The following is a 54,955-nucleotide window of genomic DNA, read 5'->3' on the forward strand; positions in this document are numbered from 1 at the left end:
GATCTGATGATGAATTTTATTAAACTTCACAATGAATTCGGCTTAGAAACATTCAGTGTAAACAGGACATTATCCTCATGCTTTAAAATAAACATTTTCCTTAATAAAAGACCAGAGTCGGATCAATGTGACGCTCTTCCATCTCAGGATACAGAAACATGCCGCTAAGCATTCTGGGAAATAGTTCCCACTCCTGTCTTTTTCTTCTTTCAGTTTTTTAAGTGCTAACCTGAAAACTCTAGTTTATTAAACTCTTTCAGGTTTGACAAAATTAATAAAAAGTTAACACAACTTACTGCTGTAAGTTTATCTTTCACAAACTCACATTTAGGTTTAAAATCTAAAACTTGACCTTTATTTAACTTAAAGAGTAGAAGACAGTAGACACAGCTAAATGCAGCTCAATTCGAAGTCAGTTATTGTAATGCAGTTTTATTACTACCCTGCACAAAGTTAAAAGATAATTATTTGCCCTTTCTCTCAGATAAATTGGACATTTCAATAACAATATCTACTATCACTACACATTGGAGTCATTTTACATGAATGAATTTGAATGCCACTAACTGCTGTGAACGTTAAAGATAAAACATGCACATAGAAGCCTTTCCAAAGGCGTGACAAATGCAATAAAGACCATCAAGCATACTTGTTTTTGAGTATTTCAAGAAGTAAAAAGTTATGTCTAATGTTTCCTCTACTCTTCTGTAAAACGTCTCACCAGCAATAAATGTAAATGTCTGTGCTATTTTATTGGGAATCTCTTAAAAGTAGACATTAGGCGAAAGGAGAGTATTGGGTGGGAAACCCAGGCAGACTGAGGTAAAATACACAAAATCTTCTCAGAAAGGCTTCAATTAAAGTCTGAAACAGGAATTATTACACTACACCCTGTTTAGGGTAATTGAAAAATGCTTAAAATAATGTTAATTTTTAATTCTGTGTATTTGGAAAATCTGATAATGACCATTTCTAACAATCTTTAGTAGTATATATCTTTGAATTTGAAGTCAATGTTGTAATTTTAAAGATGTTTTGGGGTATTTGCTCCAAATTCATAAAGACAAAAACGGATACCATCCTTATCTTGGAGTCCCTTTCTGTTACCTTCTTTTGAATAATAATAAAAAACCCAATTTGAATGTTTAGATAAGATTCCAATGACTTTTGAAGGCAAACAGCCATCCACTCATTTCTCTATAAAAATGACATTTGGCTGCTCAGTGGATTCACCACAGGAAGCGAACTGAAACAGGAAACCTTCTGAAGCTCCATCTTTCAGGTAAAAAGACACATTTTAATGAAAAACACTTTGACAGAAGGAAGAATTTGTTAAAATGTGATTTTGTTTTGAACTACACAGACTCTGATGTCTGTTCCAAAATGCTACAGTACACATATGGCAGAAAATATTTAGATAATCAGATGTTTTCTTCTTTTTAAGCCTTTTAAACAAAGGAACTGCTTTAAGACGCAATAATGAAGGTGAGATGCTGAAGTTCTCCTCAATCTTAAACTATTATATGTTTTACTCTATAAAGAATCCAGAAACACTCCAGTCTCTCTTTCGCTGACATATATTTTAAATTTCAGCCTTTATTGTCCTCCTTGTTTATAGTAACTTTTTGTCACAGCTCTGAATTAAAGCCTCTTTTAATCAAACAGCTGACTGGACTTTGTGTGATGGTTGTGATTGTGGGACTTCTTCTGTCAACTGGAGCCACGGCTGAAGAGCAAAGTCCACACGACAGAGATGCTCGAGGTTTATGGAAAAAAATAAAGTAAGTCACTGGACTCATGGAATATGGTACATCATTAGTGTTGATGCACACTGTAAAACATTTGAGCCGCATTTAGTTGTGTCTACTGTCTTCTACTGTCTTTAAAGTTTTAGATTTTGAAGCTAAATGTGAGTTTGTGAAAGATAAACCTACCGCAGTTAAACCACCTTCAAAATGTTTTGTTGTTTTATAAAACTACTTCAGTTTGGCAAAGTGGTGGAGTCAAAAACCCGACTTTCAGAGCAGAGAGGAGTAAACTGACACATGTAGCAATGCTGGCAATGGATATTTTCAGAAAAACCTGATTCAGTTCATTACTTCACTGGTTAAATAGTCCCTTATACTTTGATACATGCCGCTCAGACTTTACACGTTTTCTAAAATCTCATCGAAAACCTTTCATTATATTTGGGTTGTAGTAACTTTAAAAATGCTCAGAAAAACTGCATATTCTGTTTGACGTGTCATAAAAACCTCTACATCATTACACTACAATGAGCTCATATAACCTTTATGCTGCAGATGGTTATCCTAGCTTATTCAAATGCATTATTTATGACCCAAATCCTGCTGAATGGTGAATTTAGCTCATAGTGCTAAATGAGCCAAAACAAGGAAATATGCATTTAAGGGTGTTACAGATGTAGTTTTATTTTACCACTCAAAATGATATATTGTTTTCCTTTTTTATCACAAGGCTTCAGTTTATATGCAATAAGAAAATAACCTATTGTCATCCTAACAAGCCGTGTTTTATTTCCTGCCAGGGAAAAACTCACTGGAAAAGCAAGTAAACCAGAAGAAGCTCCAGCATCTTCAAATGGTGAGGCAGCCTAAATCAAAATGATCTAATCAAATCTGTATTAAAACGGTACATTTTTAATCCAGAAAATCCGTAACAAGCCAGAAATAAAAGTGGGATAATTACAAATGAAGGAAGTATTTTTTATGTTATATTCCTGCCTTTAAAACAAAATGATCTGCAAAGTATTACATTGTTTTGTCAAATTGTTTTTATGTTACAGTGCCAGAAGTACAAGAGTTGACTAAATTTCTGTTTAATTTTAACACATTCAACTTATTTATATTGTCACTGTTCTTTCAGGTGCAGGTGATGGAGAAAATTAGCAACAAGGACCTGAAGTTTCCAAGAACTTCCCTTCAAAATGCTGCGCAGCTGACAACATAACTTCACTTCATGTGCTTGCAATCAAAATCCCACGTCTTGTTTCGTTATTAAACAGCTGATATATTGATTTACCGTTATAATAAACCTGGTACTCATAACAAAAAAACTGCCTCATTAGAAGTCATTGCATTTATGTAAATCACTCGGTTTGCTCAAAATGAAAACTTAAAACCACGGGATTACAAAGGCACTGTGACTGTAATTATTTCAAAGTCGATTAAAAATGTAAATAACCACAGATGTGTAAGACCAGAAGCAACTTCATAGTATTCATACAGAGAAGATATGAAGATCTCTGTTTTTAAGAAAATAAAAATATGACCATCATCAATAGTCTATGTAGAAAAGACAAAAGAATCGGGACTTAAAAACTTGAGAAAAGAATCAAAAACTGTCTAGAAACAGGAGAAAAGCATAAAGCTTCAGATGAGCATCAACAGATGAACAAACAAAAAGTACAAAAATCATTATAAAAACAGCTATACAAGGAAATTAGTCACAATTATATAAAGTTTGAAATATTTTATTTTTTTTAAATCATTGTCAACATTTCTACTTAACTTTATATTTTGGTCCATCTGACGATGTAATTTTTAAATATTAAATGATTGATAATTTGATCATCTACTCAGTACTTAAGCAGACCTTTTACTTTTTTACTCTTGAGTTTTTCTTGGACTGTTACTTTTTACTTTTTCTTGAGTAAACATTTGTTGAAGTAGTAAAATTTGTAGATACTTTACCTACCACTGCTTTCATTTAAGTGTTTTGTAAATAACCTTCAGAGTTCAGAGTTTTTGCTTTCAAACTATCATCAAATCTAGCTTAGTTTGTCTCGACTTCTTTTGGTAACCATTCAAAAGCAAACATGATGGATGCAGATAAGAGATGTTGTGAAAATGTGTTTTGTACTACAGCTTTTCTGACGGTCATTACCTCATGATGAAGCATTTCACGGTTCATGTCTAAACTGCAGCGACACGCCGTTCTCTCTGCAGACAGAAAAGAGGAAATGAACGTGTTGCAAAAACAGCAACATTACACATTAAAAGTCACGCTGGAATTTTCTACATATCATCCACCTGACAACATAAAATCTACTCTGATGTTGAAATATGTATTAGAAACGTTCTTTTCCTCTCTGGTTTATTTCAATTAGAATAATTTACGTCCAAGTGAAGGCTTTTTTTTAAATTAAAATATGTTTACGTTAAAAATGTATACACTACAAAACAAGTACGTTATAAATCCTAACAAAAACCAATTTGTAATCCTATATCTCTTGACACCACTGTACACTTTTCTTATTACTGATGCAAATTCACAAAACATGGAGTGAATTAATGAAGAAGCTGCTGTCAGCTTTGCACACATGAAATGGTTCCCACAACGGTGAGACCAAGGAGAAGTTTTTAGTTTTTAATTGGCTGAGGATATCAGTTTTATGTGGCCAAACCATTACGCAAATAGCTGGTGTAAATAAATGCATATTTACACGTGAAAAATGTGCAAAAATTCATTTGTTTCAAAAGAAACATTCACAAAGTGATCAAAATATCTTCAGCTAGATAGTTATCTCAGTCATTCACCAGTTTCTTACATCAGTCTTCCAGCTGTTAGATGTTTGAGGTTTCATGTTTGTAAAGCTGTTTTAAGTCGTCCATGTTTGGGTCATTGTTATGTTGCAGTGTCCAGTTCTGCTTTAGGTTAATAATCATTTTTATGGAAAAGGGTCTCATCTTTTCCTTAAGCTCCTTCTGATGATGGAGAGTTAAGGCCATAATAAGGCAAAACGAAAAAGAAAAATGACAAGAATAAAGTTACAAAATCACAAGAATAAAGTTGAAACATTAGAATTAAGTTGTACGAGACTAAAGTCACAAGAATAAAATTGTAAGCGACTAAAGTCACAATATTGCAAGAATAATCTTAATATTATGACTCGTAATACTGTGACTTTATTCTTGGATGTTTTTAACCTTATTATCGTATAACATAGTTGTCCAAATGTTACGACTTTATCCTTGTAATATTATTTTCTTCATTTTCTTTAGAGAAGCCCTAACACTCCGCTGTCCTGATGCACAGCTGAATTAATGGTGGATTTTATTATGGTTCAGGTCCTGCTGCAGAAAAACGTTCCCACATCATGACTCTTCCAGCACTGTGCTTCACAGTTATGATGCTCTTTTGCTTTTTTCCTGCGTTTGATTCATGCCATGTTTACTGTTCTGGGAGGGAAATAAATAATTTTAGACTCAGCTGTCCAAAGAATAGTATTTCTAAAAAGCTGAGTTAGTCGGTTTGGTGTCAGCCACCAAAACCTTTTTGTGGTTGCATTGATTTCCACATTCAAACAAATTACAGAAATAGACAAAAGCGTGCATCAGGATATAGCTTCACACAATCTACTTCCTAGATCTTTTATCTTTTTTTAATCCCCCAACTAAATTAATTACATTTTTACAAACTTCAAATACTCAAATATTCAGAATATCCTCTTATTAGCTCCTGTTTGCTTTCTTATCTACGTGTCAGAAAGATGATGAAATATAACATTTCATCACATACCAGTACGCGCTCCAGCAGGGGTTTGCTGTGACTGAGAGGCTCCTATAAAATAAAGCTCTTCAGTGTGTCAGCTTCATCAACACGTGGACAAGTGGAGCAGAAAACCTCTGAACTGCATCTCACAGAGGTAGAACATTTAATAAAAATACTTCTTTTCACTCTTTAAATTAAAACTGGCTACTGTTAAAAATAAATAAAACATTTGTTATTTGTTTGGATCTTTTAGGGCAGCTGGACCAGCAAATTCAGCTGGCTACCGACAGCAAGGTGTAACACTTTTTAAGATATTTTTTATTATGCAATAAAACAACAAAGCATATCTGTAAAATAAGCATCTACAAACTCAAATTAATAGGCAGTTTCTTACAATGCAATACTAAAATATAAGCTTAAAATATTTCTTTTGTTATGTGAATTCAGATAATTTACTGTGTAAATTTTTCCTTGCTCAGATGAAAAGCCTGTTCTGGGTGACTGTGGTCTTCTTCCTGTCTGCTGGAAACACTCTGGCTGCTTTAGACCAGAAATGGCTTTCAGATATTGTGCAAACCATCAAGAACAAGTGAGTAATAGATTTGTTTTGTTCTACCTATAAGCTACAGAAGCAGAGAGAGTGAAGCATAGAAAACTATGGCCTTGAACTCTCTATAGTGAGAACTGACTTGTGCTCAACAGGGCTGAGTGTAAGCAAATATTTTTTGAGCAATGTTTTCATTATTAAGACTGTAGTTTTAATATTGAAGACTCAACCTGATGCTTCACTTGGATGCTACAGTTTTGCTAAAGAAGCCTCTGATTTCAAATGGTTTTATAACCTGAAGTAAAAACAACGTTTTCTCTGCCATTACCGCCGTTTTCTGGCTTATAATCCACAATATACCATAACAAAAACCAGTGGTCCTAGATGCCAAAGGAGAAACAATGTATGTTAGTATAAAAATATCACACTTTGCACGTGTTTTGTACTTTGATTTGGGTTTCTACTACCAGTACTTTTAAATACAACCCAAGCTCTTACAAAAAATCTCCACCCAGACGTTTTTGGCATCAAGTTGATATTTTTTAGTGTGTAAAAAAAGGACCCATTTCAAAAGCCTTCTGAATGTAACGACACCAATCAGACGGCACTGCCCCTCTAGCAATCCCAGCAGAACCCAGAAGTTACCTACCAACCCTAGCAAAGCCCAACCTGTCGCCTAGCAACCCAAGCAGAGCTCCAGCACATTTTATAAGCTGGTTTTACTGCTGTATGCTTTGTACAATGGCTGCTGGAAAACACAAGTGTCTTGTTGTTAGCTACTGTTCAGAAACCATTTGCTGCATTTTTGTTGGTTGTGCAGGAGGATCTACTTCTGCTTTTCAAAGATGTACAGTCATATGATTGTGCATGTGTTTGCCGCCATTTTAACATGCAAGTGTAAACTTTGAGCAGCAGCTTATTTGGATTTAAAGTGATTTCATGAACATGTTTTGTTTGGCCCATAGACCTGTCCTAATCTGTTCAAGTCTTTACTAAAAACCTTCTACCTTATTCCAATGTTTTACACTAAAACCAATACTGACAGTTGTGAAATGTTTTTCTGTGACAGGTATCAGCTGGGTGACACCGCCAGTTGGGCTGTAAATATACCACAGAACCAAGATCCAAGCCGTCTGATGGAGGTTCTGCAGGAAGACCCACCAGATGCAGTGAAAATAGCGGTTTCAAAGGGTGACGTGTATCAAGGCAAAAGAATGACAGCATCAACAAAGTCACTCGCAATATCCCATGTGCTAGAGAAAATAAAAGTCAGCCAAACAGGAAACCAGGGCAACACCATCATAATCTATTCTGAAAAATACCAAAATATAAATGAGAATGGCATTGCTGCCAACATTAAGAAAATCATTCAAAGTTGGGGACGTTACGTCTTTGTATTTTCCAAAGTAGTTGATGTTGCTGATGCTGGGATGCCGACAAGGGCTGAGCTCTTTAAGCAGCAGGAGCTTTCCAAATTTGGGCTAGAAAATATATTTCGTTGTTATGAACCTGGTGGTTCTTTCCAGTGCACAAGCTGCGGCTCTGTTGAAAATGTTGCTCCTTCTTGTCTTGTAGACACACCACCATCAAATGACGTCACAGAGTTGGAAAAACGCAGAATTCAAAAAGCTAGAGGAGGTGGAAGGGGGAGGAGAGGAGGAGGAGGAAGACGTAGGAAAGGTGGCGAGGTGAGGAGAGGACGAGGAGGAGGACGGAGGGAAGGTGGCGAGGTGAGGAGAGGAGGAGGAAGACGTAGGAAAGGTGGCGAGGGGAGGAGAGGAGGAGGAGGAGGACGTAGGAAAGGTGGCGAGGTGAGGAGAGGAGGAGGAAGACGTAAGAAAGGTGGCGAGGTGAGGAGCGGAGGAGGAAGACGTAGGAAAGGTGGCGAGATTCAGAGAGGAGGAGGAAAACAAGGCAATGCGGGAACAGTAAAACAATGTCCATGGCGTCGCAAGGTGGGAGGAGGAAGAAGTACGAAAGGTGACAATATGGCAAAAGGAGGAAGACGCGCATCAGGTGGCAGGTCAAGAGGAGGAAGAGGAGGACCTGCAAAAGGTGGCAGGTCAAGAGGAGGAAGAGGAGGACGTGCAAAAGGTGGCAGGTCAAGAGGAGGAAGAGGAGGACCTGCAAAAGGTGGCAGGTCAAGAGGAGGAAGAGGAGGACGTGGAAAAATGTAATAGGGTAAAAGGAAAAGATAGGCCATACAAAATATGGTAGGGTGAGAACAGGCAAAGTGTCTAAAACCAGAAAACAAGGACAAAAAGCTGTCATGGGTTTTGAGGATACAATAAAGCAACTTTGAAACCAACAAAGTATTGATCATTCTTAATTTTTAAAATCTAATACAGTCAAGTAAAAAAGTTGTTTTCAATGAAATAATGTTGCCACATATGCCTATTTTTAAAAAGCATCCATATTGAACATTGTAACACATTGTTTGCCTGCATAAAAAGTAAAAAAATAAACTTATAAATGTGTTATTTGTGGTTTTGTACAGAAAACTATATAGCCTTGCTTTTGTGCATATAAACGGTTTTAAAATTTGTGTAAAAACGAACAGAAGCTGCTCACTGGAATAAGAAAAGCAACTATTTTGTAATGCTATTGCTTTAGAATGAACAGTATTGGTAACCCAGGAGTCCAGACTCCTGGGTTACCAATGAGGTACCAATGAGGTACCAATGAGGTACCAATGAGGTACCAATGAGGTACCCATGAGGTATGAGGTTGGTGGCAATAGCAGGGACCAATGCATGCTAATTCTGGGCATTGCAAAAAGGTTTTTGAGTCAAAGGTTTTGGGTGATATCTTGCTAGATATTACGTATCTAGCAAGAAAGACATGGAGGTTGTGCTTCTGGGGGCAGTAATGTTTGTCTGGAGAAAAATTAATCTACCAGGAAGGTTGTGATAAGGAGGAACAGCTTCCCCACACTGAATCTGAGTTTTGCTGGCATGCGATGTCCAAGCAGACGGTGTGTTTGTTCAAATGTGTATTTTGTGTCCTGTCAATGGTCTACTGGTCGATTTTGTAATCATCAGACTTGTGGTAAAGTCAGAACTATGAACTGAACACCACCTGGTAGGGAGTTTCATCAACTGGCAGGGAGGCTGCGGGCAGACCTGGGTCTTGTTTGTGAAAACAAGGAGTGGTGGAAGTTGTCAAGATAAGGAAGGAAGTCTTCAGGTTAGACTGGAAGACTACCCTGAAGTAGTATCTTGAAACAGCTGGCAGGTATGGTCAGACGGCCTGCAGCTTCTGTGGTCATACAGGCAAAGATGTAGGAATAGGAGGAATTCAGAAAGGCTATGGAGAAAGACTTTTGTTTGTCAAACAAGGAAATTCTACAACTTAGAAAGAAAAACAGGTTTGGTTTATTATTGACAATGAAATGAAGGAGGTCACTGAGGGAGTCAAAAAAATTACAGGCACCTGGGCGGTAAAAGACATGCTGAAGGCTCTGGACATTGTGGGGCTGTTGGTGTTGATATGCCCTGGCAGTGTTAACCAGGACAGCATTATCAGGGGTGGTGGTCCAAACTTTCAAGTGTGCCTTGAGGACCAGGGTTGGGAAACACTGCATTAGACCATGTCTGCTACATTTAACATATAAACAGGCACATTAGCCTTTCTTGTTGTACTTAATAAAAGGCACTATTAGCACTTCCATTCATTAAGTACTCTGGTGTTGCCTCAATTTGAATCTCTTGAAGTTAGCTGATAGTGAAATCTCCAATTCTGTTTTCTGGAAGATGTGAATGACATTACTGACAGTTGTTTTCAAGCGTTATTCTTTACATCCTGACGTCATGCATAACTTGAATGACACAGTGACCCGCAATAACAATCAATTTTCAAGTTGAGATTCTGCGCCGTTTTTTTGGAACCACCTTAGCGGTATTGCAAGCCGGGTCAAGCTAAGTGTTGCACAAAAGCAATTTTAATAGAAGCAGACTGGATTTGTTGATTGGCCTGTGGATTTATGTCCCTTGATGAGCGCAGACAACGTCAACTGGATGGAGAAAACTGTAACAAGCCAATTAACTAAGAGATTTCAAAGAAACGGGCCTCCCAAGGAAACTCGCGCAAAATGACATAATCAGAGAGTCAATAGCTCCTGTGCACGACCCGCACACTTTTCCATATTCCTGACCACGTTCCCGCCTGTGTAGTGAGAAACATGTTGCCAATGGCGACGCACCCAACTTGATTAGAACCAAACAAAACATTAACCAACTGGACTGAGACTTTACAATGGAGAAGGAGCTGCAGGGATGAAAGCTGTTTGTTGACCAGCCTTTCTCCAGCCTTGCCCTTCATATATTGTAATCCTTCAAAATGTTATCTTGTTTTAATGTAGTTGTAAAGCTAATCATTTAAAGCAGCATTCATATAAGGCAGCCTGCATGAAGGTGATTTGATGTTGAATCTGTTGATCATACAACACACATTTAGAGTTAATAGAGCAATTTTAAATCAGCATGGACAACAGAGTGATTATAAACTGTGCTTTTCTAAACATAAACAACCAACATGCGTAAATGCAGAAGCTTAATGCAGCCATTGCTGCATTTTAGGACACATTTCGCTGCATCACATGCATTCTGACCGATATTAACAAGCGATGTGCAGAAATACTGAAGGTTGTGATCAACGATATGGTGATGTGGACAATATCAAGTCAAAGCTGATCAGATGGATTGACTGACTAGAGATACCACTGAAGAATAATAACCTTATTGATATATCCCATGCTTTAAACTTCAAACACATGGCAGATCTGTGAAAATGTCGGGTCATAATATATGCAAACTTATGACCATTTAGGTGCAAGTACGCCTTAATTGAGTTATTTAGAAATGTATTACTTTAAGTGAAACACTTTTACATCTTTTTAAGTTCCTTTTCCCTGAGTTAACTGGTACAAAATACAAATAATTGGAAGAGGACGATCCATCAGGCATATGTTCTTATTACACCAAATATTGCAAAACCCTGAAGACGATAAAAACTTTTTTTTCTTGCTAAACACAAGTAAGATATTCTTGAGCAATCCATTATTTTAGCACATCAATGCTCGAGGCGGTTCAATTGTGATAGGTTTGGCCTAATTTGCAGGCGTTGTCCAATGAGGTGTTCATTTCCTGTTCACACATATAAAAATCACTTCCCAACCGAGCGTCATTGTAGCAGAACTGGAAGTAGCGCCCAGACAAAGTGGAAGACTCCTTGTGCATCTAAACGAGAGGTAACAATTTTATTATAGCAACTTCTTGACTAAAAATGCACAGCAGCTTGGATTATGTTTGTGTTGCATAGTTCTCATCTGTGAAAAAATTAGAAAACTTTCAATTGCAAAAAAGTAGTTTAAATGAGTTATTGGTTAAAAATGTATGAACATTTTTAACCAATAACTCATTTTGCCAATATATAAATAATCTCTAAATAAACGGATAAATGTGGTTTAACAGGTGTAATACAATATATATATTTTTAAATTTGAACTATAAAACCTTGCAATTTTCTGTCATTTCATCAGACCTGCAGCTGGCAGATCCCTCTGGAACTCAGCAGGAAGGTAAAACTATCAATTTATTTATATTTTAAAATTTATTTGATCAGGGACAAGACATTCCCTGGTCAAGATTTTTAACCTGTAAAACTAATGAGACAAAGAAACCTATTTAAAATTAACAATAAAATGAGACTTGAATTTACATATTAAAATATAATCATTGCATCATTTGTCATGAACTTGGTTGCATGCTTTTATTATTGTCTTAATGTCGGATTTGATCCATTCAGATGGCTGTCCTGTGCTGGGTGGTTCTGGGTCTGGCCGTCTTCCTGTCTCCTCAACGCAGTTTAGCCGCTGTAAACCAGGACTGGCTAACCAATATCATACAAAACCTCAAAAATGAGTAAGTTTTAAATCAGTTTTCATTGTTTCTTGTGTCTTTTATCCTCAGGAATGTGAGACTGCATCAACTTATTTACAGGTTATTTGTAATTCAATTTGTCGAATTAAAAAACCAGAGCAGTAGCGATGCAGAGCCAACTTGGATGCTGGGAATTTGCAAAATCACTGGAAAAAAGGCTACAGTGGACTGAAAAGCCTCTTACAGTATTATTTTAGGGAAAGTTGAAATTATAGAGAAATACTCTCTCAACTGAATAACAAAAATAATAAAACTGATATAGAAAAAGGGNAGTCTTCCGAGTTTCCTGTGCCCGCTCCTCCCGAGTTTGCGGATTTGGCTCCACCTTCCTGTGCTCCGCCCCCAGAGTTTCCTGTGCCCGCTCCTCCCGAGTTTGCGGATTTGGCTCCACCTTCCTGTGCTCCGCCCCCAGAGTTTCCTGTGCCCGCTGCAGTTCCGCCCCCTGAGTTTGCTGATGAGCCTGCTCCTCCACCGTCTCCGCCCCCTGAGCCTGCTCCACCACCGTCTCCGCCCCCTGAGCCTGCTCCACCACCGTCTCCGCCCCCTGAGCCTGCTCCACCACCATCTCCGCCCCCTGAGCCTCCATCTCCAGAGCCTGCAGCCGGCCCCAAAGGATCCTGGAGACTCCCGCGCGGCTTAAGTTCTGGCTCCTGCTCCGCTTCCGGCGTCGCCGCCCACCGCGGCTCCTGCTCCGCCTCCGGCGTCGCCGCCCACCACGGCTCCTGCTCCACCTCTGGCGTTGCCGCCCACCGGACTGTTTGCGGCAGGTCCTGCCCTGACCGCTTTTCTGTTTGGTGTTTTCTGTTTGGACTGAGTTTTTGTTTTTTGGACTCTTGCCATCCATCCGTCGCCCCTCCGCCCACCCTGATGGGTTGTTTTTTTGGGGCGTCTGGTAGCCGCCCTTGAGGGGAGGGTACTGTCAGGATCGGAAGTTTTCTGTTTATTTTTGAGTAGTTTCCATGTTTATTTGTTATCCTGAACAAATGTTCTGTCATAGAATAAAAATCCCATACAACTCATTGAGATGAAATCTGCTATCACCGCTAACTTTAGCATCATATAACACAGTTGGATGTAATTTAAAGATGGTGTCCCAGATGCTGTTACAATCTGCACACCTCAATCAAAAAGATTTATATTTGAAATCAATTTATGAAATCAACACAGAACTTGGTGCCATTATCTCAGTATGCTCTGCAGACACCCATCAATCCACTTTAACACCTTAATTTTAAATTCCATTTAAATTTAAATTTAGTTGTCACTGAATGGTAGCCACTGTAATATGAGCCAAATAAAATTTAGATCATCGTCTTTTGCAGTTGAAGCGGAGCCCATAATGCAAGTCAGCTATGATTAAGAAAAAAAATATGTAATTGTAATAGTTAGTCCCCTGCCCATTCTTTTCAGGCAGGAAGGGAAAAACACATTAGCATTTTGTGAGACAAACAGAGTGAATCATGGAGGAAGTTAATGCATTTCCGAGAAATGCAGAGTCGTAACCGTTGGGTCACACCAACCCTCAAACTGCATTGTAAAACCTCTGACACCAGGAGATGGGGTGTCCTCAACACTTAGCATTTCACTGCAGGGGTTCAGGACGTGAAGGCAACAGGGCGCATCAGTGCTATAACTAAAGTAAGGAGAGAACAATGGCATCACACACTACAAAAATTTAAAAAGAACTTATTCACCACTACCAAGTTTTGTTGGCATCCATTTCGTCTCCAGCCTGCAGACTGAAGGGAACCTCGAAAGCAGGCTTTGGCGCTCAGGTCACATGATCAGAGGTGAGAATCCAGGATCAAACATGAGAACACACAACAGGACCCCTGCTGAGCTACTTGCCATGCCCCAATTCTTTATCTGCTGAATCAGAAGGTGTCCAGAGTAGCAGCCATTCCTGCAGTGCAGGAACATCTGGATACAGTCCCTCTTTGATGAACGTAGGTCAGCCTTTCGTGGTCGACAGAGCAGGACGTAGAAACACAGCAGATCAGTCATCCTCCAAAACCCCCGTCTGGGTTTGGACAAAAGGCTTTGATCTTTGTGGTCCCGACTCCCTGCTGATCCCGGCCGTAGAGGACTCTCACAGATAACGCCTGAGTCCCTTTTGTTTTCAGCCAGGTGTGAAAAACAACACCCAAAGCAGGCATCTGTTGCCAGGTCCTGTGAGCAGCACTTTGCCCTCACGTGACAACAGAAGAACACAGTTCATCTTCACTGACCTTAGTAATCGTTCAACAGTTTTTGGCTTTCATAGAGCAGTCCAGCAGAAGATGGGCACAGTTCAGCATCGTCATGTCCTTGTTCAGCAGCAACAACAGCGGCCTGTTGTGGTAATCAAGAAGATCCTGTCAAATCACACCGCCCCATGATCTCTGAGCTTGAAAGACCCTGCCCCCAAGATCGCCATCAAGTCAGAAGGAAGGAGAACTACCAGAGAAAAAAATAATACAAAGTAATTAAAAAATCAAAACGTATGTATGCCATATTTTGCTTACTTTAACTATTATAAATAAAATTTAATTTTATCTTGTGATGCATCCTCCCATGTGGCTCTAGATTTGTTGTTGTTATAGCACAAACGGCCAACTGCCTCAAATCCTGAACTGCAAAAAGAATAAACATAGAAATATGTTAAAACATTCCACCATCAGATGTCCCAGAATTAAGAAAATAGACACTTACTGTTCAAAATCAATAGACGTCAATACCTCGATGACATTCACTCTGTTCGTGCCAAATATCAACTACAAATTTTAAAATCACAACCTCACAAACTCATTAAAGAATTAGAACAAAATCTAGAATGTCCTAGTACTAACACTTATAAAAGTTGTGATTGAATTGCACTTTGTCAAATAATTATGAATTTGATATTGTTCTACTAAATACTAAACATCCTTGTCACTGTCCCACGCTTCAAGACAAAGTCCTATTGCAAAATTTCAGAAGTTATTCACATTTTATTTGAATTTCATAGCAGTTTTAACAAAAAATGTCCTCAAAATTAACAATTTACACCCAACTGTATCTTATTAAAAATCAGCAGTGATGCAGAAATCTATCAACAATTTTAAATGTAAACATGGTATTGTTTACATTTAAAACATTTTCAGATATTGTTTTAAAGCTGTTCAATTTTAGATGATCAATTCTAATTTAGTATAAGCTTCTATATCACATACACCATATTTTAGTCAAGCAGGAAGGCAATGTAAAGGCTCTTTACCTAAAGAAATCCATAATTCACTATTGTTGAATGAAAAAGTTAACATTATTGATTAACAATTTACAATTAACCATATCTAAAAATTGACCAGGAAGTAGGGTCTATTTCTACTTCTCCCCCTGTTGATATAATAAAATTATCATTTCAAAAACAATTTTGAATCTATGTTACTGTTATATAGTTTGCTGAAAAACTAAAATATTGTAAGATGTTCCACCATTTCTCCAAATCATCCATCCAGTATTCAAAATAGACTGAGATGTTTGAATTTTCAAAGTTCTATCAGTAATATCTTATCTTTATAATATTCCCGTGTTTTTCTTATTTCAAAAAGAAAAACAATTTAGAGGTGGAAAACCAAAATAGGAGAACTTTCCCCCATTATGCTAAAATTTCAACATGTCCAATCAGTTACCCATGTGGCATGTAAACCAACAGTGAATTTAGTTAGAAGTTAGTGTGTTAGTATTTTATCCAAAGTGGATGAGACAGTTTCCTAATTACTAAATTTATCTGCTTTAAGCCAAGGCTGAATTCTTGTTTTGTATTAATTCTACTGTAGAAGCAGATGATTCAGCTTTAACCAAATCGTGATACCAAAATATGTAATCATCACCTTTAAAATTGTCCATAAAGCAGTAATAAAAGTAAATTTATGAAACAAAACATGCACTGTGTCTAAATAGTTTAAAATAAAAAATATATCACACAGCTACTCACTAAAGTGACGTCAAATTTACATAGCGCTTCCTAAGAACACATCAAAGGCCATCTGCATACACATTCACTCTCATTCACACTCAAGCAGACTCATCAACACCCCATTGTAAGAAAGATGCAGGATGTTACCCCAGATTAAGCTGACCAAACAAAGTGAGGTGTGATCTGCCCCCAATACTCTCGTGAGAGCAGGAACATGACCCCATTCTCAGTATTTGAAGGCATCTTTACATTAGTTGACCTATAATGTAAGAAATATACCTTCCAATTCTTCAGAAACAGTGGGCAAACACATGAAGTAGTGTAATTCACCTACAGCAACTGAAACGATCCCCATGTTCACCTGTAATTTGTTTGTCACACTCCAATGTGTAAAATAAAGATATTTGTGAACCATAAAGTTAGAACTTCCCAATTTGTACTGATTCCATCTTCCAAACACATGTTTACCCAAATTTCAAACCAAAATTCATCCTGTAGAAAGTTTTAAACACATCATAAGATCATGCCTGAAAGAAAACAAAATTATCCAACAGTTCTAATATTGTTCAGTTTTGAGTTAACCTATTTCAAAAACTCCATTTTATACACACAACCTTATTTCATGATAGCCCACTGTTATTAAATGGCTACCCATTAACTAGACCCCCTGTAGGAAAGTCCCAAAAACCGTTCATGTGGTCATGTAATATGAAAAAATGGACTGCACACGAAGATCGTCCTACAAGAAACAGTCATTCATTAGCATTTCAACATGTCCTACATTAATAGTGCAGAAAACACTGTCAAGCAGAAAAACATCATCCATATTTATCATTTCTGCTTCCCCGTTCTGATTAGTGAGTGTGTTCCATCCAGTGTCAGGGAACCTAGAAATTGAAGTGATTGTAAATGTTACAATATTATAAAAAAAAGCAATGAGATCATTCCAGTGCTCCAGCCTGGAACTGATGCCATACATTTCTCCCGCTGAGAAAATAGAAACATCTGTAAATCTGTTATTTTGTACTTTTCATTTAAACATAAAACACAGTTCTAAAAGAAATTCACATCAAAATCCAAGAATTTGCTGCAAATGTCAGTGTTAACAGAACTGAAGCACCCCCAAAATGCAAATGGAGGGGTCAATCAGCCCCAGTGCTCTGTGAAACAAAACCTGTAAAACCTGTAACCAAAATGGAGAAAAAATCTCTGTCCCACAGAAGCATGAGTTAACAGAAACACAGCAACATAACATCCAGCAAAACAGACAAACACATAACAAGATACAAATCTCTTCTGCACAATCTCAACATCTTTGGAGAGTTGCAAGAGCAAATCTAATTTGTTACTTCTGTGTAGAAAGTTTTATCTTCTGTTCTTTAATTTATTCAAATAAGGCGTATCTTTGCTCATCCAACCAAGAGCTATCTCTGACCCTCTCTCAAGCCAGAAACTCCTTTCACAGATGAGTGTGAAAAGCAGGAACCTCTACTGTATTGTTTTCCACACAGACAAAAGGCAGTTCAAACGATCCTAGCAAACCATCTGCTGTAACTACAGGTAAAATAAAGGTCAAAAAGTCAGAATACATTACTAATTTCAAAACCACAATTAGGGCATTTGAATCAAGACACGTTAAGTTTTAAAACTAGCTTATTTTAAATTTATTTTCTCAACAGGAGGAACAGCTTCCCCAAACTGAATCTGAGCTTTGCTGGCATGGGATGTCCAAGCAGACGGTGTGTTTGTTCAAATGTGTATTTTGTATCCTGTCAATGGTCTACTGGTCGATTTTGTAATCATCAGACTTGTGGTATTAGGTCAGAGCTATGAAATGAACACCACCTGGTAGGGAGTTTCATCAACTGGCAGGGAGGCTGCGGGCAGACCTGGGTCTTGTTTGTGAAAACAAGGAGTGGTGGAAGTTGTCAAGATAAGGAAGGAAGTCTTCAGGTTAGACTGGAAGACTACCCTGAAGTAATCTCTTGAAACAGCTGGCAGGTATGGTCAGACGGCCTGCAGCTTCTGTGGTCATACAGGCAAAGATGTAGGAATAGGAGGAATTCAGAAAGGCTATGGAGAAAGACTTTTGTTTGTCAAACAAGGAAATTCTACAACTTAGAAAGAAAAACAGGTTTGGTTTATTATTGACAATGAAATGAAGGAGGTCACTGAGGGAGTCAAAAATTACAGGCACCTGGGCGGTAAAAGACATGCTGAAGGCTCTGGACATTGTGGGGCTGTTGGTGTTGATATGCCCTGGCAGTGTTAACCAGGACAGCATTATCAGGGGTGGTGGTCCAAACTTTCAAGTGTGCCTTGAGGACCAGGGTTGGGAAATCTGTTGATCATACAACACACATTTAGAGTTAATAGAGTAATTTTAAATCAGCATAGACAACAGAGTGATTAAACTGTGCTTTTCTAAACATACACAACCGACAGGCATAAATGCAGAAGCTCAATGCAGCCATTGCTGCATTTTAGGACACATTTTGCTGCATCACATGCATTCTGACCGATATTAACAAGCGATGTGCAGAAATACTGAAGGTTGTGATCAACGATATGGTGATGTGGACAATGTCAAGTCAAAGCTGATCAGATGGATTTACTGACTAGAGATACCACTGAAGAATAATAACCTTATTGATATATCCCATGCTTTAAACTTCAAACACATGGCAGATCTGTGAAAATGTCAGGTCATAATATATGCAAACTTATGACCATTTAGGTGCAAGGACGCCTTACTTGAGTTATTTGCAAATGTATTACTTTAAGTGAAACACTTTTACATCTTTTTAAGTTCCTTTTCCCTGAGTTAACTGGTACAAAATACAAATAATTGGAAGAGGACGATCCATCAGGCATATGTTCTTATTACACCAAATATTGCAAAACCCTGAAGACGATAAAAACTTTTTTTTCTTGCTAAACACAAGTAAGATATTCTTGAGCAATCCATTATTTTAGCACATCAATGCTCGAGGCGGTTCAATTGTGATAGGTTTGGCCTAATTTGCAGGCGTTGTCCAATGAGGTGTTCATTTCCTGTTCACACATATAAAAATCACTTCCCAACCGAGCGTCATTGTAGCAGAACTGGAAGTAGCGCCCAGACAAAGTGGAAGACTCCTTGTGCATCTAAACGAGAGGTAACAATTTTATTATAGCAACTTCTTGACTAAAAATGCACAGCAGCTTGGATTATGTTTGTGTTGCATAGTTCTCATCTGTGAAAAAATTAGAAAACTTTCAATTGCAAAAAAGTAGTTTAAATGAGTTATTGGTTAAAAATGTATGAACATTTTTAACCAATAACTCATTTTGCCAATATATAAATAATCTCTAAATAAACGGATAAATGTGGTTTAACAGGTGTAATACAATATATATATTTTTAAATTTGAACTATAAAACCTTGCAATTTTCTGTCATTTCATCAGACCTGCAGCTGGCAGATCCCTCTGGAACACAGCAGGAAGGTAAAACTATCAATTTATTTATATTTTAAAATTTATTTGATCAGGGGCAAGACATTCCCTGGTCAATATTTTTAACCTGTAAAACTAATGAGACAGGGCTGCACAGTGGCGCAGTTGGTAGAGCTGTTGCCTTGCAGCAAGAAGGTTCTGGGTTCAATTCCCGGCCCCGGTCTTTCTGCATGGAGTTTGCATGTTCTCCCTGTGCATGCGTGGGTTTTCTCCGGGCTCTCTGGTTTCCTCCCACAGTCCAAAAACATGACTGTCAGGTTAATTGGCCTCTCCAAATTGTCCCTAGGTGTGAGTGTACTTGGTTGTGTGTCTGTGTTGCCCTGCGACAGACTGGCAACCTGTCCAGGGTGTACCCTGCCTCTCGCCCGGAATGTTAGCTGGAGATAGGCACCAGCACCCCTCCCGACCCCACTGAGGGACAAGGGTGAAAGAAAATGGATGGACTAATGAGACAAAGAAACCTATTTAAAATTAACAATAATATGAGACTTGAATTTACATGTTAAAATATAATCATTGCATCATTTGTCATGAACTTGGTTGCATGCTTTTATTATTGTCTTAATGTCGGATTTGATCCATTCAGATGGCTGTCCTGTGCTGGGTGGTTCTGGGTCTGGCCGTCTTCCTGTCTCCTCAACGCAGTTTAGCCGCTGTAAACCAGGACTGGCTAACCAATATCATACAAAACCTCAAAAATGAGTAAGTTTTAAATCAGTTTTCATTGTTTCTTGTGTCTTTTATCCTCAGGAATGTGAGACTGCATCAACTTATTTACAGGTTATTTGTAATTCAATTTGTCGAATTAAAAAACCAGAGCAGTAGCGATGCAGAGCCAACTTGGATGCTGGGAATTTGCAAAATCACTGGAAAAAAGGCTACAGTGGACTGAAAAGCCTCTTACAGTATTATTTTAGGGAAAGTTGAAATTATAGAGAAATACTCTCTCAACTGAATAACAAAAATAATAAAACTGATATAGAAAAAGGGTCAGTGATTGTGTTTCTGTCAACATTTTTTACTTGCATTTTGAAGTATTGCATTAGAAAACGAAATGTCAAAATCCAAATTACCTTCCTCAATTTCACAATTTTTTTTTACACTCCCTTGAAGTTCTTTTTGGCTTCTCCAAAACAGAGATAATGCGCTAAAAGACAGACAAAAACACATATGCTGAATAAGTTCTGGCATAACAGGTTTGGTGTAAGAGCAACAATTTAGCCATAAAAGGCCAGAAGGTGACAGAACATTTCTGCACTAGAAATCGCAACAATCACGGAATCATTTTTAATGGTTTATCATCTGTCTTGCTTTGTCCACACTCCACTGAACTTCAAAGGAAATAGTAATTAAATCACCTACAGTGTTTTGGAGAATCGCAGCTTTAGCCATACTGGCCAATATGCCTCTCCTCTGATGCCACTGTCCTGCTCCTGAAACAAATGAATTGTTTACAAAAACTTGCTGACATCCTTAGGAGGTAATTAAACCTTTGTTGACTGAGGTGTTGAAGCAGGGATGCATCCAAACGTCGTAGGACAGAGGCACTGGAGATGTAGACGTCCGCTCTGGATGATGCACCTCATTAAGATTTTAAGATATTACTTAAATTGACGTTTCCGCCACCTGGTGGCGTCACGTGGTATTTCAGAACTTTCATGGACGTTTTTTTTTTCTTTTCTGTATCAAGTTTGGGAAAAGATTTGATTAACACAGGAATCTGGGACGGATCAGCTTTTTTTAAGTTTATTTATTTTTTGCTCATATCTTAAACTAAACAACCACTTAATTTAGTCCTTGCTATACTGTTGTTGATATAATTTTGTTTTAAAAAACAAAGTGCTTTTTAAAACACTTAATTAATACTTTTATTCATCTTTTTCATGCTAAAAGTATTTTAAAATAACTGTGTTATGTCCATCAGTATATTAGGGTGACTAAATTTCTGCTAAAAAATTAAAAAATGTTGAGATCAAACTCAGAAATTTTCTTAAAAAAGAAACATTTCTAGAAAATTTCTGAGATTAATCTAAAAATTTCAGTTTTTCAAACAAATTTCTGACTTCTGAAACTGTACAATGTCCGTGTCATACATTATATCTTTGCTATGTAGAAATGACAAAAAAAACAACAACAATGGCAGTTTTAGTAATGAAAATAAACAATTTAAAAACAGTACAATCAAATTCATTTTAACAAAGTGATAACTTGTAGTTTGCTGCAATAAAATGCAATTGTCAGATTGACTCAAGGTTTTTTTTATCTTGTCAAATTATCATCTGATATAAACTGGAATACTGATCATTTATGTGTCTTTTTGATAGGTATGCACTGGGTGACAGCTACAGTCTGGCTGTCAACATCCCTGTGAACCAAGACTTAGGCAGTCTTGCAGAAGTTCTTAAGGACGACCCTGCAGATGCAGTGAAACAAGCTATTTCAGCGGGTCAAGTTTACCAAGGCACCAGGGTTGTTGCAGCTGTCCAGTCTGGAGCGCTGGGCCAGGTTCTAGAGAAAATACAACCCCTGATAAAAAGCAGTGATGGTAACGTCCTCATCGTCTACTCTGAAGGATACCCTGATGCAAATGGCATTGACAACAAGATCAGTGACGTTGTTCAGAACTGGAAGAGTTATGCTTTTGTGTTTTCTAAAGTAGCTGATGTTGCTGATGCTGACACACTTCAGAGGGCTGCACTGTTCAAACAGCAAGAGGTTTCAAAGTTTGGGCTTGAAAACATATTCCGTTGTTATGAGCAAAGCAATTCTTTTCAGTGCACAAACTGCAAAGAAGGCGATAATGTTGCACCATCCTGCGTTGCAGATACAACACAATCAAACGGCAACGAAGAGACAGCACAATCAAATGGCAACGAAGAGACAGCAGTAGGTACACCTGCGCCACCTGCAGGAAGTGATGAAGGCACAATTTCAGGTTCAAATAACGGGATTGACACAGGCTCAATTACTAGTGAAGAAGGTGGAGAGGTTATAGGAGGAGGTAAAGGTGGAAAAGGAGGCAAGGTGAGAAAATCACGTAGACGTGGAAAAGGAGGCAAGGTGAGAAAATCACGTAGACGCGGAAAAGGACGTAAGATGAGAAAGTCACGTAGACGTGGAAAAGGACGTAAGATGAGAAAGTCACGTAGACGTGGAAAAGGAGGCAGGATGAGAAAGTCACGTAGACGTGGAAAAGGAGGAAAGATGAGAAAGTCACGTAGACGTGGAAAAGGACGTAAGATGAGAAAGTCACGTAGACGTGGAAAAGGACGCAAGATGAGAAAGTCACGTAGACGTAAAAGTGGGAAGCGTAGAAGGGGGTACATTGCTAACAGGGCATAACAAACTGCTTTGCTAAATTTTGAGCAACACAATCAAGGCCATGAGTTAAAAAAATCAGCTACTTTGCAAAAGTGTTCTTATTTCCTTTATTTAATCTGATGAAACCGTTGGCTTTGTCTGGCTAAATAAACATAATTCCTTTATCTGTATTGACATGATCTACTTGAAAGAATGGTGTCATGTTTTGCTTTTTATCTCACAGAATTCCAACTATTTACTTGGAACCTGTACAATTGTCTTTTGACATTTTCTCTGCTTTTGATTAAAGTTTCCTTCAGCATTTTAATGTCTCCTTCTGCCCATCACACTTTAACTGCGTCGGTTTTAAAGCGAGAGTATTTGTTTGCTCAAATGTAATATTTCTGTCAGAAAACGTTCTGTTCATCCCTGTGCAGATCTGAGGTGTATGCAAACACAACAACGACGCACCCCACACACACACACACGCACACACACACACACACACACCTCCACCCCCACTCCACGTTTAAAATGTCCAAACAGTTCTCCCTTATTCCTGCACTTATAAAATACAGTAATTAAATTCAAACCATCATGGTATATAGATTTTTGTTGCCTCCTTAATTTAAATATTCCTACCTGAGGAATATTCCTACCTGAGGTCATCACGTGTCTTGCAGATACTATGAGCTCCTGTCCGTCTCCTTCAGCCCTCAGCGTGTTCTCTGCTAAGTCACATGGTCAAAAAAGCATTATATTAAAATTACAGATCTTAGTACAGTTTTTAAAAATAATGTTTAAAAATTATTGCTTGGGATGAAGCAGCTGTTCCCTCATTTCAACCTAATGTTAGACTGACCTGTTGCCTTCCCGTCTGTCTGGATTCTTCCTGTCATCTTCTCTTCTTTCTCGTCATCCTCACAGCTGAATGACATTAATTTTGTGTTGAGTATGTTAAAGAAAAAAACAGCAGTCAAACCACAATGAAAAAAATATCAATATATTAGTGGGAAATAGATAGGGCATGCATATATCAGCAAGCTAATAATTAGCTTTGCCAAAATATGCATCCCCCTCTATCTAGCACAAATAAAGAGTAAAATAACCATAATCACAATGGTTCTCTGAGCTAAAGGTATGAGTTTCATACCAATAGAATAATATTTGGGGAAAATAGATAGGGCATGGAAATATTGGCAAGCTAATAATTTGCTTTGCCAAAAAAATGCATCCTCCTCCAAACTTGAAGAAATAAAGAGCTAACAGGGATTTCACCTTTTCTACATAATCATGCTTGTTAACTGAGCTAAAGGTAAGTTTCACACCAATAGGACAATAAACAGGGGGTGCAGATATTGGCAGGCTAATAATTTGCTTTGCCAAAAAATACATCCCTTTGCTTACTTGGAGAAATAAAGAGTTAAATATTAAATGATCAGATGTTATTATCAATTACTCTTACAGAGACATTTTACAAAATACTTCTTTACTCTTACTTGAGTAATTTCTTGGACGGCTACTTTTTACCTTTATTAATATGTTGAAGTAGTGCTACTCTAAACACTCTAAACTTAAGTATGGAATATTATCTTCACACGCTTTGAGTCAATCTGAAATGCAATAACTACAACTCCCACAATGCCCTGCATCTGTATTTGACACGTGATGGCCTTCACCCACTCATGTGACCCGCACGTAAACATGGCGGACGTGGAAGTAGCAAAATCTTTGAGCGGTTTACTGAGTGGAATAGCTCAGATGGTGTATTATAATAAAAGCGAAATTACGGAGGAGTTGCTGAAAAATGAGCTGTATCCGGAAATGCCGCAGGAGGAATTCAAAGTTTTGTTCGAAAAAATGAAAGGGCTCATAAAGGTAAGAACATTTTTTCTTCCTGTCTGCAGATACAAACAGCCCAAAACAAGTATTTATGCATTGTCATTACTATTAAAGGCACTTAAGAGTCTTTTTAGTGTTAGAAAAACTCTTTAATATCAATTCTAAGATAATAAACTCTTTGTTTTTCCAGGGTTCAGGCTCAACATTAGTCTTGGCTTTTAGCCATTGACTGTAGTACGATTTTACTGCGCCCTTTTTAAAGCTAGCTTAAAATGAATGCTAAACGTTTTAGATATTATTTGTAAATTAACACCAAATAATGAAGTTATTTGCGTTCATTAATGGTTGTCAACAGAGGGCAGCATTGCCTGCTAATTTAAACATCACAGCCACAGTTTTGCCTTAACATCTATCAGAGTTTACTTTTATTTAATTTTAGCATGTTATTTTTTTCTCGTATAGGAGCAAAAAACTGATGAGAAACATAAACAAAGTGACACATACACACGTGTTTGTAATTTAAAATATACAACTGGAGCGGCAGAAACTTTTTTTATTTTTTCAAATGTTTTGTTTCATTTAAAAAATATTAAAGTTGCATAGTTCCTGGATAGGACTTTAGAAATTAAACACAAAGCTAGTAATACAAGTAAATATATTTAAAACCTACTGTAACATACAGCTTCAGTTCGACTCAGAATTTAGCCCGTAAAACTATTATTATTTTAATTGTCATTTCATTACTGGTGGCATCCTGTTCCAAATTTGGGATTTTTTTTAAATGAGGAAGATGTTTCTTGAAATAATGTTTTGTCTGTCCAACTGGCAAAAAGTATGGTTTGAATGCAGAATTTTCATACATAAATCTTGAAATAAAAATCATTTAGATAACAATTGTCTATTGACTTATTTTGCAGATCTAGTATATTTCATGTAAACAATTTAAAGAACCACATAAAAAAAGAAGAAATGGATCCTTTTCTTGCAGCACTCTTCTAAGAAAGTTGTTTTTAGTTGGGATGCAACTGGAAAAGCCGCAATAAACTTTGACTTTTTGTAAAGATGTGACCTTAAAAATAAACTATATTTTCTTACATTTTCTGACTACAGGATTTTCCCCGACGATTTACTTGAGATAACGAGTTAATTTTCCGATTGTTTTCTTGGTATAACAAATTAATTTCCCAGTGGTGTTCTTGCATCACGAGATGATTGATGTGTCTTAAACATGTGTGTGTGTTTGAGAAAAACATCAGGAAATTAACACGTTACCTCGAGAAAATTATTGGGAAAATGTATATGTGAAAAACAGGATATTAACTCAAGAAAACAATCTGGAAATTAATTAGTTCTCTCAAGAAGACAATCTGAAATCACCAGCTTGAATGTGCCAGAAAGGCTGAACAGAAATGAACAGTGAAGCTGCAGAATCCAAACATCCAGTCTGATCCTCGTTTTGCTCTGTTCTTGCTCTGAAGTCCATTGCCACGGCAGACATGGACCATGCCCAGCTGGAGGCCTTCCTCACAGCTCAGACCAAGAGGCACGGTGGCGGCGGGCTGAGTGCTGAGCAGGCCGCCGCGCTCTCTCGCTTCTGGAAGAGCCAGCGAGTACGGGTGAGGGAGAGCCTGTTGGCTCAGCATCGCTGGGAGCCCACCCTCAGGGGCCTCTCCTGGAGAGTGGACCTCCAAACCGGTGACAGCCATGGGAACGCTGACCACAGAGGGCCAGTCGCCCTGATGGAGCTGGAGCTTGGCAGAGCTGGACAGGTTGGCATCACTCCAGTTTTACACACACATCAGCAGAACATATGAGGAATATTTATATTTGACTGAGGGCTGGGGAATATATCTGAAAAACAGATTACAATACAGGCATTTCATATCAGTCAATGTCAATAATTATTTCACTGCAAAAACAGAATCTTACCAAGTATTTTTGGTCTAGTTTCTACTGCAAATATCTTATTACACTTGAAATAAGAGAAAAATTACTTGCAAGCAACTTTTCAACAAGATATACAAGCTCGTTGTAAGTCAATAATTCCTTAATATTTCACTAAAAACATGGGGAAGATATCTTGTTATAAGTGAAATAATCTGCTAATGAAACTAGCACTTTTTCATCAATATTAAGGAATTATTGACTTAAAACAAGCTCATATTTCTTACTGAAAAGTTATTTATAAGTTAATTTGTCTTATTTCAAGTGTAGTAAGATATTTGCTCTAGAAACTAAACCCAAAATACTCAGTAAGACTTTGTGTTTTTGCAGTGTTATTATTATTATTATTTTATATATATATATATATATATATATATATATATATATATATATATAATACAGCTAGTTTCTGCTGTGTTTCCTCTCTATCTGTTTTTCTCATTCCACGCTGTTGTTTTTTATATTTAGTTCATTATCTGGTGAAACCTTTAACTGCTACTTGCCAAGTGACAGTTTGTTGCTAGGTAACCACACAGAGAGTGAGTTGCTATGGTTGCTAGGTATCCACCAGCTTTACTTAGCTAGCCGTGAGACGTTGAGAGGCTAAAGCCTTTCCTCTGCCTACTACATCTCCCAGAATGCCGTGTGGCTCTGGATCGGAGTTCAGTCAAATTATTAAATATTCTATTGGATGGATTTTGATATAAAAATTGATTTATTGCCCACCTGTACTTTGACTCTTTTTTTTTAAATCAAAAAAGAGCTTTAATAGAAATGGTTTAGACTAACTGAGCATATAATAACCATAAAATACAACTATGAAAATAAATGTTGTGAAACTGTCAGTCTTTCCAGTGACAATGAGAGTTGAAAAGCAGAATGGGTTTAAAAAAAATAGCCATAATTTACCATAATACTTGGAAATAAATGAAAGGACTTTCATCACGAGCCAAGAAAGCATTAATATCTTTCTATATAAATCAGTAACAATATATTTATCTAAAAATGCTTAATTAGACATTTTGTTTTACAGAATTTGAAGCAGGTGATGCTTAAACTACATGAGGAGCTCTGGGTAGAAAATATTCACAGACAAAGATTTTTTTTTATATTAAACACAAAATTTATAAATATAATTTCTGTACAGTTTTGACTTAGTTACTCCTCTGAGGTCGCTATTCTTTCAGCAAATTGCCTTTCTTGAGTCTGTATACTCCTGTTAACAGTTAATCAGTTATTAAATTAGTTGACAATTATTCCAGTAATCAATTGATCTTAACTAATTCAGTTAATTATTTCAACAATAGATCAAGATCAAGTTTAAATAGCTTGTGCTTAACTCAAAGATTACCCAGAGATCTGCATATTCATGTGACCTGGTTGCTAACTGTATTGTGATACATTTGGGCTACTGATACGGGTGAAACACAGGGAACATTCCTGGTTTTAGACAGCCTGAATTACAGTAAACACAGCTGACAGACTGGCTAGGAGCTGGATTAGAAGACAGATTTTATCGTGGCTGGAGGCCTGGATCTGAATGTGACCAGATTACTTGTAGCTTTTAATAAGCCTCAGCCCCATGACAAAGCTACATTTGTTTTTTTCAATTTCACTGAAAGCAGCTTCAGAGGCTCTCCCAGACAAAAACCTCACAGAGGTTAACCCCTCAAAGGAAATCCACAACTTTAGTAATTTAACTCATGTTCTTTATCATAAGTGTCCAACAGAGGTCGTGTTTTCCTCTGGTTTTTACATGGACATGTAAATAAATAAATACATTATCAATAAGGTAATGCTGATTATTTTTGTCTGTAATTTCTAAATTAATTTAGTGGCATTATGGGCTTTGTTTTTAATTACAGAGCCCCTTCTGGACATGGAGGATTTTTTTTTTTTTTTTTTTGCGTTCCCTCGCAAAACTTTTGATCAGTCTAATATTGTATGTTCTTTAGGAAATGTACCACAAACCTATGTGCAAAATAAATAAATTTTCAATAAGCTTTTTGCACTCTTAAAGAGTTAAGAACATATAAACACGTTTTCACTGAGGCTCTTTAATTAAATGTGTCTACATTTGACATTTTGAATAGACATTTGTGACTGTATACAAAGTAGACCAGGGTGTATTTACTTATGTCAAGGTAATGCAAAATATTTTTTTTCCGCAAGCCTCACAGTGGGCTCTGTACGTAATAACTAAAATAAACCATATAATTTTAATACATTTTATTGTATATCCTGTTTAATAACAGTAGCTGCCTTTCCGTTGACCATACAATTACACAATTGGACTTTTCTCAAATAAATTTGCTTAATGGAAACATGACAGGTTTTTTGATTTAATGTTTTTGTTGAGGTGCTTTTTCAGCTGTATTGAAATTGGTTTTTCTTGTAAAACTGCAATGGAAACACGTTTTTCACACACAAGTCACAAAAGTGACATGATCAACAACCTGATGTTGCCACTGGCGCAAAACATGAAAAAGTCATATTTTTTAATGAGTTGCATGAACAGATTTATTTACGTGGGGATTTTTAATTGCATTTCTACATTGATGGAAGCACTGCAATTGCAAAATATTTTTTTCGACACAAAATTATGTGCACATTTGTAACGTAAACACAGCTATTTGCATGTCAGCTTGTTTTGTTTCATCAGCCTGGTATGTAACTTATCCACTGATGAACAGATATCCCACAGCTTCTTGGAAGGGAGTGTTAATAATGTTTCCTATAATAAAATTACTGTTCTTCCTTCCTCCTTTTTCTTCGTTTCCCATCAGGACTCAGAGTTTTTGTGTCTGGAGTTTGATGAAACCAAGGTGAACCAGGTGCTGAAGAAGATGGCCGACATCCAGGAGAGCATAGACAGAATAGTTCAACGTACATGAAACCCCAGAAAGTTTGTCACACTGACAGTTACTGGACTTCTGAGCAAGTCCAGCTGTATTTTCTGGTCAGAAAAGTGGTGGTTTTACACCAGCCTGGGAGAAATGATTGTCTTCATTGTAAGATCACCTGTAAGTAAGGCCACATAGAGCAATGGCTCCAGGTTCATATAAATTATGTTAAATAATATCAACCTGCTGCCGTTCAAAAATCGATTTTTTTTATTGCCAGAAATGCATCTGCTTTGAATTTGTTAACCTGCTTGATATGTTGTAATACTGAATGAAGCAAATGTAACACTCAACATAATATGTCATTTAGATGTTTTCTGTCCGAATGCAAGTAACGTTTTTTTTAATAAAAATGTAATTGTCCAGTCAGGTCGTAGGTCTGCTCCTTACTTTGGTGGGAGGTGCATAATTTCTTGGAGAAGAATCTGTGTTTCTGATAAGAACTGTGATGTTCTTCTGTTGTTTTTTTACATTGTTGTTGATCAGATAAAAGACATAAAGATTATATACATTTAGGACGATAGTGACACCAGTGAGTCCACCTGGTGTCTTGTCAATTATTTATGAGTAGGAAAGAGAAACCAAAAAACCTGCACAGTGCCACGGTGTTTGTGTAACACTTCATGTGACAGAAACACTATTAAAGCAGCGGTTTAGATTTTTATTACCATGATTGGATCTGAACTGTAATTTTAAGCTGTCTACTTCTGTACATAACAGAGGATTTTTGTCAAATAAACATGATCATTTATTACTGGATTAAACAAGTGTAGTTAAACAAAGTTGTGTTTGTTTTCAGCATATTTCTCTGAAGCCGTCTGGGATATAGATCAGGTTACATCAGAGTAGATGACTGAGCGGTGCCTATGTACCATATTTGACGAGTAGTAAACAGCTCCTGTAATAAAATAAGATTTTAAAAGCTAGATTGTGTGAACTTTGTTCAGAGCACCATATTGTTTTAATTATCCAACATCAGACTGATTTAGTAATAAACTAAGAAAAAGTTACATTTCTGGGAGTATATTTTCTCTGAGCTTTTCTTTGACTTGAACAACTTTGTGAGATTTAGGGGTTTTTGCATTTTTCCCCTGTGATTGCCCTTTATTAACCCTAATGATAGGGTTGCGACATGTCCTCCCGCTTATTACTGATTGTGCTGAGGGTAAAGTCTGCTTTTGTTGTCTGAACCACTGAGGCATGTGATGGTTTGATAAGATTCCCAGAGGTCAGTGCCTTCTTGATTTACACCTCCTCTGTGTTTTTAGACATTCATTATCAAAGAACAAACTCCTCCTATTGGAAGCTTTAAACGTGTTACAGATTGAACTCATGTCCATAACATCAAAATGCAGTTTATGTGAGTAGTTATTTTTTGAAAAGATCAGGCCAGTTGTTCCCAAACTTTTTCTTCTGCGCCCCCCCAGTGGTTTCCAAACATTTTCTGCACCGCCCTATGGATTACAAATGGCTGTCTGGTTAAAACGACGCGTGTGAGGGGGGGGGGCATCGACTTTTTTGGGGGCAAAATGAATGTAGTAACCAAAAGTAGACACCAACATCGGTAGCCTACAAGGTACTTGTTAAGCTTAAGGTTCTGTATTGATATTAGCTAGTCATCTTTTAGCTAACATTAGCTAGTCATCTTTTAGCTAACATTACCTGCATCCAGCAGCTTTACTCAACTCAGTCGGTTAGTTTGGAGGGAAAAACTGTGAAAAGTTCTTTGCGTTTTGCTGGTTTGCTGCCGTGATTCTAACACAAACCTACGTAGCTCCGCACAGCAGCAGCAGGTCTCCTTCACAGGTGGAAACCCAGTGCTAGCGTCATAGCGCTCATGTTGCGTTTAAAGGCGGCTCGGAAAAACAGGTTACAACATGTTAACAACGAATTAAACAGTTTTACCTGCTGATAAAAGTGACAGAGGACACAGATATGGGAAGTGTGGAAGCCTCTACTGTATCAAATTGACATAGGAATAACAGAAAGTTGGCCATTCTAAGGTAAAAGCCCAGCGCATACAGTGTTCATGTTTTGTTTTTTTTTCATCCAGACAGCTTCCCACGCCCCCCCTGCAATGACACGGCGCCCCCCCTAGGGAGCGCGCCCCACAGTTTGGGAACCTCTGGATTAGGCTAACATTGCATATGGATTAATTCTAGTTTAAATAGACCCATCATGAACTACTGACAACATGTCTCTGAAATTGCAAGCAAAAAATTAGTATTTATTTGCTGAAAATGAGAATAGTGAAAAGGATGCAGTGCTTTCAGACCTCAAAACAAGTTCATATTCATTTAGAAACAATAATACTTATGTTTTAACTCGGGAAGAGTTCAGAAATCAATATTTGATGGAATAACCAGGAGGTTTTCAATGGGGTTCAGTGCAGTGGGCTCTTTATTTTTTCCAGAGCTGTATATGTAGATGTTGTACGTTTCACATTTGTCTCAATCAAAGGTTATGCTGGTGGGTAAATAAACACTTCTTTTTGTATTTCAAATTATTTTAAAGACTCCTTGAGTGTGGAATAAACCCCCTGAAGTTTGATCATTTGAAAGTATTGGAAATTTTGAGCTAGATTTGATCAGATGCAGTTCAAATTATTAAAAAAAACACAGTGAAATAGCCCTTTAATACATTACCAAATAGGATTCTCAAAGTAGACTACCAGCGTCATTATCCAGTAGAAGTTCAAAGTTATATTTCATTGCAGTGCTTGAGCATAAAACATAATTAAATGATAGGAAGGTCAAATTGAAACTCAAAACTTTTACTTGATTTAGAGAGATGCAGTTGCTTTTTTGGAAAATGTTCCTGCTCATCTTCATGTCTTTTTCACTGCAACTGAACCCTTTTTACTGTTTAAGTTCCTAATGATTTAAATGTTTTACCAGAAACAAGTTTGATCCAAACTGATGGATGTTGCATGTTTTTCTTAATGCAAGAAAATCAATTATTTGAAGCCCATATGCCGTTCAATCTGCTAACTAGATGGAAGGATTTTATAGCAACGTTTCTGTGGTGAAGGAAAAATATAATAATCTAACAAAACTATTTGCAGTAAATTGTAACAGAAATTAAGCACATTAAGAATATGGAAAGAATATGAATTGTTGCACAAAAAGGAAAGCTGCAAGCTTTGCACTGCTTCACTTATAAGCATTTTGCTATGACTGTTCTGCAGTTCAGCCCAGAGTCTCAAATCGTTTCAGTCCGGCCCTGGAAAACATCCTGAGCACGTTGGAGCTTGCAAAAAACCCCAGAAGGGAGGAGTCACGAGGCGCAAGACACAGGAAGGAAGGACGAACATTTACCGACTACGCTTATGGAGTGGTGATAACATGACTGTACGTTTTATAACTTTAGGTGACTGACAAAGAGTTTATTATCCGATTTGGATTAGGACGCACCGGCCGGTCCGGAGGTGGAATCGAGTCTGCGCCAAAGGAAGACTAAAGAACCAACCACAAGATGGTACCAAAACTAAATGAATAATGCTTTTTATTTGTTCGGTTAGTGTACTATTTATAATGTTTAATATGTTTGTACATGAAGGTATTTAGAAACAAGGCCGAACACATTTTTTTTTTTCGAAACTCCAGTCGCGGATTTCAGCAAACATCTATATTCTTACCCTTTAAATCTTTTTACAGATTGTCACGTCACAGCCACAAAGTTTTATATATTTTATTACGAATTATTGTAAGAAATGGAAGGATAATCTGATAAACTGGGCGTGCGTATATCTCCTTTTATTCCGATACCCTTAAATAAAATGCAGTGTAACTAGAACTCACCTAAGTTTTAAACAGGTTCCACCAGTCTGTAATTTAACCTTAGCGTTAGTCAACCTGTTCCTGTTCCTGAGAGTAAGCAAATATGACGAACAGGGAAGCCACTAGGGAAGAAGTTTAAAGGTTGGATTATAAATCCCAAACTCTGAGCTTCTCTCTGCATGCTGTTCAAACCATCATCTGTAAATGTCAAAGGCTCAGCTGCTAATCTACCAACACATGATCTTTCACTTAACAGTAACATTGTAGAGGTCCATTGTAACTCTGGGAAAGATGTAAAAATCCACATCAGAGGTTGGAGAAGCCAAAAATTCATTAGTTTTTCATTCCATGAATATCGCTTTTGTGTAAGAGGTGAAAATACGAAGCATTGTTCAATAAAAAATGCTTAAAATGTTCATCACTTTGAACACAGAGTTCTGTCAGCCAAGCACAGTGGTAGCAACTGGAAAGGTTTAGATCAAAGCATATTCGGGATGGTCCAGTCAAAGTCCAGACTAAACATAATTAATGATTTATGCTTCTGTTAAACTCAGATGTTAATATCTGCCCAGTTTTATTCATTGGACGGATACCAATATGTTACAAAATGACTAATATCGGCTGATACTGATGTTAGTGCCCATGCATCTCTACTTTTCAACTTTTTTCTTGTAAAGCAAATGAAAATAATACTTTTCTATCATCTTTACAGTCATGCACTTCAATGTGTGTTTATCACATAAAATCCCTGTAAAATACAGTAAAGCTTGTGACTATAGTATAACAAAATATGAAAAATTAGAAGGCTTGGAATCCGTGTACAAAGTGCTGTACGGAATTAGATTAGTTTTGTTTTTTTTGTTTTTTTTTACACTGAGGATTGGAGGTACACAATATTTCGTATCATAATCATCATTGCAATACCACTGTGTGCAACTGCTGAGTGCCATGCATAGAAATCCTGAAGGCCGATAAAATCTTTTAATATGTTGAAAAGGTGGCATCCCCTCACTGCCGACACTTGTGTGTGTTGGCTTAGATGCTACAACTCACAAACAGTGACGTGGTCATTGTGAGTCAGAAAAATGTAGATTCATTTAGCCAAATATTGTGATCACAATATTATACCATTATACCAACACATAGAAATCGATGGCACCTAATATTGCAATTATACTTTTTACTGGTATCAAGCAGCCACCAACTACTGAGGAACTACTGGCCTATAACTCATGTTCTGACATGTTGACACAAAGGAAAGCCATCCCTCTGGAGCTAAAGGATAATAAAATAAATAATACTAGAGTAATTGTTTTATTGAAAACACATATTCAACAGATAAATGAAGAGATAAATAAAAAGCACAAGGATTGGCCCAAAAATGACTTAATTAAGGAGAGGATTTCCTCCTCACACAGGTAATGTGTGGCCTGAGATAATGCAAATAAATAATGTTTTAATAAATAACCCGATACAAATTACAAAGCAATAGCTCCCAACAACGAGCAGCTGACAGCAGTTAGAGGCAGTTAACGTTTGTGAAACTAAACATAGCTAAAATGGACAACATTAATAATGATAACAGTTAAAAGTGTAAACAAAACATAGCAAAATTACTCATGAAACACTGAATGTTATTAAATTTGCCTAAAGTGTATGTTAAAAACATTTGTAAAGAAAACACAGAGCTGATATTTATACATACCACAGTTACCAACGGCAACAGAAAAAAGGGGCGGAGGAGCTGTCAGTTACCAGTTGCTATGGTAACCACGGAGAGCAGCATAGCAGATCTGAACAAAATTAATTCAAAGAATAAATACACAAATTTTGACAAACTTTACATCTACAATATTGTTAAATAAAACCCTGTTACACTTAGACGTAACTCAGTACATTTCTGAAAGTTGAAGATTTTTGACTTCTGGCATTCAGAAATGTCCTTTTTTTCTAGAATATTTCTGAGAGTAAGTCTTAAAAGTTTTTTGTTTTTTTTTCGACAGTGGCCTTAATACGCCATTGTAATTTCCTCATGTGGTTTATGACTAAACCGCACCACAAAACTATCTAGAAGTAGTTTTATGTCTGTATCTTTTTGCACTTAGTGGCATATTAACAAAATAATTAACCCATTTAACATCAACATTTATGTTGTTTGAATATCAGCCCAACACACAGAACACGATGGCACCTTTTGCTGTGTGTATTTAGTAATAAATCACATTTAACTTTGCATAAACATTTATTAGGTTTACTTAGGATAATATGTGTGATGAATGATCACATTCACTTCAACAAAAACAGTTCCTACTGCTTTAATGTTTACAGTTTGAATTCCTGATGGCTACAGAAAAAACAGAGAGAAGCTTCTCCTTGCTGGAGCGCATCCATGTGAAACTAGGGGTAATGTGAGTGCCACCCCCAGCCAGCATGGTGTCAGCCTTTTCTGAGGTATGCAACACCTCTTTGGTACAAAACTTGCTCTGGGCACAGTCTGAACTATAAAAAAATGTGTTTTTCTGAAGAAAGAGCACATTTATTATCTTGCAAAAGATATACTTTGTAGCTTTTCCTCATTTTATTACAATACTGTGTTTCTTCATTGTGTTTGTTGGGATTGTTTGTGATTGCCCAACTCCCTGCTTAATTGTGACAAGTGATTAACCTGTCATTCACAGGTTGTCATTCACAATGACAGGGGTGTCAAACTCCAGTCCTCAAGGGCCGCTGTCCTGCAGTGTTTAGATGTGCCACAGGTAAAAAACAGTGGAATGAAATGGCTTAATTACCTCCTCCCTGTGTAGATCGGTTCTCCTGAGCCTTGCTAATGACCTAATTATTCTTTTCAGGTGTGGTGCAGCAGAGGCACATCTAAAAGTTGCAGGACAGCGGCCCTTGAGGACTGGAGTTTGACACCCCTGTCACGAGAGGACCCAATTTGGGTCCTCTCGTGACAGACAGGTTAAATACTTTCTTGTGTAAATGTGTTACACTTTATTTGAACTGCATAGTCACATAATAAAGTTCTAATATTAATATTTATGTGGCCCTTTGTGTGTGCAGTCTAAGCCCACTGAGCCACTGCTGCCTGTAAAGTGGTGTCATGTGCATGGCTGAATTGGAAACGTATGATTCCTGCTTGCCTGTCTTTGTTACGGAGAAAGTAGGAGGGACTAGAGAAGGGATGAGGAAAATTTGTTCCTGGGGAATTAAGAGGGAAAACGTGGCCTAAGTTTGAGCTCTAAAACCAAACTTTGGGGAATCAAACTTCCCGTTAACCTACTTGTAACATATTTCTCCCAATCCTTTCAAAGTGGGCTATTATGTTTCTGCATATTCCTATTCATTCTGCCTTTACTGTGAGTCTTCACATGGCTCTTCTGGTTTTTCATTTATTTGCTGTTGTATTCGTTTACTAATATATGGTTCTTTTTTCTAGATTCAGGGTGCACACATGCCATTGGGCCGGAAGAAAGGAAAGGCCCTCTGCATGTTGATGATGATAAACATCTTCATCTGTGTTCTGGTGGGTGTTTCATGGAAACTTGGGCACAAAGGCGGTCCGAAGGGGATTCGGATTCCATCCAAGAGGTTCTGGCACCTAACGTTAGTGAGCAAATCCTTCTGGAACAAGGAGCAGCAGCGCTTGGACGTGATTAACAACCCGCTTATCAATGCAGAACTCTTTGGAGGCTCCTTCATTTCTCTGCCGGATTGGCTTAATGATACCGGACCTCTTGACCCATGTGAAGCAGATTACCGGGTCCCAATGCAGGTTTCGGACTACAACACCCTACCAAAGCGGTTCCAGGACTTTCTCCTACACATGCGCTGTAGGATGTATCCAATGCTGATAAATCAGCCCCACGTCTGCGATAAAAAACCCTTCCTTCTGCTGGTGGTCAAGTCGCTGATGCCGCATTTCGACCGGCGCCAGGCCATTCGCCAGACATGGGGGCGCGCTGGCTTCTTAGCCAATCGGCGTGTGGTGACCGTGTTCCTGCTTGGCAGTACTTCATCGGTGGACAACTTCCCCGACCTGCAGGAGATGCTAAACCACGAGGCTAAGCTTCACAAAGACCTGCTGCAGTGGGACTACAGGGACACATTCTTCAACCTCACCCTTAAAGAAGTCCTTTTTCTAGAGTGGTTCAGCACATACTGTCCTCACGCTCAGTATATTCTCAAGGGTGACGATGACGTCTTTGTTAACACCTTACAAATAATTGGCTTCCTAAGAGGCCTGTCTAAGGGCAAAGGCAAAGATTTGTTCATAGGTGATGTTATCAAGAACGCAGGTCCACACAGAAACACAAAACTGAAGTATTTTATCCCTGAGAGTGTATTTGTGGGGCAGTACCCGCCTTATGCTGGCGGTGGAGGCTACCTGCTCTCTGGGGATTTAGCAATCCGTCTTTCCAACATTTCTCAGCAGGTGCTCTTGTATCCCATTGACGATGTCTACACAGGGATGTGTCTGGAGAAGCTGGGCCTGGTGCCTGAAAAGCACCCAGGATTTAGGACGTTTGACATTGAAGAGAAGTACAGGGACAACCCATGCATCTACAGAAGCCTGATGCTGGTTCACAGTCGAACACCGCAGGAGATGCTGGAGATCTGGCAGTGGATTACTCACCCTGAGCTGAGCTGCCAGTGACCCGTTTCAACTGGCTTTAAAGTTGTCAGACAATCTTCTCTGCATTTCATTGAGTATTTTAAATATGTTTTTTTTTTTACATATTTGTTAAAATGGTCATTATGCCATGAAATTATAATATGAGATAATCTGAGAAAAAAATCTGCCAGTGCTCCCAGTTCCTGCTACACAGCTCCATCAAAAATAACCAATCAGAGCCAAGAGGTGGGTCTTACTGCTGTCAATCATCCTCATATATGAGCTGCACTCACTCTCCCCCTTTCTCTCTGCTACCACAAAGGAGCATATTATGCTAGCATAATCTAGCATAACTAGCATAGTTGGTTATGTTAACTATGCTAGTTAGCATAGCCAAGCAGTTTTCCTGAAACTGTAAGTTGTTTCTACAATATTAGCACATTTAACAGATCGTACATGAGGATGATTGACAGCGCTAAGACACTCCTCCTGGCTCTGATTGGTTGTTTTTGACCAGGAGCTGTGCATTTCTGCTGATTCTAGTTCAGAGAGGAGGTGGAGAAAACTGATCTTTTCACAGACTATCCATCTTATGCTGTACTGTCACGACAGTTTTAACAAATATGTAAAGAACATATTTTTGCAAAAGATGAAAAATGCGTCTTTAAAGTAATTATACAGTTTTATTGATTTAAATAGGAGTATTTCATTAAAGAACAAGGATTAAAATGTTACTGTGTGAATTACTGGTTTTGTAATGAACTGGAGGAGGTAACTGAGGAGGATGAGGTCTGAGAACATCGCTAAGTGTTTCATATCAGTTGATATAGATATTTATTGGTTAATTTTCTTGTTTTAAATATCTGAAATACTGCCAACCTGGAGGCATGACCTTGCCTTTATTATCCACAATTTCCTTTTGACTCATTTTCTCCTTTCACTTTACACTCATTTATTTTTAAGCAGTTATGAGGCAGAGTGGCAAAACCTGAAACTGCACCTGTGAAGGTTACTCTGCAGGTTGTTGCTAGGTAACCAAAGAGTGAGTGAGTTAGTTGATGCCACCAACCTTGGTCAGCTCACTAAAGCATTTCCTCTGCCTACATCCCCCAGAATGCCATGCAGTTCTGATTGGAGGTCAGGTGGAATTATTACACTATCTATTGATATTGATCACACTTAATCAAAACCATAAATAAAATGGATTATGAAGTCTCTGTAAACAAAAAGAATCCTTGAAAACTGCCCTTCAAAAAATATTAATCATCATAATGGAAATTATCAAGATCATTTTAATTTATCATGTAATTAATAAATAGGACTGCCATAATAACAAACACTGCTGAATGATAAACTATCCCAATATTTATTGCAATAAATGATCATATTTTTTGTTTTGAGACCATTTTAAAGTAATTTAATGATAAAGGCAAAAACAAGTTTGTCCTCTTAAAGACTAATAAACTTTAATTTTGTATAGAACATGTAACACTGGAGCTGGAAGATATTTTAAATAATAAAAATAAAACACCACACAACCAAAAACAATAAATACAATTTAAATGATAACACACAACCGAAACTATACATAAAATTAATTATGATGTCTCTGTAAACAAAATTGCCATTGAAAAAATATTAATAATCACAGTGGAATTTATTGAGATCATTATAATGTATCGTGATATGCTTTTTGCGACAGGCTGAGTTGTAAATTGTATTTTTATTGAATATTATTGTTGTTTTTGAATCGCTGAAAGGTTCATAAAAGAGACAGTATTACTTAGTTGTTGTATTTTACTTGTTTAAACAAGTAATTTGTCTAAAAACTTCAGGAGTACACTGAACCTACTTGTGGAGTTAAGACATCCATCCATCCTCGGATCAAATTTGAAATACTACAGCGACATCTGCTGGACGAAATAATCCCCGCAGGCTGTAAAAGGAAATCCAATCATTACTTGATGAGGTTCACCTGCGTGGACAGGAAAGGGAAAGGAGTTTGACTGAAACAGAGAAGTTTTCTTTGACCTGGTTCTTTTTTTTTCTTACTCCAATAAAAAGTTGAACAGTAAAGGTAAAGGTAGTAAAATGCCTAAAAGGAGCAGCTTCAACTTTCCAAGCACGCTGCTGGTGTTCCTGTTGACATTTGGGAAACGTTGTGACGCACAGGTTGGTTAAGGAGACGTTCCCCCGAAAGCAGCTGCTTCTGGGTTAACTCTTCATGTTGCTGTATTTACATGACCGTCTTTTCTCCGCAGGGGAACACAGAAGGAGTCAACAGGCTTCCATGTGAGAATGCGTTTGTGTTTTCTCTCTTTTTTTTTTTTTACCATTTAGTCAAGAACTTGCACAACTTGAACAGTAAAAAATAAGGTGAATAATTATACAGTGTAAAAATACAGCATTTAAAAAAATGCAGAAAAGCTTCCTGTTTTATTTAAAGCGGGTTTTATTGGTGTAATGCCACAGAATATTAAATTCATACCAACTAGCAGAATATTGGGCTCCTGACAATCTTTTTGTTTTTGGTTGAATTTAAAAAATGTGAAATTACATCTACAGTAAGCTGTGATGTCTTGGTTGCTTTCCATCTTAACAAAGACTTATCTCAAACCATAGCTCTGGTGTGTAAGCCTGTTGCAATTAATCAGTTAATTGCATGATGAATTAAAATGAGCTTGATTTTCATTCTGATATTACTATTTTTTTTGAAGGGCAATTTTGTTTAGAGACATCATAATCCATTTTAGTTATAGTTTTAACTGAGTGTAGTTCTTATTTCCATTTTAGTTATTTTGGTTGTCATGATAGTTAAAATACCTCCCATTTACAGTGTTAAGTGTTCTTTACAAAATTATAGTTTATTGGGCTTTGACAGAGGAAGTTTTTATTATTATGGTATTCATTTTATTGTCACTTTACTAAATAATGGCAGTTTTTTTTTCCTTTTTTGTTGCCAAAAGTGATTTCTTTTTCTTTCTTTCTTTTTTTTTAGTTAAAAAACTGTGATTTTTTTAATTTATTTATTTTTTTACCTAAATAATTTTTTGGCAAAAGAAAGGTGCACTTTTATTTTTCTTTTTTCCTTTTTTTTTTTTTTTTTTTGCCAAATTCTCTTTTTGTGACAATTATTGAGAAAACGATCTCAAAACAATATCTTGCATTTTATCATCTGGTGACAGGCCTATATGTGACAATAGAAGCTCCAGTGGAGCATGAACATTTTGTCAGGCTCTGAGCGTTATCGCATGGTTGGTTTTTTCTTCTTCAGATGGACCCAGAGGGGACAGCAGTGCTTTCTTCGCCCTGCGGAGCTGCCACCAGCTGTTGAACAGCGACAGCGGCGAGTTTTTCTCCCCAGACTACTTGTGCTCCAACCCTCCTCTGTGGTGCAACTGGACCATTCAGGTGGAGCCAGGGAAGAGGATTCATCTCCGCCTGGAGGACTTGACCCCTGATGAGGCCTGCCCACTGAAACAGGACCAGATCCATGTGGATGAGCCCGGCGCCCATTCAGGGGGCCACAAGGTGCTGCAGAAGTGCTGGCAGGAAGCCAAGTACACGTCATCTTCCAACACTCTGTATGTGGTGCTCCTGATCGGGGGCTGGCCTGACCCTCCTTACCGGGGTTTTTATGGCCACTACCAAGCATTTGGACCACCGGTGGTTTACAACCCACAGGAAGGCTCAACAGGAAGAAGCCAGGAGTCAGAACGTTCTCCTGGACTGAGTGAATTTGAGCCGTTGGCAAACAACGTGGAGCTGGAAAACGATGACCTGGCGTATGACTATTATGATCAGCAGTTGGCGATGGCCGGGCTGCCCTGGGTGCCGCTGGGTGGAGACGGAGGTGCAGAGGTGAGTTCTCTCTCACATCCAGGCGGTTTCACACAAATTCAATGAAAAAGCAATGAAACATGTTAGGATTATGTCAGTAGTGACATTGTAAGATGTATCTAACATAGTAGCTAATTCGAATAAACATTAGTCAAATACCATCATCAAGCAAATATATGAATTAATGTTCCAGTTATTATTAATCAAAAGCAACTCTAAGCAGCTGGGTTTTGGTTTAGATTTAAACGCACTCAGTGATTCAGCTATTTTGCAGTTTTCTTTAAGTTTATTCCAGATTTCTGGTGCATAGAAGCTGAATGCAGCTTCTCCATGTTTGGTTCTGGAGATGCAGACCAGAACCAGAAGACCTGAGAGTTCTGGAGGATTGATGCAATGTATGTTAGTGTTATGTCATTCAGTAATTTATAAACTAACGGCAGTATTTAAAGTCTGTTCTCTGAGCTACAGGGAGCCAGTGAAGGGACTTTAGAACTGGGTGATGTGCTCTAGCTTCCTGGTTTTGGTCAGAACGCCAGCAGCAGCGTCTGGATCAGCTGAATCTATTTGATGACTTTTTGTTTTTTCGGCAGACCTGTGAAGACACAGTTGCAGCAATCAATGCAAATACAGATATACACAAGGATGAGTTTTTCTAGATCTTGCTGAGACTTTAATCCTTTAATTTTGGAAATATTCTTAAGGTAACAGATGGCCGATTTTTGTAACTGAGACTTAAATGGAAATAAATTGCAGCTTTCAGGCTGATCGCTGATTATGAATCTCTAAGAAGTCTGACCTGCTGATTCTGATTTTGTCTCAACTGTTAAATGTAGCAAGAAAGTTGCTGAGTTGGTGAAAGTGAGGTGACTATTGTTAGCTGCAAACATGCCAACATGACCTTGTGGGCCGACCTGTCGCTCAAACTCATCTCACAAAAATAGAAAAAGAGGACAGTGGCTGATTTTTAGACGTTGGCCGAGGTAGATAAGATTGATGGATAAGATCGGCTTCACTGTGTCGACTGATCAAAAATCTCCCAATATCAAGGAAATCGGGGCCAATTTATTGGTGCACCTCTAGCAAAAAGTGAATTAATGGGTCCCCTTTAAATGTACTGTTTTCCATCCTAATTTGTGTATTAAATGACCGAGGAGTATTAATAATCTATAACCTCAGACCTCCATATTTAAATATTGTAGACTTTTGCTGAAGTCCAGAACATTATGCTGTGAAGCTGTAAGAAGAGAATCCACAACTATTACAGTAAAAATGTTTTTGATTGTATAAATCTTTAAAGCTGAAATCTTATCCACTTTCAGGCAGTTAAAACCCGCTATCCACCCCTGAAGAACTACTCCCATGTCTACCAGCCTACGGCTGCACCGACGTCCACCCAGAGGACGTTCCGGTCAGGAAGAGGAGCCACTCGCAGCCTTTCCGGCCAGGCCGACTCGGCCGGTCGCTCTGTAATCCTGCCACCACAGCCGCATGTTGAGCTCAAACCTGGCAACGACACTCCAACAGCAAGAAAAGGGAAAACGGTGGAAGCTGTGTCTGCAGATGAGAGCAGCCTGAATGGTAAGGTCTCTCCTGATGGTTGGAAAAAGTAGCAGATGGCAGACTGCGGGTCAATCAGGCGTCAGACCAGCAAATATCTTCTTCTTCTGACGGCACAGAAACCCAGAATACGGACCACAAGCATAACCAGACTAAAGTGGTGGAACCCCAGTCTGAACACAAAGGGAACTGTGAGTCTATCAGTCTGTCTGGATTCTGCAGATTTATGCTTGCTTGTTCACATGTGATGTTGATTCATGAGATGTTGAAAAATCTTAATTTCCCTTTCAGTAGAACCAAAAGGTCCTAAAGCAGGTCTAAACCCTGAAATCAAATTGGTTTTCTGCAGCTACAAATGATTTTAGCTGAACTATTAGTTCCTTAAATCTTCCAGATTTTTGGATTTAATATAAGAATACAACAAAATAGAAATGGCATTTATTGTTCCATAAAGGGGAAATTCAGGCGCAACAGCAGTTACCGGATATCAAGTCGCACCAAATAAAATGTTGTACTTGATACATGGGATGTGCAACTAAGTAGGATGATGCTTTTTCTTACAATGTGTATTGAACTTTAAAATACATGACAGACTACTTACAATACAGTGTATTAGTAGCACAGAATCAAAAGTAAAAATGGGTCTGTTGTGATGTTTCAGCATCATACCCAATTTATGAACATTTTAAATGTCAAAATTTTGCCAAAAGTCTCTCTGAGTAGCTTGCTAGCTAGAGGAGATATTTGCTATTAAAAAAAAAAAAAATCAATTTCTGATGATTTCTCTGAACCTGACTTCAGATAATCCAAACTCCCCTTTCATGGCCTTCCCCACTCCTGCTGTCAACAAAGTACTGAAGTAACTGTTGCTCAAACTACATTTTAGATGAGCCACCTTTACTTGGAGATTTGTGATGAGTGAAGTCTTAACCATAGAAACTGCTTTTACTTGATTGATTTTATCTCTGCACACAAAACAAAAAGATTTGGTCTTTAAAACAAAAACCAAGAATCCAGAATGTCCCCTCGAAAGATCCTGGTTTAAGTTTTCTACTTGACTGCTTTCAGGAGTTACTGATGAGTACAGAGAGCTGGGATTTAAACTTACACAGTGCATCCTAATTTCCATGCAACTATAAGGTTCGGAGAGCTCAAATTACAGCACAAAAGAACAAAGTGAATGTTGAGTTCTTTAATCTGACGATGTGTTTTCTTCTGTGTGACTCACAGCAAACATGAAAAATAAATCGGAGAGTCCACATCTGCCTGGTGGTGAGTAGGACTTAAAGTAAAAAATGGCAAAAATAAAAATTTGTTTTTCACCAATAATTTTGTAGAATCCTACGACGGCGTACGAGAACCATTGTCGATTTTTTTTTTAAAAAGTAAATTGTAAATTTCTGTCCAAAAACTCTGCAATTTTGAGATCAATCTAAAAGATTTTCTACAAAAAAAACTTGGTAATGTGAGTTTCTAAAATCTATGTTTTTAAATAAATTTTTTTCTAGAAAATTTGAGATTAATCTCAAAATGTTTTCTATGTACAATTACTCTAATACCCTCAGTAGGATTCTGCTGCGTTCTAAAGCAGCTTTCTCTGATTTATTTTGGGTCGGTTTGACATGTGTTGGGTCTGTTGACAGATCACCTGTTTGAAGTGGCTGTTGAGGTGAACTTCAGTCACGATGTGGAGGATTCCTGGGACAGTCTGGCTCAGCTGCTGCTGCTGTCAGTGAAGACTTTGGTCTGTTGTTTCAAAAGAGAAAACTTTATGATCTGAACACAAGAAACGGCATTTCACCGATCTGAAACAAGCTCACTTACCTTTTGTGTTTCTGCAGATCAGCAAACAGCTGGAAGCTCTTCACACACGACTTTCCCTCTCGTCAAAAAGAATTAAGAGGTTTGGTCAGAACAGCCGGTTAGGCTACGACCACACAGCATGTTTTGATGCTCAATTCTGGTTTTATTTTTATTTTGTTACTGAAATCCATTTTTTTTATGGTATTCATAATTGATGAACTAATTAATTAAACCAGACTGTAATCTGACTTCTTTGCCAACAGTTTACAACACCAAAGCGACCTGCATGTGGGTGACGTCAAGAACGTTGTCACACAACAGCGCGCTGTTTATAGACAGATTTTAAAGCTTAGTCAACAATAACGGCCAACAGTATTGTCACAAGATCATAATAAGACAAAGCAAGCTAATAAAAAGAGAGCACAACTATTAGCGATGGCCTTGCGTAGTCAGAACTGAGTGGTGGGATTATGTTGTGATGCACTGAACAGACTTCATACTTTCAGAATATTTTTAGCCATCGTTTACGTCTGGCTTTATTGTGTCTTTCTGGTGCAGAATTATGATTTGTGTTTCACATCAATGACATAAAAACCTGATAAAATTTGTTCAGACTGCAGACACTTTGAGAACAGTTGGATGTGTATTTGATTTTTGGGGGTGAAAAGACTGGAATTGGGTCAATCAGACTAGTGAAAAAGTTGGATAGTAGGTCACATATGGGCAAAAAAAAACAGATTTGTGTCGCAACCGCCTGCTGTGTAGCCTAAGATGTTAAGCTTCTTTTTGGAGATAGAAAATCAAAAGTCCAGTGAAATAAAGAATAGTTTGTGAAAACTGTGTCATGGTGATCCTGTGTGCAGGCTGAATGCAGGAGCGCTCTACATCCTTTGGCTGCAGATCAGTCATGGGCCTGGAGGCGTGCAGATCCACAGGGCTGTCCACTCAGCCATGCAGGGGCTCCTCGCCACGGGCGCCAACCTGAGAGTCAACCACAGGACCGCCGTCATCATGTCTGTGTCCACGGCAGGTATCGCGTCGGGGCTTCACTGAATCTCTGACATGGACTGGGTTTAGATGAGATGCTATGAAGATGCTGAACAGCTCAAAAACAAATGTCAGGTCGTTGACTAACTTTCCACTAAAGTTTCTGAAAACTGCTGAATCTTTTTGTAGTAAAAGAGCTTAATGTAGGAAAGGTTGAAAACGGATGTTATTTGTGTAATCAGTGGCCAGCTGTGTGCGTTTCTTTCAGATGTGAATGAATGTGGGACCCAGCTGGTTCTGTGCGACGCTAACGCAGACTGTGAGAACCATTTTGGCACATACGCCTGCCGCTGCAGAGCAGGCTTTAGGGATGAGTCCCGTCTGGGATCCGGGGGAACCACCTGCATGGAGGCGCAGCCAGCAGGTACGGTTGCTCTGACCGACTGCACAGCTTAAAGTTTTTAAACTACAGTTATCAATTTACATGGGTTTATGATGTTGGAGCAATCATTAGTTTAACCACAAAGAAACCCAAGCTATTACTCTGGCTTTGCATCAAAGGGCTTTCCTGATGAAAGGATTTTGCTGCTATCAGAGATTGCATCAAAATTTCATTATAAACTTCAAGAAAATGTTGAGGTGTTGTGCAAAAAAACTGCCTAAAAAAGTTAAAAATTTGCAAGCTCACTCTCCTGAAAACGATTCAGTAAAGAAATCCTTATTGGATTGTGACCCAACAGGCCTGGTGTCAAGAAGGACATTGAACATTTCATTGGATGCATTTCCCATTGATATTGTTCACGTGTCTATCGTGATATTAACTGACTTGTGAATCAAAACAAATTTTATGTCCAGAATTGTTGTTCCATTATCTTATTGATGTAGTTTATTTTGTCTTTATCAAAAAATACTGAAACATTTAAAGGGGCAGCATTATGTTTTCCAGCCATTTTATAACAGTCAAATCACCTTCAGTTGTTAGAAAAATGCTATAATTGACTTTAAAACAATGGGACCTCATAATTTAGCACCTTGAAATGGGGCCTGTCTCTTTAAGAAACTCCTGTTCTTTCTGAAACGCCGCCTTCAGGAAGTTGTCACAACATCCCTCCTCTATTGACCCTTTAATAACGTTTTTATCAGCGTTGCACTGAGAAGTATCTCGTATTTAGCAGATGCACAGTTCCACCAGGTGTCTGCTAAATGCTGCTGGCTAGTCTGAAGGAGCTGAGTGAGTCACGGGGGAAGCTTGGTAGTTTGGAAACTGCAGCTCTGAGGAGGAGCTGTGTCTGGAAGGCGGGGCTAAGTCCACCTTGGCATTTTGCACAGCTGAATGGTTGCCATGGAGATTAAAGGATTTCCCAAACATGCATGAAAGAATCAGTTCAACACATTGGGTATGTTTTTGATGAGGGAATACCATGACATGACATAAAGTTTTTTACATAATCCTGCCCCTGTAAAGTATGGAAACATAAGTTTTTAAACCAGACATGAAACATTTCTCCTTGATTGTAGCCAGACTTGCCATAAACATTTCTGGACATCAGCTGTTTTATCTGCCTGCAGGTTGCGGATCCGGCCTGTCCTCGGAGACTAAAGGTGTCTACATCCTGTTCTTCCTGCTCAGCTCCCTCATCCTGACGCTGCTGGCGGTGGCCGGCACGCTCTACCACCGCCATCACTACGGAGGCTTCATAGTCCGCTGCCCCAGCAGCATTTCCCCACCCGACCCAAACAACAACCATCTCCAACCTGACGACAGTTACTCCACTCCCACTGACTGTGACCTCCCCCCTCCGCCTCCGCCTGCAAGAGGAGGCAGGGATAGCTGGGCTCCAGGGAAGGAGCGCTGCCCCCCTGTGGATCTGCGCCTGCTGCGCTTCAGCTCTCTGCTGCCTGCAGACGGCTACATCGACCCACAGGAGAGCGGAAAGTTGTAATCCATAACCAAGTTTGTCTGCATTCTTTAAGATGCCTTTTTTTCTCTTTTTCTAAATAATATTCCACTGTATGCAATGTGTTCAATTAAAATCTCAACAAAACACCATTTCTCTGTTTTATCTGCTAATATAAACGTGCAGCCATGCCTGCATGTTGTATTGGCTGTAGTTTGTATAACTGCCTGCTTAAATCTTCCTACCTGGTACCACAGCATGTAGACAGTCGGGTCCAGTTTTCTAAGCTGGAGAAAACCTCTAATACAGGCTTACAGCAGTGAAGAATCACTTCTCACCTTATTGTAAGACCCCCAGGAGGTCAACCTACGATGGAGTAGGGCCAGGCCTGAAATAAAACGAATGGAAAAAATAAAGTTTACAATGTGTACAAGTAAAATGTTGTATTTTAAGTCAGTATTATGATAATCATCTTGAGATTACAGCAGAAATGTTTTGAGAATAAAGTCAATATAGAATAAAGTAAAAGGAAAAGTATTAGTCATTACAAGAATAAAGCTGTATGACAGTCAATAATATTCTCGTAACCATTTTTTGCTATTTTTATTCTCAATCTCGATATATTGACTTTATTCTTGTAATCTACTTATTTTTATTAATGTAACTGTCATTAAAGCCAGTTCTGATGAATAAAAGCAATTCTGACAGAGCAAAAATAAAATGTCATTTCTACCAATTAATTGGCAAACCTAAACAAACACTGTGGCATAACTCATAAGTCTGAAAAACAAAATGCAACTTTCAAATGTGAGAATTTATAGTGGTTTATTTGACTGGAACAAATTTTAAAATCTTTTTTTGTAAAGCAGAAATTGTCAGGCTATTATATCGATGAAAATGCATTTGGAATATTACTAAAGCAGATTTTCTAACTGAAACATTGCTCCTTTGCTTCTCTTCTCTATGGTTTCCTGCTTTTACACATATTTCTACACTTTGAATATGAAATAATATCTCGACATAATCTGAAAAGGAAAAGCGGTAAATGACATGCCTTTAAATTTATGATGTGTGCAGATTTATTGGGCGTCTATTTCTGGGTTAAGATGTGCTACCAGGTGGTGTGCTTTGAAAGTTGCTGCTCGTGCACCGAGCTAATCGCTGTCCGAATGCTCCTCACGTCCAGCAGGCAGAATCCCCAAGGACAGAATCCCCACAAAGCTGCTGCTGGGTGAGGAGTAGATGGTTGTCAGCGGTTGGTCCGCCCTGAAGGCTCTGCTTCCTTTCTCTGCTGGCAGCCTGAGGGCCAGAGAGGTCGGCACTTCCTCGTTCTTCCTCTCCTGTGCAAAAATCTGAGCAGCAAGCAGCTCTCAAGTAAACCTCACACCCCTCTCTGTCAGCAATATGCGCAGATTCCTCATCTTTTACTGCCTTTTACAGCCAGATGTCTATTTTCTCACATCTTGCAAGCTTGCAGGATCTCGGATCATCTTTTTGTTTTGTTTATATGCGCTGGTTGAAAAAATGCTGCTTGCAGCAATGTAAAAAAAAAAAAAAAAGGTTAAGGCATCATAGCAAAAGAGCCTGGTTTCTGGTCATGTCATATCAAATTTATCAAAACTTAAGAATGAAAAATGTGGAGGGGAAAACATGAAGGCAGAAAATTGCACACACTTTGTGCATCAGGTGCTCTTGATTACTTAGCATTGTGAGCAAAGCTTGGCATTTAGTTTCATGTTCTCATAAAACATCCAACACTTATTTACTCATTGAAACACATAAAATCTGACTAAAATGTTCTTGTTTCTTCCTCACTTGGTCCATGTTTTTGCACTTTTAGAAGAAAATTCTGCACTTCAACGATTTTCAATTCGATGTCAACTTCATGGGCCAAATGGTGAAGCAGCAGGTTTGGCTGCTGTTTTATTGTACATTTATTTGAAGTCATTTTATATATCAAGAAATATTTGTATATTATTTAGGGGTTTTTTTTAGTGAAAAGAGTATAATTTGCTTAAATTTTTCCAACATTTGTTGTTCTCCAGTATTCATTTTGCAAGCACATTGCATTAAATATGTTAATAATAAATGTTTTAAATTTCTAAAACAGTGACAGCTTCTTAAAATAAGAGACTCAAAAGAAGAATAAACAATGCTAATAGATCGCATGGATAATTTTGAACAAAACCGAAAAGTTATTGACCACAAAGACAGAAAAACTGGAAGAAAAATAAAGCATATTGTTTAAGATAAACAAAAAATCCATCAGGATTGAGAGTAAAATGAATGTAGCTCATCAGGGGATGTTCTGGATACATGGAGTAATTATCGATGCGTTTCCAGGAGTCACAACTGTCTCGTTTTGGGTTTAAAATAACCGTCCGCTGTAGAGGTGGATGCTGGAATCCATCCAGGTTTCTTCCCTCAGCTGTTCTGGCTCCAGCTGAAAAATGCTGACCTTGCATCTACAATCTAGATTAGCAGGTGAGTAATCCCACCAGCATTGGTTAACCTGTAACACTTCCCTTCTCTTGTTGAAGCTGGATCTGCTGCAGTTTATTTTCTTATTAGCAGAGGCGAGTGAAGTGTGATTGGGTGGTGAGCCGTCGCAGGAGCTGCTTGGGCTGATAAGGAGGCAAAACCATCACAACGTGCAGCTCAGAGTCAGCCTGCACCACGAGGGGAGTCCAAATTCTCACAGAGGTATTATTTTAGAGAACAGAATCCAATCGCTGATGCCGTCATAAATGGATCGAAGCAAGCCTGAAGAAATTAATTTCATTTGGCCAAGTGCAAAGGGTCAGAGTTGTCATGTTGCTATAATGAGATCCATCCCTAAAGCTTCCAGATAAAACATTTAATTTTGTTCTCAGTGGAAGATTTTCTGGTGTTTCCCCTGCAAGGCGAACTGAAAACTGAGACTTTCAGACCAGGGAGACCAGGATTAGCATGGAGGAGGTGAAAGAGACTGGACTTTTCACAGATGATCTGTCTCATCATGACAAACTGTGACAACATGGTGACAGCTTTAACACATATATAAAAAAGACATTTTTAAATAAAAGTTATATACTGCAGCTTTAACCTCCTTCCATAAAGGCCAGATTTGTGGATTGTTTGACTAAGAGAGCGTTATTCAGAAAAGCATCCAATTTGCCCAGGTTAACTCGCAGAGAGGTAATTTAATCTGCTAACAGAACAAGTTCTGATCATTATTTCCACAAAACTGAGGTATGTGGAAAGAAACACATAGTGGACAACATGAACAAGGTTTCATTTAACAGTTTCTAAATAAATGTGACTCGTACTTCGGTGTGTCTTATGCATGTTTTCTGTCTTCATGTTGTATTAATACTAGATTAATCCAACAACCATGACTTAAGATGAATGGCAACTTCTGACTGGACCCGTGGGTGTTTCATCAAGTTTGTTTTTATTTGTTTTTATAATTTTGGTCTTTTCTGACTAAGGAATATTCTGATATTATTCTATTAGACATGAGGTTGAAGAGGTTCTGTGCAAAATGTTTAGGATAACTGATATGAAGAGCCCATAAGTTAATAATTCAGATCCATTTGGAAGGAAACAGATGAAAAAATAAATTAATGTATTTTATTTTATGCTTATTAATAAAGCATGTTGCCATGGTCTTATGAATATAGATGTTGCCTTTGAAAGGAACCCAGGCGCCATGAGCATGACTGTCCTACAGGGGGCAGTGTGCGGCCTCGGCTTCTCACTCCATCTCCTTCCTCGGGCTTTAATCATTCGTTAGCCATACATAAAAAAAAGATGCACTTATAATCATATCCCTGTAATAAAGGAAATGTCTCTTTGTCCTCTTTCATTCAGCACATTGTCACAACCCAGAGCCTTAATCCTACAAACTGACGGACAGTTGCATCCTGGGAAAAGAGCCTCACGCCTTTGTTTGAGCTAGTCAAATCTGTTAAGCCCCAATTCTTTTGTGGGTATTTGCATACTCGGAAGTATTCTTTTATTGAAGGGCCAAATCCTCCTTGTATGTTATGCGAGGCATTTTTAGTATCATTTGTGGGGTATCTACATGCACTATTAGCGCTGCATAATACCTTCATATAATACAGCGGCATAATCTTGCAGATAAAGGATTTTTTTTTTCTTTTCTGAAGTGTAGCGTTACGACGGGATGAAATGCAGCGTTTGCAAGCGGATTCAAAAAGGCTCAAATGTCATCAGAAATGTCAAGCGCCTCTGCAGTGACGGGATACGAGAATTATGCTTTTTTATCATTTTCATCAGCGGCTTCATTTCTGAAATTCACCTCTTGAGTTGAAAGACCGGGCTTGTCTGGCCACTGCGATGTAATGGGCCTCGCTTTATAACAGCTGCTGCTTACCTCTGGTTTACCTGCTTTTCTTATTTTCTACTTCTACCCGCCTCTTTCCATTTGCCCGCTCCAGTTTTGTCCCATCTTTGGAAAGATTTCCCCCTTTTTCCAGCGGAGTTTCTCCAACCGGCTGATAAACTGTTTATCTGTCGGTGGTGTTGGGCCCAGTGTGCTTCACACATTCACACTCTCCACAGGCCTTTTCTCTGCAGCTCTCTGGAGTCCCTTCTGCAAAAGCTCTGATAAGATTGTGAAGCAGAGATGGCAGATGGAAAACTAGAGAGTGAAGGCATGATGGTGTAAAGGGAAACCTTTAGAGTCCAAAAATATATCTACCCGTGACATATTAGCCTACATTTTCATGCAGAAATGGGAAAAAAATGGATTCCATCTAACAGTTTTGATATTTTACAGTTTGATTTTATGACACTCTCATGGAATCTCTTCTACCAATTTCTAATTTATTAGCTGAAATAAAAGCGGAAATCTACCATTAAACTTCTTTTGGAAATAGATGTTAGAAGTAGGTACAGATACAGTAATCTTACGATACGATACGATACACGATATTCTGTCCATGATACAATACATATTGCGATATTCATCAGACGATACAATTCAATACACTTTTGCGATTTTCTGAAAGATTTTAGAGGGACAGAGTGATTTTGTTGACTGTTATAGAGTTGGACTGAATTAATTTAACTGAAAACTGATTAAAAGCACCAACTACACTTTACCTGGCTCTGGTTGGACATGGACACAGACTTAAAGTCGACAGCTGGACAAAAAGAATCAAAGACGTAGTGAGAAAACATGTTTCTTTTAATTGAAACAGTACAAACTGTAGCTTACATGCATTTGTAAAGTAAATAAAGTGCACCAAGTACCCTGTTCTGAATAGGTTGATACCTTTTTAACCTTGACACTTAACATCTGAAGGAATCACTCTAAGCCTGATGACCTAATCACTCTCCCGGTTAAGCAAGCAGTGAGTGAGCAAGGTGACAGTTGGATGTTACGATACTTGCGGATGAATATCGATTTTTTTCTAGGAAAGAAAATATCGATATCGCGATATCGATATTATCCTACAGCCCTAGTTAGAAGTTAGTTTTGTCGTCCTTCCAAAAGCAGAAAAACAAAAACATACCAAGAGCAAATTCACCAAACAAGCTTTACATTTTCCTTCTATAAATCCAGGGTCAGTTTTCATTGCTATTCTTCCAAGCAGCATTTTACATTATTTGCTGCTTTTCCCTACTACTCTCCAACTGTGAATTATCTGTAGTTTTGGCTTTCATTAACTTTAACTTCTCTCTCTGCATGCCACACCTGGCCTGGTGTTTCTGTTCAGGTGTGATTCTTTCCCAGAAGGGACCAACAACTTCATGTTCTGATTCTACAGATGATTTATGTCACTCTGTCTTTCTGTGTTTAAAGGGCCAGTATTATGCATTTTTCAGGCACATACTGCATTTTTAAATCACAATCCAGAAAATATGCTACCCTCAGCTGTTCTATTTATGGAATATAACTTCAAATAAATTTGTTTTGAATCTAACGCCTCTAAATGGGCCTCTGTCTCTTTAAGGAGCTACTTTTCATCACAACAATCCTCCTCCATGATGCCGTTTACAACTGTTCTGAGGATCTGAGGAGCACTGTACTGAGGAGCAGTTTATATAAAGACAGCAGACATGTAGTTCCACCAAGTGTTTCTNGATGCCTAACATGAGCTTCCATGTTGTAGAGAGACAGGTTATCGGCTGATAGTTGGATGGATCCCTTAGAGGGATCCTTCTGGATCAGGATTGTGCGCCCTTCAGTTAACCATTCAGGGTGAGTCCCATTCTGTAGCAGCTGGTTCAGTTGAACTGCCAGTCGCTCATGGAGGGCAGTGAGTTTCTTTAGCCAGTAGGCATGGATCATGTCAGGTCCTGGTGCTGTCCAGTTTTTCATACCCAAGACTCTTTCTTGGACATCTGCCAAGTGATGGTTGATGGTGATGGTTACCGGGGCTTGTTCAGGAAGGTTGCTGTGGTCCTCTCGTAGAGAGGTTAGCCACTGTGCAGTTGTGGGACACCTCCCTTTCCAGTATTGTTCAGTCTCCAGCCTTGGTGGGTCTGCTCTGTTGTTAGTACCCTGCCATTGAGAGTACACTTGGGTGTAGCTGGTTGGGTGGAGAAGAGTCGGTTAATCCTCCTGGCTTCATTCTCTCTTGTGTATCTCTTTAGGCTTGGAGTCTTTGTTTGGCAGTTTCGAGTGCTTCAGGTATGGGCATCTGGCTGTACTTCTTGGGTACTGATCTTTTCATTGCACCTCTTTGGAGCTCTGACAGTTGGATCACTTACCTCCTTGTTATCTTGATCTTAGCCTCTAACCGTCTTTTCCATGATGGATATTGGGTCTCATGGTTGCTCTTATAGCCAAGCATTTCAAGGATCACTGATGCTGAGTTGTATATCAGCTCATTGGTTTCTGTTATGGTGTTGGTAGGAATTGTTCTCAATGCTGCATTCACATCTTGAATGTGAATCTTGCTGTCTCGTTCAGCTTTGATAGTTCGTTCATTACTGGGGCTGCATACCCAGTCTCGGGGTGGGGAGTAGTTAACTCCCCCCTGACCTTACCTATTGTGTCCTCCCTTTTGCCGTAGCATTTGTGTTGTACTTCGTCAATCT

The 54,955-nt window shown here is 38.3% G+C and overlaps 4 protein-coding genes and 3 long non-coding RNA genes across 8 annotated transcripts; all 7 read left to right on the forward strand.

The window, feature by feature from the left end:
* The first annotated feature begins 1,142 nt into the window (after nucleotides 1-1,142).
* LOC106951708 (uncharacterized) lies at nucleotides 1,143-3,009 on the forward strand. The gene is made up of 5 exons (XR_001425852.1): nucleotides 1,143-1,282; nucleotides 1,445-1,485; nucleotides 1,666-1,781; nucleotides 2,549-2,604; nucleotides 2,887-3,009. It is a non-coding gene; the product is annotated as an uncharacterized LOC106951708 (long non-coding RNA).
* A 2,536-nt stretch (nucleotides 3,010-5,545) lies between these two features.
* Nucleotides 5,546-7,751, forward strand: LOC106951707 (uncharacterized). Its single transcript, XR_001425851.1, has 4 exons — nucleotides 5,546-5,668; nucleotides 5,768-5,808; nucleotides 5,994-6,103; nucleotides 7,131-7,751. It is a non-coding gene; the product is annotated as an uncharacterized LOC106951707 (long non-coding RNA).
* Nucleotides 7,752-11,226: 3,475 nt separating this feature from the next.
* Nucleotides 11,227-11,971, forward strand: LOC106951709 (uncharacterized). The gene is made up of 3 exons (XR_001425853.1): nucleotides 11,227-11,309; nucleotides 11,601-11,639; nucleotides 11,867-11,971. It is a non-coding gene; the product is annotated as an uncharacterized LOC106951709 (long non-coding RNA).
* Nucleotides 11,972-20,020: 8,049 nt separating this feature from the next.
* Nucleotides 20,021-23,056, forward strand: LOC106951705 (uncharacterized). The gene is made up of 2 exons (XM_015039380.1): nucleotides 20,021-20,136; nucleotides 21,759-23,056. The coding sequence occupies exons 1-2, from the start codon at nucleotides 20,021-20,023 to the stop codon at nucleotides 22,774-22,776; spliced, it is 1,134 nt and encodes a 377-aa protein (XP_014894866.1). The 3' UTR covers nucleotides 22,777-23,056.
* Nucleotides 23,057-24,393: 1,337 nt separating this feature from the next.
* commd1 (copper metabolism (Murr1) domain containing 1) lies at nucleotides 24,394-30,182 on the forward strand. The gene is made up of 3 exons (XM_015039384.1): nucleotides 24,394-24,612; nucleotides 26,055-26,345; nucleotides 29,307-30,182. The coding sequence occupies exons 1-3, from the start codon at nucleotides 24,403-24,405 to the stop codon at nucleotides 29,412-29,414; spliced, it is 609 nt and encodes a 202-aa protein (XP_014894870.1). The 5' UTR covers nucleotides 24,394-24,402; the 3' UTR covers nucleotides 29,415-30,182.
* Nucleotides 30,183-32,571: 2,389 nt separating this feature from the next.
* Nucleotides 32,572-37,939, forward strand: LOC106951714 (N-acetyllactosaminide beta-1,3-N-acetylglucosaminyltransferase 2-like). The gene is made up of 3 exons (XM_015039385.1): nucleotides 32,572-32,900; nucleotides 35,531-35,653; nucleotides 36,642-37,939. Exons 2-3 carry the CDS (start codon nucleotides 35,633-35,635, stop codon nucleotides 37,857-37,859), a joined length of 1,239 nt encoding a protein of 412 aa, XP_014894871.1. The 5' UTR covers nucleotides 32,572-32,900; nucleotides 35,531-35,632; the 3' UTR covers nucleotides 37,860-37,939.
* Nucleotides 37,940-39,776: 1,837 nt separating this feature from the next.
* LOC106951715 (uncharacterized) lies at nucleotides 39,777-48,054 on the forward strand. 2 transcript variants are annotated; one of them, XM_015039386.1, is made up of 11 exons: nucleotides 39,777-39,989; nucleotides 40,079-40,109; nucleotides 41,092-41,678; nucleotides 42,977-43,235; nucleotides 43,334-43,405; nucleotides 44,445-44,486; nucleotides 44,858-44,958; nucleotides 45,056-45,117; nucleotides 45,881-46,047; nucleotides 46,273-46,428; nucleotides 47,574-48,054. In XM_015039386.1, exons 1-11 carry the CDS (start codon nucleotides 39,909-39,911, stop codon nucleotides 47,945-47,947), a joined length of 1,932 nt encoding a protein of 643 aa, XP_014894872.1. In that variant the 5' UTR covers nucleotides 39,777-39,908; the 3' UTR covers nucleotides 47,948-48,054. The 2 variants fall into 2 exon arrangements, with proteins under 2 accessions (XP_014894872.1, XP_014894873.1); XM_015039387.1 differs by having other exon boundaries at nucleotides 44,448-44,486.
* The last annotated feature ends 6,901 nt before the right edge of the window (nucleotides 48,055-54,955 follow it).

This window comes from Poecilia latipinna, unplaced genomic scaffold (genome assembly GCF_001443285.1).
Source record: "Poecilia latipinna isolate Pla-1442-1.1 unplaced genomic scaffold, P_latipinna-1.0 Scaffold469, whole genome shotgun sequence".
Taxonomy (NCBI): Eukaryota; Metazoa; Chordata; class Actinopteri; order Cyprinodontiformes; family Poeciliidae; genus Poecilia; species Poecilia latipinna.

Bases quoted from the DNA above. Each gene is read 5' to 3' on its own strand.
- commd1 (XM_015039384.1), top strand. From the start codon at position 24,403: ATGGCCTTCACCCACTCATGTGACCCGCACGTAAACATGGCGGACGTG. The intron at 24,613-26,054 runs GTAAGAACATTT...CTTGCTCTGAAG, and splicing joins AAATGAAAGGGCTCATAAAG to TCCATTGCCACGGCAGACAT. The intron at 26,346-29,306 runs GTTGGCATCACT...GTTTCCCATCAG, and splicing joins AGCTTGGCAGAGCTGGACAG to GACTCAGAGTTTTTGTGTCT.
- LOC106951714 (XM_015039385.1), top strand. From the start codon at position 35,633: ATGGTGTCAGCCTTTTCTGAG. The intron at 35,654-36,641 runs GTATGCAACACC...TCTTTTTTCTAG, and splicing joins TGGTGTCAGCCTTTTCTGAG to ATTCAGGGTGCACACATGCC.
- LOC106951705 (XM_015039380.1), top strand. From the start codon at position 20,021: ATGGCTGTCCTGTGCTGGGTGGTTCTGGGTCTGGCCGTCTTCCTGTCT. The intron at 20,137-21,758 runs GTAAGTTTTAAA...TCTTTTTGATAG, and splicing joins ATACAAAACCTCAAAAATGA to GTATGCACTGGGTGACAGCT.
- LOC106951715 (XM_015039386.1), top strand. From the start codon at position 39,909: ATGCCTAAAAGGAGCAGCTTCAACTTTCCAAGCACGCTGCTGGTGTTC. The intron at 39,990-40,078 runs GTTGGTTAAGGA...TTTTCTCCGCAG, and splicing joins GGAAACGTTGTGACGCACAG to GGGAACACAGAAGGAGTCAA. The intron at 46,429-47,573 runs GTACGGTTGCTC...ATCTGCCTGCAG, and splicing joins CATGGAGGCGCAGCCAGCAG to GTTGCGGATCCGGCCTGTCC.